The 72,089-nt window shown below is 37.8% G+C and overlaps 4 protein-coding genes and 1 long non-coding RNA gene across 5 annotated transcripts in view; all 5 read right to left on the reverse strand.

Moving 5' to 3' along the window:
- The window catches only part of LOC126950791 (olfactory receptor 2F1-like), a 936-nt gene extending 145 nt beyond the window's left edge, over positions 1-791 (reverse strand). Inside the window, exon 1 of the mRNA XM_050784803.1 lies at positions 1-791. This exon is cut by the window's left edge and continues 145 nt beyond it. Coding sequence (XP_050640760.1) covers positions 1-791 — 791 coding nt within the window.
- A 15,835-nt stretch (positions 792-16,626) lies between these two features.
- On the reverse strand, positions 16,627-17,828 carry LOC126951041 (olfactory receptor 2F1-like). Its single transcript, XM_050784926.1, has one exon. The coding sequence runs from the start codon at positions 17,806-17,808 to the stop codon at positions 16,855-16,857; it is 954 nt and encodes a 317-aa protein (XP_050640883.1). The 5' UTR covers positions 17,809-17,828; the 3' UTR covers positions 16,627-16,854.
- A 4,603-nt stretch (positions 17,829-22,431) lies between these two features.
- LOC126951046 (uncharacterized) lies at positions 22,432-39,477 on the reverse strand. Its single transcript, XR_007724343.1, has 3 exons — positions 39,124-39,477; positions 23,031-23,178; positions 22,432-22,654 (listed from the first exon to the last, which is right to left on the reverse strand). It is a non-coding gene; the product is annotated as an uncharacterized LOC126951046 (long non-coding RNA).
- Positions 37,101-38,461, reverse strand: LOC126951042 (olfactory receptor 2F1). The gene has a single exon (XM_050784927.1). The coding sequence runs from the start codon at positions 38,134-38,136 to the stop codon at positions 37,183-37,185; it is 954 nt and encodes a 317-aa protein (XP_050640884.1). The 5' UTR covers positions 38,137-38,461; the 3' UTR covers positions 37,101-37,182.
- Positions 39,478-67,113: 27,636 nt separating the features above from the next.
- On the reverse strand, positions 67,114-68,132 carry LOC126951043 (olfactory receptor 2F2-like). Its single transcript, XM_050784929.1, is given in 2 exon segments — positions 67,114-67,740; positions 67,743-68,132. Coding segments are annotated over 2 exon segments (951 nt in total). The 5' UTR covers positions 68,128-68,132; the 3' UTR covers positions 67,114-67,174.
- Between the last annotated feature and the right edge of the window lie 3,957 nt (positions 68,133-72,089).

The raw sequence follows: 72,089 nt of genomic DNA on the forward strand, positions 1-72,089 counted from the left end.
CCACCCACAGGTCTCATGTAGGTGAACATTGTAGCCCCAAAGCACATGCAAACCACAGTGAGGTGAGAGGCGCAGATCCCAAAGGCTTTGCGGCGCCCCTGAGCAGAAGGAATGCGAAGAATGGTAGCAACTATGCGAGCATAGGAGAATAGGACCAGTGAACAGGGAAGCAGGATCACCAGAAACCCTGAGATGGCCACCATGGCCTTGTTGAAGGAGACGTCCACACAGGCTAGCCGTAGCACTGCTAAGTTCTCACAGCCAAAGTAATTAATAACATTGTGACACAGGGGAAGCTGGAAGGTGATCATTGTTTCCGTCAGTGAATTTGAGAAGCCAGCCACCAGGCAGCCGGCCACCAGCCCCAGGCACAGCCCTCCATGCATGATGAGCGTGTAGTGCAGTGGGTGGCACACGGCCACATAGCGGTCATAGGCCATGGCCCCCAGCCGGAAGAACTCCATGCTGCCCATTGCCAAGGAGACACACAGCTGGAGCACACAGCTGTGGCATGGTATGGACTTCCGGGCTGAAAGAAAGTGAACAAGCATCTGTCGGACAGTGCCATTGGTATAACAGATGTCCACAAATGACAGGACACCAAGGAAGAAGTACATGGGTGTATTGAGCCTGCTGTCCAGCCTGATAAGGAGGAGGATGAGGAAGTTCCCCAGCACAGTCACCAGATACATGGCCAGGAACAGGACAAAGAGGAAGACCTGAGTCTCCCAGGCACTGGACAATCCGAGCAGAATGAATTCACACATCCATGTCTGGTTTTCTCTACCCATGAGCCTCTGAGGACCAAACCCAAGTCATAAATCAGTAAGTCCCAGAACTTCAGGGTGGCAGAGACTTTATGAGGTCATTTACACCAGGTAGCCCATCTAATATTAAGTGATGTTGTTTTCCAGATTATATACATCTCCTTGAATGTTCTGGCCACAATAGAACCTGTAGATGTTCGCATTCATTGAGGAAAAAAACCTCTTCTTCCTTAAGTGGGGAAGATTTTATTAAAATGAGTGGACACTTGACTTAAAAAGATCAACTGTGAAACTGGAATCTCTTCTTTTACATCCAATTTCTAATTATAAAGTTTGCTTACTTCTTTGTTGGATACCCGTTTTTCCCTCCTTACTGTCTCAGAATCCATATTAAAGTAACCTAACAGTTACGAACACATTTTAAATTTTTTGATCTCTGAATTCTCTAACTACAAAACTATGTTGCCCCATTTTTATCCATTTATAATTAGAAACTTGGGGCTTCATCTTAGAAAGCAAACATAAAATAGATTTTTAAGTGATAAAAACTGTCAAAAGTCTCTTATCTGGATGATAAGGTAAGAGGTAAGAATGCCCAATGTCATTTTCATCCTCCTGCAGAAAAGTAGCAGAGTATGTGTTAACAGCAGGCAATGACTGTCCAGAAACTATATGTCAGTGATGCACCTACTATCTTCCCTAATAAATGATAAGAACTTACATATTTGCTAGAAGTATTAGCCTATTAACTGAGAGATAATGGTCATCTAGTTGCATATTCCCTCCGGGTCTATTTGTATTGTCCTGAATAGTGACAATTTGGAGACTACAGTGTGATGGAAAATAATTAACTGGAATTAACTCATTGAAATGAGTATTGATTATCTCTCACTCTCTTTCTCTCAATTCCCTTTATTCTTGTTCTCATCTCAAATACTTTGCTGTTCCACTCCCTTGGAAAACTTTGTCTTCTCTTATCTCTGTACTGTTCTCCTTCTATTGTGGCTCACAGAACCAAAAGGTAACACTCTAGCCTGCTCAATACCATCTCCACACTTTCTAATACTGATGATAAACAGTATTTTGGAAAGTTCAAGGGCTCTAGTATTCAAAAATGCTCTTTGAAACTCTTAGTAATCTGTGTTTGCACCTTATTCAAATCACAAATGATTTGGAAACATTTTATGGTCTTACCAAAGCCTACTCTAAATTTCCCACATACTCTATTTTTTAATTACTCTGTCTTGTGGCAAAAGAAAATGAAACTTAGACCCAGATGCTCCAACCAAATATTACCTACTTTCCATCTGTGGTCTGGTCGTGCCATTAACTGCAGATAAATAGGGTGTCCAGAGCACTTGGATAAGCTAGCAGACAAAAAGTCAATGGGCATTTGGATATGATAATCCTTTATTCACCTTTGAATAAATTAAGCTTCATAAACCATTCCTATCCCAAGAGATAATTTATGTAAGTTACAATGAGAGGAGGCAATAAAAGTACTAAATGTTTTTTAATTCTTTAAAATGTACTCTAAAGCTTCAAAAGATTAATAAATCACTTCGTAATATTTCTATCAAAGAAAGAAGAAACCTACCCTTTTATAATCCCTAATGAATAAAATAGTCAAATTATGAAAGCGTAACTGGCAGGTACTGCAGGTAAAAAGAGAGAGATGCCTCATCTCAAAGGGGAAAATCAATGCCTGGGACCTGTCCATGTGACTTGGCCATAAACAGACAATATGTTATAAACTAGTTTTGAAAATTCAATGGAGTAGTAGTCAGTTCTACTATGACCTATGAAACAATTCATATAAAGGAATTTCATCAGCAAAGGGTTGAAACTAAAAGAGAAGGGTACATTTGATGATGCCTTCATGGATCTCAGGTACCAAATAAGGAAACCTGGTTGAAAAAACCAACTGACATTAATCTCTTAGAGTTTTAAACCTTTTACTTCTTAAAAAAAATAAAAATTAGTTAAAGGTTTGACAAACTTTAGTAATCCCTGATTTTTGGCCAGTAAGGCCCAAGAAGGTACTGATTAAAGATAAAATAAAAATACCTGTAGTTAGCATGTCATATTTCTGCATCATCTTCGTTATTTTTTTTTACGGCCTTTTCCTGGGAGTGTATGAACTGCTTTGCCAATGAATTTGCATTTACCAGTTCATCTCTCATTAACTCATTTCTTGATCTGTCTAAAGGGAGCGTAAGTGGAAATCTTTCCTAATTCATTGGAGGACGGCAATATATGTATCCTTAATGAAATAAGAATATAATGCTAATGGTAAAAATAATGATTTCTTAAGAAAAAAACAAAGAATAAAATAATAAAGCTTAAAACATTTTTGAAAATGTGGTATGTAAATAAAAGTTAAGCCGATTTTCTAAAGTAAGGTGGCAATGTTATAATTGACAAAAATAGTGAAGGCGAATGGCATTCCTGTATCACCTTTTCTTCCTGAGTTTATGATTCAAGCTTCCTATGGTGATGAATTACAAGTATTCTTTTCAAAAAACAAAGCCACATGGAAAGCTTGAGTTTTTCCCAAAATGTCGATTGGCTGAGTTGCTCTCCCAATCCCAACTTCCTTAGGTATAGCCACAGTGCTGGCAGCAACATACGCTTTGGTTATTCTGATGAAGTTACCTTATGACCATCATCATTTATGAGCCAGTCAACACAAACCTGTCCTCTAGTCCACATTTCCAGGAGTTAGTGCTGCTGTGTGCTGCAGTGGGATGCAGGAAACATTACCAGCTAAGCCTGGCGATTCCTATGAAAGCTGTCAAAGCCTTATGCTGGGTGCTTCTTTTCTCAGAGGTATCTGAAAATAACTTCCTCCTCAATTTGGCTATTCAAGCTATGGTTTCTTGGAACCAATTGCCAAAATGAGACTTTTATCATTCCACCAACCAAATTCATTCCTATTGTCACATAAGGCTTAAAAATCTAGGAAGCAGCTGTGTGTGTTAAGGAGGAAACCCTGGGTTCACGGCTCAAGGTTCCAATACAGCACTGGAGATGACAAGAGGTCAGCACTACCCCAGGAAGAGAGGGCTGCGCAAGAGGCAGGATTTAGAAGTTATTTTCTTTCCCCTCAGAGAGAAAATCTCTGCAGGCCAATTATGCTGTGTTTATTAGGCTTCTCTTACTTTTTCTTCTTTTTTTTTTTTCTTTCATTTTTCCCCTTCATTTCTTTTTCCTTCATTCAGGAATTTCAATATGGTGACTTCTTCACCTTAAACTCTTTACAAATAAGAATGTAGTGTTTCCTGAGCCCAAAACATGAGAAGAGAATTCAAAGTCCCAGTTCCCCAGGGGACATTCTTCTAAGCCTTTGTTGAAGTTTCACTTTGAGGAAGCTGTAACTTGCCCATGATGTTGTGTCCATACACTCATGATTTGGAATATTTGACCCAAGTGTCCAGTTATTCATGGATCATCTATATGACCTTTGAACATTATCTTCTTTAACATGACACTTAAGTTGTGCATTATTTATGATCAAATATCTTTTCACAACTGATGCAACTGTTTTGTGAAACCTTTCTCATTCTGACTGCTGAAAAAGTACTTCAATCTGTCAAATTATTTAACTATGTATATAGTGCTTAACCCTTATATTCTGCAAATACCACAGAAATTTACTGCATACTTTAAGCATCTCAAATTATATATCCATTGTGTTAGATATGTGCGTTGTTTCTAGTTTGTAGCTATTAAAAACAATACTGCTATGAACATTCATAGACACATACAACACACTCATCTTTCATCCCACATATGTACCCATTTCAGTTGCCTGGTAGTGTAATTGCTACATCACAAGTTAAATGCACGCCCAACATTAGCTAACATTGTCAGTTTGCCAAAACAGTTGTATAAATTAAATTTCCATCAACTACACATTAGGATTTTTATTTTTGCTTCATCCTTTCTCTACCCTTGTTATTGTCAGTTTTTTTCCTTTTTAACCATTCTCATAGGTACACAGTAGTATCTCACTGTGATTATATTTTACATTTCCCTAATGACTAACAGCGTTGTACGTATTTTCAAATATTTATTGGCCATTTGGATATTCCATTTTGTGAAATGTATATGCAATATTTTGCCCAGTTTTCTACTGGGCTATCTCTCTTTTTCTTATTGATTTTGGCTCGCTATATATTTTGAATGTAAGTCATCTGTCATAAAATATTTTCTTCCATGGTGTGGCTTGCCTTTTTACTTTCTTCATTGTGCTTCTGATGAATTGATTCTCTTAATTGTAATGTAGTTTTATATATCAATTGTTTTTCATATAGTTCTAACGTTCTGTGTCCTGAATGAGAAATCTTTGTCTACCACAATTCATCTTTGTCTATTCACAATTGCTTCTTCACTACTCCCATGTGTTGCCATAAACCAAATTTCAATTTATTGTGTAGGTTTTTATTTCTAGGCTCTAGGCTCTTTTTTTCTGTCCCATTGGTCTGTTTATTTATTGCTATACCAATACTACATTTTCTTCATTACTATAGTTTTATAATAAATCTTGTTTTATCATAGTGTAAATCCTCCAACTAGATTCTAAATTTTTAAGTCGTCTTGACACTTCAGGCCATATAAAATTTTAATATGATTCTAAAATGTTCTCAAAAATTTCCAGGACAATAACTTGCTAAGATTTTAATTTGATTTTCATTGAATCTGAAAATCATTTGGGGGGAAGTGACATTTTTATGGTATTGTGTCTTCCAATCCATGTAAAAGTTATATTCTTCCATGTATTTTGTATCTGTATTTTTAATCTATATATATGTGTTGTAGATCTCTCATTAGATTTGTTCCCAGATTTGAAGTTTTGAAATGTTGTTTTAAACAGTGTCTTTTAAATTACGTGAAAATATAATTAGCCTTTCTATATTGAATACATGAAATGGCTTTTGTGGATGACTGGTGTCATTTATAATCTTATATATTTGGTAGAATTCCTTGAAGAAACACTTTATTTAAAATAATTATTTGAAGGAAAATTCTTAAACACAGATTCGAATTTCTTAAATATAAGACACACGATTTCTTCATGTGTCCATTTTGGTAAGGTTTTTTTTTTTTTTTTTTTTTTTTTTTTTGAAATTTCTCTGTCCCACCAAACATTCAAATTTATGGGCCTAAATTTGTTAATATTTTCTTATATTTTCTAATTTATATAGAAACTGTGATAATGTGTCTTTTTCTTTTGCTGACATTGTTTTTTTCTTCCAGTTCTCTCTATCTCCTCTATTTTGATTAGTCTGGGCAATATATTATAAGTTTCACTAGAAAATAGTTTAAAATCATTTGATGCAAGGAGGACAACAAATAATCCAAATAGATTATGATACCAAAACACAGGCAACAAAAGGAAACATACGGAAGTGAGATTTCTTCAAACTAAATGTTTTCACACAAATGTTGATTGATGGAACAATCAACAGGATGAAAAAGCCACCTATGGAATGGGAGAAAAGAGTTGCAAACCATGTATCTGATAAGAAGTTTGTATCCAAAACATATAAAAAATGTAGACATCTTAATAGCAAAAAAAGCCCACAAATAACCCAATTCAAAAACTGGCAAATAACTTGAATAGCTCTTTTTCCAGCGAAGACATAAAAATGACAAACAAGTACCTGAAAAGGTGTTCAGTGACACCAATCATCAGAGAAATGCAAATCAAAAAACACAATAAGATATTACCTTACACCTGTTTGGATGACTATTATTAAAAAGATAACAGATAATAAGTGTTGGTGAAGGTGTGGAGAGAAGGAAGTCTTTGTATATTTGTGGGAATGTGTGTGGGAATTTGTGTGGAGAAAAGGAAATCTTTGTATATTTGTGGGAATGTGAACTGGTTATATCACTCCAGTATATATTGGATGATGATATTTTATATTGGAATATATATTATATATAGGAATATTATTCAGCCATAAAAAAGGAAATCCTGTCATTTGTTACAATGTAGATAAACCTGGAGGACATTATGGTAAGTGCAAAAATCTAGGCAAAATGTAAGATCTCACTTATATGTGGAATCTTAAAAAGTTAAACTCATAGAAGTAGAGAATAGAACCATAGTTTCTAGGGGATAGGATATGGGGAAATAGGGAGATGCTGGTAAAACGTTCCATTATCAGATGAACAAGTTCTGGGTATCTAAGGTACAGCATGGTGGTGATGGGTGTGTTAATTAATTTGATGTGGTAATCATTATGTAATGTATAAATATATCAAATCATGTCATACTTCTTGAATATATACAATTTTTATTTATCAATTAAATATGAGAAAAGAGAATACAAATAAGGGGTAGTCTCATCCTTGGAAAACACCATTTAATTTAGCAAGTAACAGAAAGAAGACAATTATTTCCTCCTTTAAGAAGAAAATTCTTAATACTATAAAAGAAAGCAAACATCATTTCAAAATTATCTTCAAATATATACGGAGAGAGCTTTTAAAATATGTCGCTCTTCTGAGCTTCTCTAGCCCAGTGTGGGACAAGTTGATAAATAGCTAGGACCTTGAAAAATCCATGGCTATTACATCAGATCCACTTCGGAAAAAAAATACATGTGCTAGAAAAATAAATAAAATTTACCCGATCTTCTCTTTGAGAAGGAATTGCTGATCTATTAAAAAGATTTGATTGCAACAATGTAGCAATGTATTTCACAGATCTATTTTGGAGTTCTATCAAATATTAAAAGAACACATGCTTTCAAATTTGCACAAGATTTTCAAAAGAAAAAAATGAGGGATTATGGCATACCTAATTGTGTAAGATTATCATAACCATGATCCCAAAACTAGATAGGGAATATGAAAGAAAGAAAAATTCAGTCTGAATGGGGAAAATGGATAGAAAACTTTAAAAAATATATAGCAACTCCCATACATTCATATATATAAAAATATTTAATGCATCATGCAAACTTGGTTTAACTCAAGACAAAAAAGTTTAATATTAGAAAATACTCGATTATTTGCCACATTATTAGTAAAAGAATAAAAGCCATATGATCATATTAATAGACACAGAAAGATATTTTAAAATTAATATATATTCGTGATTTTAAAAAATATAGACCTTACTACTGATGAAATGCACATAAAGTAGATAAGCTTAGAAACAAAATAAAAATGTCATACCCCTATATATTAGTTTGTTCTTACACTGCCATAAAGAACTATCTGACACTGGGTAATTTATAAATAAAAGAGGTTTAATTGGCTAACGGTTCCACAGGCTGTACAAGAGGCATTGCTAGGGAGGCCTTACAATCACGGTGGAAGGATGAAGGGGAAGCAAGCACACATTCCTATGGTAGCAGGATACAGAGAGTGAAGGGGGAAGTGCTACATACTTTTAGACAGTCAGATCTTATGAGAACTCACTCACTATCATGAGAACAGCATGGAGAAAATTTGCCCCCATGATCCAGTCACCTCCCACGAGATTCCCCCCACAACACTGGTGATTATGATTTAACATGAGATTTGGGTGGAGACACAGAGCCAACCTATATCAACCCATCTTTTTTAACATTATACTGATAGTCCTAACCAGTAGAAGAACACAGGGAAAAAAATATAATAATATCAGGATTGGGAAGAAAAAAGTAATATTGTTATTTTATTTTCAGATTATATAATTTTCTATATAAATAACCTAAAAAAATCTACAGATAAATTATTATAATTATTAAAACAATTAAGCACAATCTTTGCATTAAATAAAACAGTATCAGAAGCGATTGTGAATTAACCTTCTGGCCATGATAGAATAGCTGGGATGGTATTCATCTGACCTACAGAACTAGAAAACTGACCAGAATATATGAAGCAAAGGTTTTCAGACATTGGACAAAAGGCAGGGCAAAACAGTACTATCCCAGAGAAGGAAAATAAATGAGGTGAGTCATAAGTACCCTTGCTTATTTCCCGGAGAGAGTTACCAGGCCACAGCACAAAGAGAGGGAACTCAAATGGAGCCCATGGTCATCCTGAGTTGAGAAGACAAAATTTATAGTTTGGAGAAGAGTGACAAAGAAGAGAGCTAAAATGAGGGAAAACTTTCAATATCTGAAGATGGTTATCCTTCAATCTTTTGCTGACCTGATCTTTGCATAAATATGAGGAACCTTCCTAGGCCAAGGAAATAACCATCAGACCGAAGTAAAAAGACTAATCTTTAAAGCTAACACAAGGCTCAGAATAGTTCATGTGCTCTCCAGTGAGGATAGAAAGACCTCAAACACACAAGACATTGAGTAGAATCCTTAGAAAGGCATAGCCTCAGGAACAGTGCAAATTGACCCTACACTTAACACTTGGCTGGACCCAACCTAACACCCCTTAAAAGCAAGACTCGATACGTAAACTAATTCCAAGCAGTTTAAGTGCTTCCCAGAGAAAAGAGAAAAATATTTAAAGGAAAACAAAAGTACTCGGCACCAAAAAACATGAAACTCACAATACTTACAATCCAATTAAAATAAGTCCAGGCATGCAAAGTAGCAGAAAAAAAGTTCCCAGGACACAACATAAGGAGAGGGAACCAAAACAAGCCACAATAAAGAGAAAAATCAATCAATAAAAACATATACAGAAATAACAGATGATATAATTAGAAGACAAGTACATTAAAATATCCATTATAAATAAATTTCACATTTAAGTTGGTACAGGAAAGCCTACACATAATGAGGAGAAAAAAACCCAAGATATTAATGTCACAGGATCCTTGGGGTGTCACTTTGCCAGCCGTGGCCGGTGGCACCTTTGCCCAAGTTTTGCTCAGGCTCGCTGGTCTTGGTCCACCCGCTCAGACTGGCAGGCTGAGTTCAGTTTGCACTACTGGCCTGGATCCCATGCCTGCCAAGGGTGAGCCAGGCATAGAGCAGTGAGGGGTGTGTGAGCGAGCAAGCTTGGGCCTGGCCTCTATGCACACCCAGGCAAGTCAGCTACGGCAGGGTGGGCAGCTCCAGATGCTGACATTGGTGCCAGTTCCCTGTCAGGCTGCAGCTAGAGCAGGTGTACTGCAAGCAGCTTCCACAGCTGGCACTGGGCAACACGGTGGCACCTGGAAACTGGGAGACTCCAGGAACCATGGAGCCCCAAAGAAGGTGTTACAGCCCTGGCTCGGGGAGCTCCTAGGTCTGGGATCCGCGAAGGGCCACAGCTCTTTTCGCCTCTCTTCCCTCCTTCTCATTGCTCGCAACATGGTGAGAAAAGGATGTGTTTTAGCCCTGTTTGTGTTACAGCTCCTCCAGTCCTGCCATTCGGCAGGTCCCAAGTTCTCATCCTGTGTCGAGGAAGAATGAAGTATGCGGACAAGTGGAGGGTGAGCCAGGCAAAGAGGTGCTTGACTGAGCAACAGAACAGCTCAGAGGAGACTCTCAGTGGGTAGCTCCTCTCCACAGGCAAGTTGTCCCACAGTGGGTAGTTCTTCTCTGCAGGCAGGTAGTCCCCGACATCTGCTCAGTTTTCAGCTGAGAGAAGATCCACAATGGGTAGCTTTTCTCCACAGGCAGGTTATCCCTACATTTACTCAAGTTTGGCTGAGTCGGGGGGTTTTATGAGCTTCAGAGGTAAGGAAGTGCATGCTGATTGGTCCATGGGCAGCCATGGGGTGGCATGAAAAAAGCACCCTAAGTTCTCATTCCGGTCTGCAGAACTGGCAGCTTGGACCCCAGGTTTCAGGCTGTCCCTGGCCTGAAGATGAGGTTTCACTGGGGACCCATTCTTTTCCGCCCAGGAGCCAGTCCGCCTCCTGCTGCCATTAACCTGCTGTCCACGGTGCCCATGGCACCCAGGCTGTTTGTGCTGAGGGGTGCCTGCAGGCCCACACTGAGCCACCCTTAGCCCCCTTTTGGCCTTCCTCCCATGCATGTTAGGCCGAGGTGGCAGAGGACTGGTGTGTCAGCGCTGCCCTGAGGACACGCACACCTGGCCGGGTCGTGACAGAGCCGGGGCTCAGCTACAGCTTTGCTCCAAAATTGGAGAGGGCACCAGTCACTGAGAACGCGGAGAGTCCAGGCAGTGGGAGCAGGCACTCTCTATCCTGTGGGGGAATGGGGGCTTCCTGGGCCCCTGAGAGTGCGGAGATGCCCAGGTCCGCCGCTGGGTGGCTGCAGCTGCACTCCTGAGGGTGGGGTTGCTGCCCCTCCAACTTGGATGGGGGTGGGGCTTCTGCCTGTTCCTGGCTCCCGCCAACTCCACGGAGCTGCAGCCCCAGCCGCATGTTTGTCACTGCAGTCACTGCAGCCGGCGTCATGGTCGTGGCCGCTCCAGACAGGCTGCTGCTGCCATCATTAACACACCCAATTCAAACTACTAGGTGATGAAAAACACAATATCTAAGATTTAAAAAAAAAAAAAAAGGCAGTGGATAGAAGTAACAGCAGATTCGACACTGCAAAAGAAAAGATAGGAGAATTTGCTGATATAGCAATAGAAACTATCCAAAATGAAACAGACAGTTATAAAAGAGTGAAAAAGTTGAATGTGCTTCAATAAGTTGTGAGTCCTAGAGGGAAAAGGGAGGGATGAGGTGTGAGGGAAACATAATCAACAATTAAAAGCCCCACAATTTCAAATATGATAATAACAGTGAACCTGCACATTTAAGTAGCTCAACAAACCTGTGGCATAAAAAAATAAAAAAATAAAAACATAACAAAGTGCTATATTCCTAAAATGTTGAAAATAAGTAATGAAGCAAAAATTACGAAAGGAGCCACAAGGAAAAAAGGCACATTGCATACAGAGGAACACAGATAAGACTTACAGAAGAACTGAAAGATGAAAAAAGTGCCAACCTAGAATTCTATGCCCAGAGAATATATATTTCAAAAATGAAAGAGAAATAAAGACCTATTTAGTTATACAAGTGCTACAAAAATGCAGAGCCAGCAGACAAAAGCATTGTAAGCAAAATTAAGGTCATAAATCAATGAAAAAAATAGTAAAGATTAAAGCCAAATTAATAAAACAAAACAGTAAAACAAAGAAAATCAAAGTTCTTTGCCCATTTTTAAAATTGTGGTTTTTTTGCTATTAAATGGTTTGAGTTTTTAAATGTTATCAAATGTACAGTTTACAAGTTAAAGAAGTCCAATTTATCGTTGCCTAACCCCAGATTGCTAAGTTTTTTCCCATGCTTTCTTCTAGAAGTTTTATGATTTTACTTTTACATTAATCTTCTAATCCACTAAGAGTTAGTTTTCCTATGTAGTGTATATTAAAAAAAAATCCTTCCTTCCTTCCTTTCTTGGTTGTTTGCTTCCTTCCTTCCTCCTTTCCTTTCTTTCCTTTTCTCCCCTTTCCCCCTTCCTTTCTCTTTCCTTCCTTCCTTCCTCTTTCCTTCCTTCCTTCCTTCCTTCCTTCCTTCCTTCCTTCCTTCCTTCCTTCCTTCCCTTCCCTTTTTCTTTCTTTTTATGGGTGTCTAATTTTTCAAGCACCACGGTAGAAACGATTATCTTTTCTCCTTTGAATTACCTTGGCATCTTTATCAAAAATCAATGGACTGAATTGGTGAATTTCGTCTAGTTTTGGACTCTTGTCTATTCCATTAATCCATATGTTTACCTCTGAAGAAATATTTCACTGTATTGACTACTGCAGTATATTGACTGTATTGACTAAGTTTTAAAATCAGTGAGTGTGTCAAGTTTGTTCTATATTTCAAAACTATTTTGTCCATCCTCAGCTTTTTGTTTTTTGTATAAATGTTAAGATCACATTGTCAAATTTTTGAAAAACTCCTGATAAGATTTTGACCAGGATTGCAATGAATTTACAGATCAAATTGGAGAGATTACCATCTTAATAAAATATTGAATCTCCCAATCCTTGAATATGACATAAATATCTGTTTAGTTCTTCTTTAATGTCCCTCATTTTAAAAATGGTTTCCACTGTATAATCTTGCACATATTTAGCTTTCCCTTAAGTATTATTTCATGATTTTATGCTCTTTTACATGACACTTTGATCTAATTTTATTTTCTACTTGCTCATTGCTAAAAATAAAATACATTATTTATTACTGACATGTATCCTTTGCCATTGTTAAATCCCTTATTGGGTTTTTTTTAATTTAATTTTTTATTTTTTTGAAACAGAGTTTTGCTCTTGTTGCCCAGGCTGGAGTACCTGCTGGGTTCAAGCGATTCTCCTGCCTCAGCCTCCCAAGTAGCTGGGATTACAGGCGCCCACCACCGCACCCAGCTAATTTTTTGTATTTTTTTAGTAGAGACAAGGTTTTGTCATGTTAACCAGGCTGGTTAACCACCTGACCTCAGGTGATCTGCTTGCTTCAGCCTCTCAAAATGCTGGGATTACAGGCTTGAGCCACCGTGCCCAGCTCCTTACTAGTTTTGATAGGGCTTTTTTGTGGCTTCTTTGAGATTTTCTATGTAGATGATTATGTCATCTGTGAGTAAAGATAGGTTGACTTTTTTTCTTTTCTGATCTTTATTCTTTCATTTCTTTTGCTTTCCTTTTTTCAGTGACTAGAACCTAGAATATTGAAATGGCGTGCTGAGAGTGAGCGTCCTTGATTGTTCCCAATCTAGGAGAGAATCATCTAATCTTTCACCATTAAGAATGATGTTAATTAATAGAATTTTGTTGATGTCTTTTTTGTATTTAGGAAATTCCCTTCTATTTCTAGATTATTTAATTTTTATCATTAATAGACATTGAATTTTGTCAAATGTTTTTGTCACCTATTGAGATGAGCACTTTAAAAAATCTGTATGCTCTTAATGTAGTGAATTACATTGGCTTATTTTTTAAAAGATTTTATTTTGAAGTAATTTTAGCATTACAGAAAATTTTCAAAAATAGCACAGAAAATTTCCATTAATATTCTCATCTTATATAACTATAATACAAATAAAAGAACAGGAAACTAGCATTGTTGCAACTGATATTATTTTGTTATTAGCTAAATTACAATGCTTAATCTAATTTCATCAGTTTCCCATTCATTTCTTTGGTCTTTGTCTTTTTTTAAAATTTAAGATGCTATCCAGGATCCCACATCGTATTTACATGTTATTTCTCTTCAGTCTCCTTTCTTCTGTAACAATTCTAGTCTTTCCTGGACTTTCATACCTTAACACTTTTGAAGAGTACTTTGCATTTCTGTGACAAAAGTAATTGGAAATAAATAAGGACGGCATTACCACAAAGGGTCACAAAATGACTTTTGGAATATTACATATTTTGTTTGCGGTTGTCATAAACTTTCATCAAAAACTCATAGAACCATACACTTAAAATGGTGAATCTCACTGTGTGTACAATATGCACCATTAAACTTGATTTAAGAAAGGAAAGAGAAAAACGACAAATAATGTTATAAAAAGGATATAAGTACTATTTCAGTAGACATTCAAAAGATAATCACCAAAGTTATGAAGAGATTTATGTCAGTAAATTTAAAAACTTAAAAATAGACAAATTCCTAGTAAAATGTAATTCATTAAAAGCTGATGGAATATAAAATAGCCTGAAAAATTCTCAGAAACATTAGAGAAATGAAATACTTATTAAAAGTATTCCCGCAAAGCTAGTTATATGGGTAAGTTCTATCGAATTTTTACAAGGAATTGTTTCTGTCTTACATTCTTTGGAGTGGAAGTATGTGATTGTGTGTTACAAAATGTGGTGTTCTGAGGTAGTAAGTCAGGCAATATAGGTAAGCCTATGTTTTACTTGGCAATAGATATGCCCTGACATGGAACTTTTATTCTAAAGGAAGGGATGTTTCTTTCTAGTTGGAATGAAGCCTATGATATCATATGAGCCCCATCTTCAGTCTTCTACTGACAATGGAAAGTTAGGCCAGATGATGTCTACACTTATTTCATATCTACATTATATAAGTTTATGACAATTTATCTTAAAGCAAAATTGTCATCACTCCACAGACTGCCTCCTTTTTTTGATTTCCATATGCATGAACTATAGGATTATGTCCACTCATTTAAAAAATCAAGAAATGTAACTGTCTCCTTTTTTGATTTCCATATGCATGAAGTATAGGACATGTCCACTCATTTTAAAAATTAAGAAATGTCAAAAAAGTGTAAGAGACTGTTGAAAGCCACACTGTCTCCTTCCCCTTGTGTGTCTGCTTATGGCTCTTAAATTTATCACAGATTTGACTTTCACTTAATCTCTAGCCAGAGTACTTGGATAGCCCTTAGCACTTAGTGAATGGGCATAGAGAGTTATGCACTTACATAGTACTTAAATAATAGTTGGCATTTAGTATTTGTGATGGCCCTTAGCAAATTGTTTCTCTGTAAATTGGAGTGTGATAAAAATTTATTTTAAAGACTATTTCTGGTTGTATAATAAGCATCAGTAATTTTAAAGTACATAAAATACCAAGCGCGTTAAATGTTTTGTAGCCTTTCATGTTATCTTCTGATAATGGTTTCCTTATATTTGGAATGGGAATGATAATGCCAGCTCTCCCTATCTTACTACATAAAGGATAAAGAAACAAGGCTATAATGTTTATTGAGTATAAATATACCTTCTGGATTATGTGTCCCCCTCCCCATACTTGTGTTGAAGTCCTAATCCCTAGTACCTCAGAATGTGACTGTATTTGCAGATAAGGTCTTTAAAGAGGTAATTAAGCTAAAATGAGATTATTGGAATAGACACTGATCCAGCACGAGAAGTGTCCTTACAAGAGGAGGAGGTTAAGACACAGACACACACAGAGGGATGACACCTACAAGGCAAGGAGCAAGCCCTCACAAGAAATCAACCTTGCCAACACTTGTATGGCAGACTTCTAACCTTTAGAGCAGTGAGAAAATACCTTTCTGTTATTTGAGCCACCTACGCTATGGTACTTTGCTATGGCAATTCTTACAGTAAATTAATAAAACAGAAGAAATGAGATGACAGACAAAAATGCACTTTAGCAATTAAAGCTATTCAAATGCAAAGTTATATTGTCCAAATTAACAATAATAAAAGTAATGTCGATTCCCATATCTCTATGTGCTGATTTTGCTCTTAATTTTTTTTTTAATTTTTGCAGTTATAGGTTTTTATTTTTAGGAATAGAATTCAAAATAAAAAGAATGTATTTTTCAAAAAATAAATAATGGTAAACTCTTTACAGTAAGCTCATCTGCTATATTTGTCTTCTTTGGAAAACAAGAGTCACTAACTGTAGAGCACCATAGCTGCATGGAGGTGTTTCTCACTTCGTCCTTTTCCCCTTTGCAAAGAAAGTAAAAGATCTCTGAAGGGTAGGTGGTTTAGGAAGCCCTGGACGTAAAAGAGTCTCCTATAAGATCTCTATTTGCCTACTGTTCGTAATAATAACATTTTTAGAAGCAGCGTGAGACAATGGTTCTGAGTGTAGACTCTAGATCCAGACAGCCTGAGTTTCAACTAAGAAAAGTGGTCAGGCACCGTGGCTCACGCAGCTACTGAGGCTCAGCTTTTCCTTGGCCAACACTGTCATTGTGTACAACCTTTGGTTATATTGTGATCAGAGTGAAACAAGATCTTTAATTGATGTTTCTCCATGAATCACAAATATAATGCATGTGGCTACTTACATCACATATTATTGTGAGCAAACTTTCAATTGTGAAAATGCATTTGACCAAAAATATAACCTGTCTGAAATATTGAAAAATAACCAGTTATTCAGTGTAAGATCTAGGAATAGGTCCATGATTACAAACAATGTAACAAACCCAACAGTACAATAATATGGTACAGTTTCTTCCAATTACTATCAAGACAAAGAAATGGAGACTAAATAAGTGTGGTAGGTCTAAGGGGGCCATGCCATACTCCACTTATCATGCTGCTATGACATAAAAATACCCCACATCTCACTCCCCAACTCAACAATTCAGCCTCCTACATAACATCCACAGTACACGCTACGTCATCTCCTTCCTGGTTGCCAGGGCAACGTAGTTTATGCCTGTCAGATCTAAGTTGGGTGGAGAACACTGAGGCAAAGCTGTTTTCTCTAAGTCATCTTGACGAGTCAAGTTGCCAGCTTTGATGTTAACCCAGAGAATTTCCATAATAGTTTCTTCCAGGCCCCCTTCACCTCTTTATTTCTTAGACTGTAAATCATAGGGTTCAGCATTGGTGTCAAAATGGCATAAAAGAGAGAGATCAACTTCTCCTGAAGGACAGAGGGACTGGAGTGGGGATGGATGTAAGTGAAAATGGCCATGCCATAGCACAGGGCAACCACGGTGAGGTGAGAGGCACACGTGTGAAAGGCTTTCCTCCTTCCTTCTCTGGACTGGATCTTTAAGATGGTGGAGATGATCCGGATGTAGGACAAAAGAACCAGACATAAGGGTGTCATCAGAAGAACAATGCTAGACACAATGATGGTGACCTCGTTGGAGGAGGTGTCCACACAAGCCAGCCTGATCAGAGCTAGAATTTCACAGAATATATGATCAATAAACTTGTTTGTGCACATGGGCAGCTGAAAGGTGATGGTGGTATGCATGAGAGAGTTAATGGATCCACTGACCCAGGATGTGATGGCCAACTTAGCACACAGCGCTCCATGCATGATCGCCGAGTATCGCAGGGGGTCACACACAGCCACATAGCGGTCATAGGCCATCACTGCCAGGAGAACAAACTCAATCCCACCTAAGGCCAGGGAAAAAAATAATTGGGCTGCACAGCTCTGCAACGAGATGGCTTTATGTTCTTCAAGAAAATGTGCCAGCAGCTGAGGGACTATGCTTGTGGCATAGGAGACATCAACAAGGGAGAGGTTGGTGAGAAAGAAATACATGGGAGTGTGGAGTCGGCTGTCCAGTCTGATCAGAAGAACAATGAGACAGTTCCCCAGCATGGTCACCATGTACATGACCAATAATAGGACAAAGAGGGAGACCTGAGCGTCCCAGTCACTGGAAAGGCCGAGGAGAATAAAGTCACTCACCCAAGTCTGGTTATCTGTTCCCATTAAAATATTCAAGGATTATTAATCTGTGGAGAGAGTCAGAAAAAAACAGAAGCTGTTGAGTAACCATAATAATAACTTTTTACTTTTTTTATTATACTTTAAATTCTGGGATACATGCGCAGAATTCAAGTTTGTTACATAGGTATACACGTGCCATAGTGGTTTGCTGCACCCATCAACCCATCATCTACATTAGCTATTTCTCCTAATGCTATCCCTCTCCTAGCCCCTCACCCCTCGACAGGCCCTGGTGTGTGATGTTCCCTTCCCTGTGTCCATGTGCTCTCATTGTTCAACTCTCACTTATTAGTGAGAACTTGTGGTGTTTGGTTTTCTGTTCCTGTGTCAGTTTGCTGAGAATGATGGTTTCCAGCTTTATCCATGTCCCTGCAAAGAACATGAACTCATTTTTTTTTAATAGCTGAATAGTATTCCATGGTGTATATGTGCCACATTTTCTTTATCCAGTAAATCATTGATGGGCATTTGGGTTGGTTCCAAGTCTTTGCTATTGTGAATAGTGCTGCAATAAACATATGTGTGCATGTGTCTTTATAGTAGAATGATTTCTAATCCTTTGGGTATATACCCAGTAATGGGATTGCTGGGTCAAATGGTACTTCCGGTTCTAGATCCTTGAGGAATTAACTCAAGATGGATTAAAGACTTAAATGTAAGACCTAAAACCATAAACACTCTAGAAGAAAACCTAGGCAATACCATTCAGGACATAGGCATGGGCAAAGATTTCATGACTAAAACACCAAAAGCAATGGCAACAAAAGCCAAAATTGACAAATGGGATCTAATTAAACTAAAGAACTTCTGCACAGCAAAAGAAACTAGCATCAGAGTGAACACGCAATCTACAGAATGGGAGAAAATGTTTGCAATCTATCCATCTGACAAAGGGCTAATATCCAGAATCCACAAAGAACTTAAACACATTTACGAGAAAAAAAAACAAGCCCATCATGAATAATTTTTTAAGAACACATATGTATATGACCCACCAGTGCTAGCCTCAGTCTTTAGATTATTCACGAAGCTAAGCTAATAACCTGGATTCCAACTGCATTATATCTACTCTGCTTCAGAGAGACAGGCCAGTCCCTAAATAAGGACATGATTTGTCTCAGGGACGTCGGTTAAAGCCTGGAGATAATGTAGTACAGTTTTAGGATTTCTACATTTTTACCATCTTCCCTTGATTCCAGTACAAGAAAAGCATGGTAATGGACAATTGTCTGAAAAATGATAAACAGCAAAGACAGACAATTGGAAAGTATCTCAAATACATGGACTAGACTCAGCTTGATGAAATATATGTATCATTTACCAAAGAAAACATTGGGAAGAGGCAAGGGTCTTGTGGAAAGAGCCTGGAATCAGAGAACCTAGGTTTTATCTAGCAGGTAGGTGATTTTTGTTTAGTGACAAGTTTCATACCTAAGATGGATTACTATTAAATGACTTATAGTTACATTTAAGGTCAAACTTAGATAGGTTATAGGAAAGTACTTGGTGTACACTAATTGGTAGTACTACTATAGTACTATGGGTGTTCGCAGTAAGATGACTTCTGCCTTGGGGTAAAGTAGCAAATGTGTTTACTGTCACATACCCTCCACAAAATCAAATATAAATTGATAGCAACCTCTGATAGATCTGAAGGCTTGGATGCTTTGAGGATTCACTGGCCTTTTTGATAGGCTTTGGTTTCTTCAATCATTAGTGGGATAAAGGAGGACATTGTGATGGCATCTTGTTCTTTGTATTTTTCTCTTTTCAACTTGCTACTGTTAAGAATCTATCCTTTAAATGCGGGTTTAAAAGAAAGCGAACAAAAAGATGAATGCTTAGACATTTTAGACACAAGGGATGTAGCCAAAGCAGGTGTTTAAAGACCCTTCTTCCCTGTCTTCAGGGAAGATGTGTTTTGGAATGGAGATTCCCTGATGTTTTCTTTTGCAAATGCTTTTTCAGTAAAACTAATGTGCTACATCATCAATTGTGAACCTTAAACAGAAACAGGTTACATTTGAAAAAGTTTTAGAACTGACTCCTTCTTATTTCATGTCCACCTATTCACTAACTTTTCTTTTATTGCAGTGTACACAGTAAGGGAAACTAGGAGAGAAAGGAGGCAGGGGGCATTGAGGGCAGAAGCAGGGCAAACTAGAATGTCTTAGCTACACGAGAAAGACTGTCAATGCTGCAAGTCGATAAAGTATTAAACAAAATATGTAGTTCCAGAAATGCTCGTCTCCTTCATGGTTCAGAGTCACATTTATTTTTTCTAAACTCTCCCATAATGTTCTCCTCAAAAGTTTCTTCCGCCTCCAACACTTGCGCCTTTACTGCTCTGTCCTGATGCTCCCACCAGCACCCCTCAGGGTGCTTTTCTTCAATCCTGACCGGCCTGAGAATACATCTGATTGCCTCAGAGAAGACATTCTAATTAAATTCTACAACCTCAAGTATATATTTTACTGAAAAATAACTGCCAACCCTTGTTGAATAAATAGAAGATGTGCACCAGAAGTAGACATTTTTTCCACTAATTAGGCAAATATCTTGCAGTGCCATCTTTGCAAGATGCTGATTTCAGGGTGAAGATCACCCTTCCCTGTTCTCGAAGCGTTTGCTCATCAGTGGGGAAAAAGACGACACAGTGATTGTCACCAGATCATTTTCTCCTCTGCCCAACAGGAGACCCTGCGAGCCCGTGACTGACTGTGCTCCTCTCAGCCACCCTACACGTCTCTCCACTATAGTCCTTGTCACATTACAAATGAGTGACAGTGTCTCATCTCAGAGAAAATGTGAACTTCAGAGTCTAACAGCTTCTGTTGTGGAACCACATCTGTTTGTTCTGCTTCCCGAGACTTGGAGCAAGATACTTAGCATCTCTGAGCCTCATATTCTTCATGTGTGAAATGTGCCTAATATTGGCCAGCTGAAAGGTCCTGGGTGAAATTAAAGGAGCTGGACGACTAAAGTTCCTACAGGAGTGCTGGAACAGGCAGGTGTCTGTTATTTACTGATGATCCTTAGTCTTGATTTCACTCTCTCTCTTTCAGAATCTTCTTTAACCACTTACTCCTCCTCTCTACCATCCTCACGTTCCTCTTGCTCCTAAGCAACTCCTTCTCCCTCATTATAAAAGAAAATATACAGAAAATATTTAGGAAGCTTTAGCGTATAGATGGCATTCTAAATCCCCCTTCATTTCACATCCCTAATGACTAGAATCCATTTTCTGGATTTATTTCCTGATATTCATTCCTTAGCCAGTGGAAATTTCTACCCTCACTAATCTATAGAATTTGAATTTTTTTTTTTTTTTTTTTTTTTTTTAGATGGAGTTTCGCTCTGTCGCCCAGGCTGGAGTGCAGTGGCGCAATCTCGGCTCACCACAACCTCTGCCTCCCAGATTCAAGCGATTCTCCTGTCTCAGCCTCCTGAGTAGCTGGGATTACAGGAGCCCACCACTACGCCTGGCTAATTTTTGGTATTTTTCGTAAAGACGGGGTTTTACCATGTTGGCCAGGCTGGTCTCCCCGACCTCAGGTGATCTGCCTGCCTCAGCCTCCCAAAGTGCTGGGATTACAGGCGTGAGCCACCGTGCCCGGCCGAATTTGAAAACTTAAAGGTTACTGATAACCTGTCATCAGCAATTCCAGAGAATTTTATTCTATTTGCATTCTTCACTCAGCTTTTAACAATGTTACCTATTTGTTCCTTCAAAGTCACAACTCTGTCATGCACTTCTGTCCTGATCTTCCTCCAATCCATTTGCCTTGTGAGCATTCTTAACCTTCTTAGTTCTCCTGCTCCGTTCTATGAGCATTTGCTAAGGTTCTGTGCTCAGAAGTCGGACTCTACTTCTAAAGTTTTTATTGGAAGGCTTGTTATTTCTAGCTATAATAATTAATATCAGCTCTATATGGCTCACTCTCGATTTCACATTTACCTTCTAGATTTCCCTCCAAAACTCCAAATGCATTCTGCAAAAGCTGAATGAATGTTTCCTAAATGTCTCACAAATGCCTGTACTCCCCTATCCACAAATGAAATTCCACCCTGTCCTCTTTATTTCTATCAACAGAATTAGATTTGTCCCACTCTTCCAATGAACCATCTTTTATTTTTCCCTCCTCCTCCCCATGAGTAAATCCTCTTCCTTTATATCTTCTATTGCTTATCATTCATCTTCCTCTTAATCTTCATCTACATTTCCCTTTGTCCTCATCATTCCCATTTTATAATCCTTTCCACTCTCTTTGTCAATTCAAACAGAGGATGAGTCGGATACAATCTTGGATAAGGCTTGAATCCAATCGCAAACATAGTCAGGCATAGTGAGTCTTCCCCATGTCATAGAGATGATGCTGTACATCACTATATATATGATGCCCCACTGCTAGGGAGTAAAAGACCAAAAGGTTTTCTCCTGGGAAAATTTGTTTGTACATCATCTTTTGTAAAACTTTTTTGAGTCTTCATCATATGTGGCCTCCTTTTGGAGCTCTCTACAACCTCAGCTGACGCAGAGTTCTGAACACAGAAACAGAGCACATGAAGATAAGATGCACAACTTAACAGCTATTTCTCTTTCATGCTGGTCTAAACAAACAAGAAGCTTACCTTTATACAGCGCAGCTCTCAGTGGAAATGGCATTTTTGTTTAGCGAAAGATTCATCTGACCTGTTGTTGAACACTTGGTTTTGATATACACGAAATACATCCATCTTGGAGAGGAGTATTTTCATCATCCTAGCGCTGGGGAATGGAGAACCCAGTGCCACTGGGCAGACAGTGTCCCCAAGATGGTTTTATATCCTGAGAAGAAAAATTGCTTTACTTCTTTGGGGTCTTGTTATCTACTTCCTGTCTTGATTTGGTTGTCTGACTTTTCACATAATCTGAATCCAATTACTGAGACCTAGTTTCTGAAACGTGCAATTCTGAAGTTCACCCTAGAGACATAATTTATCATGGTCTCATTCTGTTTATGCTACACCTTCTCTAGAGCTCTTGTCCCTCATATCTCAGAATATTCTTTTCCAGTGTAGTTTCCTCACTCTAGCAAGTTTCCATAGTGCAATCCCTAAGCTCATTTGAGAGATGCTGAATGACAGTCAGGAGACCTCAACTGCGGGCCCAGTTTGCATTCTAAGAGCCTTTTAACTTTGAACAATTAATTTAATTATCTTACATTTCATTTTTGTTTCTATTGAAAAGAAAATCAGGCTGGCCATGGTGGTTCATGCTTGTAATCCCAGCACTGTGAGAGACTGAGGCTGGAGGATTGCTTGAAGTCAAGTGTTCAAAATCAGTCTGGGCAACAGAGTAAGACCCCAACCCTACAAAAAAAAAAAAGTTTTTTAGTTAACTGGCCGTAGTGGCACATACCTGTAGTCCTAGCCACTCAGGAGGCTGAAGGTGGAAGATTGCTTGAGTCCAGGAGCTCAAAGTTAAGTTAGCTATGATTGTGCTACTGCTCTCCAGCCTGGGCAACACAGAAAAAGAAAGAAAGAAAAGAAAGTCAAAATATTTAGTATACACACTCTTAGGAGAATAATTGAGATGACAGACTTTAAAATAATTGACAATTTTTATTTTCTGGAAAGGTAATATACCCCTACTACATGTTCATGAAATGTTTTATTAATCTAGCCTTCTCGCCTAAGCATCTTCCCCAAAAATGATATAGAATTTATCCATGGTATCTCTATTTTTTAGTTAATAATCATTCTCCTCTCCAGCCTCAGTTTTTACCCCTTCTTTTTTTCTCTGCTAATACTAAAGTCTGGAATTGAATAAACATACAACAAAAATGTACTTAAGCCTCTGGCCTTCAGAAAGCAAAATTACTTTCCTACATTTGTTACAATACTTAAGATGAGCAGGTTTCAGGCTGAGCATGGTGGCTCACACCTGTAATCTCAGCACTTTGGGAGACCGAGTCTGGCAGATCACCTGAGGTCAGGTGATCTGAGCCTGGCCAACATGGTGAAACCCCGTCTCTACTAAAAAATACAAAAATTAGCCAGATGTTATGGTGGGTGCCTGTAATCCCAGCTACTCGGGAGGCTGAGGCAGGGAGAATTGCTTGAACCCGGGAGGTGGAGGTTGCAGTGAGCCGAGATTGCACCACTGCACTCCAGCCTAGGTGAAAGAGTGACACTCTGTCAAAAATAATAATAATAATAATAAAATAAATAAATAAATAAGAGGTTTCGCATTCATAGTTTGTATTTCTGATTGAAACTTCCTAATAAATCATATTGTACTATTTTTGCCCCTCTTTAAGCCTCTGTTTGTACCCACCCTCCGATGATAGCTCTGTGATGAGCTCTCAAATGTTAATCAGTGCCTGCAATGGTCATGTCTACCTCAGTCTAGGATTAAGTTGTTTTCTAAGCAAGGCCCCCCTCCAACAAAGTGGTGGACCATAAAGATTTAGTGCCCCAACCTCTTGGGAAATTACCCGGAACTAGCATACGTTTGAGGGAAACTACGGAAGAAGGTTACAGGTACTCCCAAATTGGCTCATACACACAGAAGTAATGGAGTGTGGGAGTGGCTGCATTGGCAACACAGAGCTGATAGATTCCCCTCAGGAGCTTCATGCATTAGAGTGTTAATTGCTGTCACCACTCCCAATTCTCAAGGGCAGGGCCTCCATGCCACTCTTATTTTTCTTGTGGAAGACTGTTCTTCTCTATCCCTGTTTCCTGCAGAACCCCACTGAAGCCTTAGGTCACTCTAAAAAAAATTCATAAAAGCTTGCTTGGTAGAGTTTTAGGCTATTCCCCTATAACCCAAATCTAGCTTTTATCCTTCAATGCACCGATTCCAGTGAGCAGTGAATAGGCCTATATTCACAACGGGTTAAAGGGAAAAAATAAACCCTCTCCCTTGGCTCTAGTATTCTCTTATTTCTCCTTCCGGAGACAAGAGAGTTGTGCTTTGTTCTGCTGAGATATATGCAAAGAATATAATGGGCCACTGTGAACCTTACAAGAGTCCATGGATATCCAGTGCATGTCTCATGGTACTATTTAAGTTGCAAAATAATAGCATTGAATAAAAAATTCAATGCTTTTTATTCAATAAAAATATAATTTTTATTTTTATGTTTATGTTACACCTTCTCTAGAGCTCTTGTCCCTCATATCTCAGAATATTCTTTTCCAGTGTAGTTTCCTCACTCTAGCAAGTTTCCATAGTGCAGTCCCTAAGCTCATTTGACTTATGTAGAAAAGTGAATCTTAGATGTAGAAAAAGTGAATCTTATGTTCTACTGGGAAAAAAAGAGAAAGGAAGAAAGTTATCCAAAATAATACAACAGATTAACTTTGCGTACCTCTTCAAATTTTTAATATATATGAAGAGATTTCACACAATTTTGAGATAATGCAAGCATAGTGTCATTGTCTGATGTGTTCTTTATCCAGTATGTGCCCTTAAATGAATCATTTCTCTATTTATTTATTCGTCTACCAAGTCAAATACCGGTAATTCCTCAGTATCACCATCTACCTATCTACTTCCATTTTTAAGACTGCTTCATAGTTGTCTATCTCGAAATTGAATGAGTTCCTTCAACAAGCATTCATAAAGGCACACTAATATTTACTATAAATTCATACCCTTGGTATTGCAGAAAAATAAACATGAATATAACAAACTACTTCCTGCTAGGAATTATGCATATAATTAGAGTTGGCTACTTCCAGAGAAGCAGTTTGTTGGGCTCGCAATTCCTTGGCCTAAAAAGCATCATTTGCCATCGTTACAGTTTACTTAGCTTAACCTTAGCACACATTTTCTCACACTGTTAAAACTGACATTAAAAAGTAATTGAGGTCGGGCGCGGTGGCTCACACCTGTAATCCCAGCGCTTTGGGAGGCTGAGGCGGGCAGATCATGAGGTCAGGAGATGGAGACCAATCTGGCTAACACGGTGAAACCCCATCTCTACTAAAAATACAAAAAATTAGTTGGGCGTGGTGGCACGCCACTATAGTCCCAGTTACTAGGGAGACTGAGGCAGGAGAATCACTTGAGCCCAGGAAGCGGAGGTTGTAGTGAGCCAAGATCGTGCCACTGCACTCCAGCCTGGATGACAGAGTGAGACTCTGTCTCAAAAAAAAAAAAGAAGTAATTGAAAATGTGTCATTCTGGAGATGGATGTTGGTAACAGAGAAGAGTGCATGGTAGTATGGCATGGTGGGGAGTGGAGATATGTGAACTCTCTGTTAAACGTGTCTATGAATGTAAAACTGCTCAAAAAATAAAGTCTATTTAAAAAGGAAAAATGGTAATTGAGCTTGTTCTAGCTTTCACTTAGGTTGTAAAAAGCTGGAAAGAGCATTGCTTCCATCCTAAAACCAGAAAAGGTTTGATAACCTACACAACTGTAACTATTCTTGAATTGATAAGAGAGCTGAGGTTGTAGGGAAACTAACTAGCATGAAATCTGAGGAAATACAGGTAACCCCAGAAAGACATGGGGCGTGAGCTCTGTGTTACCTGGGCCAGAGCATGAGAGGAAAATGAGGCCACCCTAGGTGCTAGTAAGAATTGCTTTGCCAAATTGCTGAAGGTTAAGTGTGAGGTACTGTGAGAATCAGGAACCGGAGATAAATGAGAAGTTTACATCTTTTCTCAATATTTTATTCTCAGACTTGGAGACTTGGAATGTCCTGATGAGAATGCTTGAGGGAGGGTGAAACGCCACAGAAAGCCTCCTTTACGATGCAGGTTGAGGTAAGGGCAGCAATAGTGGCTGCAGGAAGACAGGAAGCCCACTCACTCTTACCAAGTCTGTCTCCCGCATGGGACGAAACCCGGAATCACTCACTGGAGGAAGGGCAGGAACGTTTATTTCCCCACCGACAGAGGAAGACTACTGCCGAGGGAAGGAAAAAGCAAACAAACAAAAATAAACACTTTCTAGCCCTGAGTCCAGACCATGAGCCCTGTCCTAAGGCTGGGAAAGAGATTGGATCACTGTGACCCAGGGACAAGGACAAACGATGTGCCTAAGACTGAGATAGATCTGGAATAGCAAAGCATAATCCCCATTCTCTGTCACCAGGACAGCAAGAATTGAAGAGCAGGTATTGTGGCTTAAGTTTACCATGGACAAAAGGCAGCATGTGGAAAGACACAGTATGGTGTGGAATCTCACAGTAAGAGCTTAAAACTGAGGGTGGACCAGCAATGTTTGAGAAAACCCTCCAACAATTAACTCTTCACCCCAAGCACAAGCAATGCTCAATGCTAGAGAAATTTAGATTCATTGGTGCACGGAGGATAATCAACAACAAAACTCAAATCCAGGTCAACCCCGGATGCCACTGATTCCCACATCCCCTGGACCTACCTACACACACACACAACACACAAAACTGTAGGACAACAGTGTTTTGTGGTTTTTCTTGTAGAGATTGTTTACCCCCTTGTTAGCTGTATTCCTTGGTATCTTATTTTGAGCATGTGGCTACTGCAAATGGGCTTGTGCATTTGATTTGGCTCTGAGTTAGAATGCTATGGGTATATAGAAACTATACTGATTTTTGTATTCTGAAACTTTACTGAAGTTGTGTATAAGTTCCAGGAGTCTTTTGGCAAAGTCCTCTGGGTTTTCTAGGTTTGGAATCATATTGTCACTGAAGAGAGATAATTTAACTTCTTATTTTCCTATTCAGATGGCTTATGGTTCTTTCTCTTGCCTGATTGCTCTGGCTAGGACTTCCAGTACCATACCGAAGAGGAGTGGTGAGATTGGGCATCCTTGTCTAGTTTCAGTTCTCAGTGGGACTGGTTCCAATTTTTGCCTATTCAGTATGATGTTAGCTGTGGGTTTGTCATAAAAGGCTCTTATGATTTTGAGGTACGTCCCTTTTACCTACTTTGTCGAGAGTGTTTTTTTTTTTTCATGAAAAAAATGTTGGATTTTTATAAAAAGATTTTTCTGCATCTATTGAGATGACCATATGGTTTTTGTCTTTAAGTCTGTTTATGTGGCGAATCATATTTATTGATTTGTGTATGTTGAACCAACCTTGTATCCCAGGAATAAAGCTTACTTGATCATGATGAATTAACTCTTTGATAGGCTGCTGGATTTGGTTTGCTCATGTTTTTTGAGGATTTCTGCATCATCCACCAGTGATATTGGACCAAAATTATCTTTTTTTGTTGTGTTTCTAACAGACTTTGGTACCAAGATGATGATGCTGGTTTTGTAGAACAAGTTAGAGAGAAGCCCCTTCTTCAGCATCAGTTCTTTTTTACATAGGGTAGAATTTGGCTATTAATCCATCTGTTCCATAGTTTGTTTGTATTTATTTATTTATTGACAGGTTTTTTAAATTACTGATTCAATTTCAGAACTCATTATTGGTCTTTTCAGGCTTTTAGTTTCTTCCTGGTTAAATCTTGGGAAGTTGTGTGTTTCCAGGAATTTATCCAGGTTCTCCAGGTTTTCTAATTTGTGTGCATAGAAGTGTTCATAACAGTCTCTGTGGTTCTTTTGTATTTACGTGGGATCAGTTGTAACGTCATAGCCATCATTCCTAACTGTGCTTATTTAGATCTCTTCTATTTTTTGTGTGTGTAACGTCATAGCCGTCATTCCTAACTGTGCTTATTTAGATCTCTTCTATTTTTTTTTTGTTAATCTAGCTAGTGGTCTATTGATCTTATTTATTTTTTTAAAAATCAACTTTTGGAATCATTGATCTCTTGTATGGATTTTTGTGTCTCAACTTCATTCACTGCTCAAAGAAATTGGAGACAACACAAATAAATGGAAAAACGTTCCATGCTTATGGATTGGAAAAATCAATATCATTTAAATGGTCATACTGCTCAAAGCAATGTACAGATTCAATGCTATTCCTGTTCAAACTGCCAATATCATTTTTCAAATTAGAGAAAGCTATTCTAAAATTCACAGGGAAAACAAAAAGAGCCCAAATAGCCAAAGCAATCCTAAGAAAAAACAAACAAACAATAATAACAAAAAACCAAAGCTGGAGGCATCACATTACCTTATTTCATAATATGCTGCTACAGTAACCAGAAAATGTATAATACTGGCATAAAAACAGACACACAAAGCAAGGAACGGAATAGAGAACCAAAAATAAAGCTGCACATCTACAATCATCTGGTAATCAATAAACCTGACAAAAATTAGCAATTGGAAAAAGACTCCCAATTCAATAAATTGTGCTGAGATAACTGGCTATCCATATGCAAAACAATGAAACTGGATGATCACTTATCTCCATATACAAAAATTAACTGAAGGTGGATTAGATACTTAAAAGTAAGATCTCAAACTATAAGAATTCCAGAATAAAACCTGGAAAATACCCTTCTTGAAATTGGCCTTAGCAAAGAATGTATGGCTAAGTTTTCAAAAGCAATTGCAGCAACAACAAAAATGGACATGTGGGACCTAATTAAATTAAAGAGCTTCTCCACAGCAAAAGAAACTATCAACAGAGTAAACAGAAAACACACAGAATGGGAGAAAATATTTGCAAAGCATGCATCCAACAAAAGTCTAATATCCAGAATCTATGAGAAACTTAAATCAATAAGTCAAAAGCAAATAACCTCTTTAAAAAGTGAACAAAGGACATGAAGAGATACTTCTAAAAAGAAGACATACAAGCGGCCAACAAACATATGAAAAAATGCTCATTATTACTAATAATCAGAGAAATGCAAATCAAAACAACAGTGGTACATCTAACACCAGCCAGGATGGCTAAAAAATTAAAAAAATAGAAAAAAACAGATGTTGGCAAGGCAATGGAGAAAAACGGACATGTATACACTGTCTGTGGAAGGGTAAACTAGTCCAGTCACCGTGGAGAGAAGTTTGGAGATTTCTCAAACAACTGAGAGTAGAACTACCATCCAACCTAACAATCCTATTACTGAGTATATACCCAAAGGAAAATAAATCATTCTATTAAAAGGACACATGCACCTATATGTTCATTGCAGTGCTATTCACAATAGCAAAGTCATGTAATCAACCTAGGTGTCCATCAATGATGAATTAGATAAAGAAAATGTGGTACATATATACTATGGAATACTATGCAGCCATAAAGAAAAATAAAATCACATCCTATGTGGCAACATGGATGGAGCTGAAGGCCATTACCTTAAGCAAACTAGCATAGAAACAGAATACCCATGTTCTCATTTATAAGTGGCAGCTAAACATTGTGTACACATGGACATAGAAAAGGGAACAACAGACAATGGGGACTAGTATAAAGGGGAGAAAGAGAGGAGGGAAAAAACTAAAAATACTAGCTGTTGGGTACTATGCTCACTACCTGAGTGATGGGTTCAGTCATACCGTAAACCTCAGCATCGTGCAATGTACCTTTGCAACAAACCTTCACATGTACCTCCTGATCCTAAAATAAAGTTGAAAAAGAAAAAATACTGCAGGACAAGCAAAAGAGGCATGCCCATTTCAAGTCATACTCTTATTTTTTCTCAGAGTCTACTATCCTACACACACAATGTTTGGATCTAACCAAAATTAAAGATCAGAGGAAAAAGCTGGAAAAAAATGTCACTGAGCAAAAGAATTAACACAACCAGAATCAAATATGGCCTGAATATAGGAACTATCACACAGGGACTTAAAATAACTCTCTTTGATAAGTGAACAGATCCTGTGGAAAAGATGGTCAGCCTCTGTAAATGTATAAGGAATTTGTACTGTAAATTGAAAACTGTATGAAAGAATCAAATGGAAATGCTGGACATGAAGAACATAATAACAGATGAAGAATGCTGATGAGTAGGTTCAAGAGAGCCAAGAAACAATCAGTGAAGATAAAGGTAAATCAATAGGGATTAGCAAGACTGAAGCACAAAGAGAAAATAATAATAATGATAAAATAGAAGAGAGCAGCCAAGGACTGTGGTACAATATCAAACAATCTAACATACATAAAATTTGAAAATTCCAGAAGAGAAATCAAAGCAAAGTAAACGGAGAAGTATTTGAAGAGATAATGACTGAGAAAAAAAATAAAAGAAATTGGAGCTCAAATCCAAGAAGCTCAGCCAAATAGCATAACTGAAAATAAGCAAAGGAAAGTCTACATTCATGGTATTCAAACTGTCAAAAAGCTAAAATAAAAGTGAAAACCTTGAAAACAGACCAAGGGAAAAAAAAGATACATCATACACAGAAAAACAAAAACACAAATCAATGCAGATATCTTGTCGGAAACTATGCTAGCCAGAAGAAAATGGAGTTACATCTTTAAAACTGTGAGATGGGGAAAACTATCAGCTAAGAATTTTACATGCAGAGAAAATATGTTTTTGAAAATTAAAGAAAAATAAATTCTTTTTCAGAAAAAAAGCAAATAAATATATTTCCAGCAGACTTAGACCAGAAGAAGTGTTTTTTGTTTGTTTGTTTGAGACAGAGTCTTGCTCTGTCGCCCAGGCTAGAGTGCAGTGGTGTGTTCTCGGCTCACTGCCAGCTCCACCTCCTGGGTTCACACCGTTCTCCTGCCTTAGCTTCCCAAGTAGCTGGGACTACAGGAACCCGCCACCACACCCAGCTAATTTTTTGTATTTTTAGTAGAGACGGTGTTTCACCATGTTAGCCAGGATGGTGTCGATCTCCTGACCTCGTGATCCGCCCGCCTCAGCCTCCCAAAGTGCTGGGATTACAGGTGTGAGCCACCGCGCCTGGCCCCAGAAGAAGTGTTAATAGAAATTCTTCAGGAATAGAATACCAGACAGAAAATTGGATCTATACAAGAAAAGAAAAAAGAAAGAAAAGAAAAGAATAGAATAGAATAGAAAAGAAAAAGAAAGGAAAAAAAAAAAAGAAAAGAAAGGAAAAGAAAAGAAAAGGAAGGTAGGTCATCCTGGAAATGGTAAGATTTAAGGTTAACATAAAATTCACTTTTAAATATTTAACAGACTACAGGATAATTGACCTAATTAAACTAAAGAGCTTCTGCACAGCCAAAGCTGAAACAGCACAGCAATTATTTGTATTCATAGTTTATGTTAATGTAAAATCTTTGAAAATAAAAGTGTAAAAATGAGGGGTAGCAAATAGTAGCACACTAAGGTTCCTGTATGAATATGGAATATCCTGTGAATACGCTATTGTACATGATAAAAGGGCCTTGCAGATGCATCTAAATGAAGGATTTTTAAATTGGGATATTGTCCTGGACAATCTGGGTGGCCCCAGTGTAATTACAAGTTTCTTGTAAAGAACAAGATACGAGGATCAGGGCCAGAAGAAAGATGTGTGATGACAGAGGATCATTTATCTGTCATCATAAGGAGGACAGAGTGGAGTGGAGGATCAGAGTCACAGAGAGGTTTGCTGTGCTGTTGGTCTTGTGGAAGGAGGAGCCACGAGCCAAGGAGTGGAGGTCAGCTCAAAAAGCAGGAAAGCAAGAAATGGAATCTTCCCCAGAGACCCCAGGGAGAAACGTAGCTCTGGCAACAGCTTGATTTTGCCCTAGTAGAACCCATATCAGACTCTGACCTTTGTAATGTTAAGGTAATAATTTTGTAATGTTTTGAGTCACAAAGTTTGTGGGACTTTGTAAAATAAAGTGGAACTAAAATAGGCTCACGTTCACCAAATATGGGGCAGTTTGAACATCAATAAAGACAATAATTGTCATGGATTAAGACACATCGAATAAATGTACATTAGTGAGTACACGACTATAATGAAAAAAACCTCACCTCGTTTGTTGTATTGAAAAGTGGCAAAGAGGAAAAATTTAAAAATTTATTTTGCCTTTCTCATACCAACTGTACCTCAGGAGGATGAAATAGTGATGAGGTGGAAGTTTCTCTCTGTAAACGTATTTTAGATTATAAAGAGAAAAGGATGATAGACTCTCATCATGTTGAACCCCTAATAAATTAATAGAGCTAGGTCAGTCCTTCTCTATCGGGGGCAATATTGGCATTGCCTAGTGGGGAGGGAGGACTAGGGCCATCTAGTAGGTAGATGTTAGGAATGTTGCTAAGTATCCTACCATGCACAAAATAGCCCCCATAACAAATAATTATTCAGCCCAAAATGTCAATAGATATTTGGCACTTTTGAAAAATCCTGACCTGTGTGATATAATAACTGTAACAATCCCCAGAAAAAAAAAAAAAGAAACATTGTGTTTCTTGCTGCAAACATTGTGTGCTTCTTGCTAGAAGGACATGTGACCATCTGTGAAATACTATTGTCAGAAAAATAAATAAATAAGTCTGATGAAACCTCTGGATTAAACGGGAGATACAGAAATAAAATAACATGTAAAATTATACTATAGGGATGTCAGCAAAAAATCTAGACTGTATGAGAGATCCAACAGAAACAAATGATGCAGTTTTATTTACAAAATAATTCCAACAGTAAGAAAGCAGAATTTATAGGTTACTAAATTACTATAAATTTATTAATTGATAGAGTAGAAGAATTCTCAGAGGCATATTAGACAATTGGAATATATGGGTCTCATTCAGATTCTTATTTAAACAAACTGTAATTTTTATATGTATTAGATATTTAAGGAAAACCTTCAGTGGTGTTTTTATGGTTATTAACTAATGAAAAACATTTTATTTTCAAATGCTTTTCAGTGCCTTTTTAAATTTTTTCTATTTAATGCCTAAATAAACAATAAAGTTTAGAATAGCATCTTATTTTGTATTCCTGTATCAAGATAAAGGTCATGCCTTCTATGGGGAATGTCTTTCACAAGCAGCTGTGAATTACAAGTGTGTGCAGTCATAAGGTGATCCAACTAATTTAATTTATGAAGATTTAAGTTACTGAGAAAGTGTAGCCTTGAAATTAAGAAGTCTACCAAATAAAAAAGATAAAAATTGAAATGTAATAGATGGAATATATGATGGTTAATATTGACCATCAACTTGATTGGATTGAAGGTTACAAAGTATTGTTCCTGGGTGTGTCTGTGGAGATGTTGCCAAAGGAGATTAACATTTGAGTCAGTGGACTGGGAGAGGCTGACCCACCCTCAGTCTGGGTGGGCACCATCTAATCAGCTGCCAGCATGGCTAGGATAAAAGCAGGAAGAGGAACATGGATGCACTAGATTGCCTGAGTCTTCTGGCCTCCATCTTTCTCCTGTGCTGGATGCATCCTGACCTTAAACATCAGACTCCACTCCAATTTCTTCAGCTTTTGGACTCTTGGACCTACAACAGTGGTTGGCAAGAGGCTCTAGGGCCTTTGGCCACAGACTGAAGGCTGCACTGCTGGCTTCCCTACTTTTGAGGTTTTGGAACTCCAACTGGCTTCCTTGCTCCTCAGCCTACAGAAGGCCTATTGTGGGACTTTACCTTTTGATCGTGTGAGTCAATACTCCTTAATAAACTTCTTTTCATATATTCGTCTATCCTATTAGTCTTGTCTCTCTAAAGAACCCTGACGAATACAGAATATGAGACTATAGTAGTCTATTTCCACATACCTAATGCCCACTCTCAGCATTTCTGCTTCCTGAGATATCAAGACTTGGATAACCCTTCCAGGAAGAATCCCAACATGCTTAGGAGGGGTCTGAAGGCAAAGGATTGTGTGATGGTTGATGGAGAAATGTCACAAACGCTGTGACCACATGACCGCTTACAGAAATGAAGATATAGCATCTTCATGTATTTTCCTCCTTGATGTATTATGTATATATTTGTATTTTTGATTACTTTCTTCTTATCTCTTTCCCATACCATTTTATATAGGGCATGTTCATGATGGTGGATTTTCCAGTTTACTACACAATGTACAGAATGTTCAGACAGTATCCTCACATTTTAGAAGAGGAATGAGATTCAGATGGCATTTCCAATCTGGGAGATGAAGTGTTTTAGCTGACATCACTTTTAAATGACACTACTTTTACTTGTCTCCTTCCCATTGCATCTAACTTCATTCAGACATCTCTAACGTCTCAAGAGTATTACTGAAGCAGACCCAGCAGGCAGGCTGGTCGTCTTGCCTCTAATCTTTTTTTCCACTATCTCATTTGCCAGAGTGATAGTTTTTAAATGTGATTTTTTTTTCAATCTGTACTCCTTCTAAAAATTCTCCATGGGCTATTGTTTTCTATCAGAATAAAATTAAAAGATACTTAGACATTTGACACCTTCCAGGATCTGACCATGTCTAACCCGCCTGCTTTATCCTTACTACTCCCTCACTCTTCTCTGCCCTGAAATTGAACTTCCAGCATTTTTTGGACTTTCATTCTTGCTCACATCTCTACAACTTTATACAGGTTGTTTCTTGTTTGGGTTTCTTATCTTCTAGATAACTTGTTCTTACATTTCTGGTCTCAACCCAAAGGTCCTTTTATAGGAAGCCTTCTGCAATCATTTCCAGCAGATTTCCCTTCACTGTAACACTTACCACAATGCGTTATCATTGTTTCATCATCTGTCTTCCCTACTGTGCGAAATTGTCCTTGTCAGGATGGTATCATATTGACTATTGTGTCCAACAACCATTTATTGACACTGACACAGAATAGATACTCCACTGATAATACTTGAAATAAAATTTTAATTTGCCAGCATTGTCATCTTTTAGGATGCCTGCCTATCTTGCAAAATTTAAGATTGCATTACTATTAATATAAAATTCAGATATCAAATGGGCTTTGAGTTCTATGTCTTCAACACTGTAAGAAAGCTTAGATTCTATGATGATGTGTTGACAAATGTAAGAAATGCAAATCAACTGACTTAAAGAAAATGCAAAAGGAAGAAAGGACTTTGACACCTTCAATGGAGTAGAGAGACCAGCTATGATCGTATTCTTTCTTTTCTTTCCCCTTTCTCAGTTATGTCTTCTCCTTCTTTTATATCAGTTATGCTTATTTTCAAAGGGAATTCCACTGTCAGACAAGCCCAGGTTACAAGATTTACGAAAGTTCACCTGTGGCTCTGTTGTGTGTGTGAGGGCAGGAAAGACAGAGGGGGCAAGAGAAGTTCTCAGTGTGGAGACTTGAGGGTAACATTTGCCCAGCTAACTGACCTTCTTTGATGTTCAAAAATTCATATTAAATTATCTTACCCTTCACTGACTTTGGCTGAAGAGTTTGTCCTTAGATTAACTGTCTTTGACCTTTTATACAGTATCTCATAATTTGTGTGCTTTTTTGTGTGTTTCTGAAGATTCAGAGAGGGCCAGGTGTGGTGGCTCACACTTGTAATCCCGGCACTTTGGGAAGCCGAGGCAGGTGGATCACCCGAGGTCAGGAGTTCAAGACCAGCCTGACCAACATGGAGAAACCCCATCTCTACTAAAAAATATATTAAAAATTAGCCAGGCATGGTGGCACATGCCGGTAATCTCAGCTACTTGGGAGGCTGAGGCAGGAGAATCACTTGAACCCAGGAGGCAGAGGTTGCAGTAAGCCAAGATCACGCCATTGCACTCCAGCCTGGGCAACAAGAGTGAAACTCCATCTCAAAAAATAAAAATAAAAAATAAATAAATAAAGCTTCAGAGGAAGAGCTTATGAATTTTTCAGAGATTAATCATTTTTAATATTTTAAATGACATACCTATATATGCAGTAAAATTCTTCTCAAACTGTTTGGATACTGTCAAGGAGTGCCTGAAGCTTAACTTTTCTTGGTCAATAATAGTCTTTAGTACAAACAACCATTGATTATAACCCTATAAAGGTAAAACAAGACCTTGCGTTGGTATTTTTTCACTGAATTACCTCCGGCACTCAGGAAAAGACATTATGTTCACCTTTTGTAGGTCCTGCACAAAAACATTTTAGTCTTGACAATAACACTTTTCTCAGAATGTTGACTCACACAATTACTGCGTATGATGACTTACGCTACAAATTATTTAAAGTGAGTCTTCAAATGTAAAAATGCATTTTGTTTTAATGGAAGCACCATAACCTTTTATAAAATGTGGATGTGTAAGTACCAGTGGTCTAAGGTAACATCCATGAATAGGTTTATGATTACAAACGATGTGACAAATCAAAACAGTAAGTAGTAATTTTTTTTCAATGATCGTCAGGCTGTAAGAGTGGAGGTGGAAGAAGTGTGGGAAGTTTTATAACAGCAATATCTAACTCCACTGTTCATAAACATAACCCCACATCCCACACCCCATCCAACTCAACCACTCAGCCTCCTACATAACACCCACAGTTCATGTTATGTCATCTCCTTCCTGGTTGCCAGGACAACATAGTTTACACCTGTGAGATCTGAGTTGGGTGAACACTGAGGTAAAGCTGTTTTCTCTAAGTCATGCTCGTGAGTCAAGTTGCCAACTTTGATGCTAACCCAGAGAATTTCCATAATAGTTTCTGCCAGGCCCCCTTCACCTCTTTATTCCTTAGGCTGTAAATCATGGGGTTCAGCATTGGTGTCAAAATGGCATAAAAGAGAGAGAACAACTTCTCCTGAAGGACAGAGAGACTGGAGTGGGGCTGGATGTAAGTGAAAATGGCCAGGCCATAGCACAGGGCAACCACCGTGAGGTGAGAGGCACACGTGTGGAAGGCTTTCTTTCTTCCCTCTGTAGACTGGATCTTTACAATGGTGGAGATGATCCAGATGTAGGACAAAAGAACCAGGCAGAAGGGTGTCATCAGAAAAACAATGCTAGACACCATGATGGCGGCCTCATTGGAAGAAGTGTCCACACAAGCCAGCCTGATCACAGCTAGGAGTTCACAGGATATATGATCAATAAACTTGTTAGTGCACATGGGCAGATGAAAGGTGATAGCAGTCTGCACAAGAGAGTTGATGGAGCCACTGACCCAGGATGTGATGGCCAACCTAGCACACAGTGCTCCATGCATGATGGCCGAGTATCGCAGGGGGTCACACACAGCCACATAGCGGTCATAGGCCATCACTGCCAGGAGAACAAACTCAATCCCACCTAAGGCCAAGGAGAAAAATAACTGGGCTGCACAGCTCTGGAATGGGATGGATTTATGTTCTGCAAGAAAATGTGCCAACAGCTGAGGGACGATGCTTGTGGCATAGGAGACATCGACAAGGGAGAGGTTGGTAAGAAAGAAATACATGGGAGTGTGGAGTCGGTTGTCCAGTCTGATCAGAAGGACAATCAGACAGTTCCCCAGCATGGTCACCATGTACATGACCAAGAACAGGACAAAGAGGGACACCTGAGTGTCCCAGTCACTGGACAGGCCGAGGAGAATAAAGTCACTCACCCAAGTCTGGTTATCTGTTCCCATTAAAATATTCAAGGATTATTAATCTGTGAAGGGAGTCAGAAAAAAAACAGAAGCTGTTGAATAACCGTAAGAATAACTTGTTTGAATGCATTCTGTACATGCCAGCCAGCCCTAGGCAGGTACTTCAGGTCATTTATTGGCCAAAATGACAGTCTTGACCCAACATGCATTACATTTACTTTATATCAGAGAGACAAACTGTGGCCTTTACAAGACACAATTTGATGTCAGAGAAGTCAGTTAAATCCTAGAAATGATGCATTGCAACATTAGGAGTTCTACATCTTTACGAACTTACTTCAGATTCCAGGGCAACGAGAGGATTGCAAATGACAACCAGCAGGTAAAATGATAAGCAATGAAGAACATGGTTGGAAAGTTAACAAATTACCTTAAATATGTCAAATAGACTCATCTTGATGGAATGTGTAAATGTACTACAAAAGTAAATAATGCATTGCAACATTAGGAATTCTGAGTCTTTACCAACTTACTTCAGATTCCAGGGAAAGGACAGAATTTCAAATGACAACCAGCAGGTAAAATGATAAGCAATAAAGAAGAATATGGTTGGAAAGTTAAAGAATTACCTTAAACATGTCAACTAGACTTATTTTGATGAAACGTGTAAATCTACTACAAAAGGAAAGATTTGGAAGAAGCAAGGCCTGGAGGAAAAATCTGGAACTGGAAACCCATGTTTAAACCTGATTTTATTGGGCAGATTCATGATGTTGGTTTATTGATAAACATTATATATGCAAGAGGACATTATTACATAACTCACAAGTACATTTAGCATCAAATGTAGATAACATATGAGGAAAGTACTTTTTGAACTGTTACTGGTAGTACAACTGTAGAATCGTGTGTTTTAGTAGTAACCTGATGTCTGTGTCGGGATAGGTAAGCCAACAAACATGATTTTCCCTGCATCCTCTCCACAAATTCAGATACAAATAAAATTGGAGACCATCTGTAACATACCTGAGAGAATACGAATAGCTTAGATGATTTGAGGATCCTGCGGCCGACTGGTCTTTTGGGTAGCCTTTGACCTCTTTGTGGGATAGGATTGTAATTGCACCTTGGTCTCTTTTTTTTTTTTTTTTTTTTTTTTGCTTTTTTCAACTTGCTGCTGTTGCTATGGCCGTGAAAGAAAATAAATATGGATATGAATGCTTAGACTTTTTAGATATGAGGCAGGAAGAGAAAGCAGATGTCTAAGGACCCTTCTTCATTGTCCAAGACAGAGAGGAAGATATGAATTCACTTGAATGTACATTGGAATGGAGATTCCCTTCTCCTTACTTTTGCTCAGCAAGTGCTTTGTCAGTAAAACTAATGTTATAGCATCAATTTTGAACATTAAACAAAAACAAGCTACATTGTAAAAAAAAAAAAAATTAGAACCAATTCCTTCTTATTCCATGTCTGCCTCTTCATGAGCTTTCCTTTTATTGCAGTGTCCACAATAAGGGAAAATAGGAAAGAAAGGAGGCAGGAGGCATTGAGGGCAGAAACAGGTCCGGACGGACTAGGGTCTCTTACCTACAAGGGAAAGACTGTCAGTGCTTCAACTCTCTTACGTGATAAAGGATTAAGCAAAACATGTAGTTCCAGAAATGCTCATCCCTTTCATAGTTGACATTCACATCCATTTTTTCTAGACTCTCCCTAATGTCCTCCTCAAGACCTTCCTTCTGCTCCAACATTTCCTCCTTTACTGCTCTGTCCTGATGCTCCCAGCAGCACCCCTCAGCAGCACCCCTCAGCAGCACCCCTCAGCGCTTTTCTAAAATAATAGTGAGCCTGAGAATACATTTGATTGCCTCAAAGAGACATTCAAATTTAAATTCTAAAAGCTCAAAAAGATTTCACTAAAAGAAAACCTGTCAACTATTATTGACTAGATTCCAGATTTGCATCTGAATTAGGCATTTTTCCATTAACTTGGCAAACACCTATAAAGTGCCATCGTTGTTACATGATGGATTTTTAGGGTGAATATTACCCTTAATTTTCACATAGAGCTGACATATCAGTGAGGGAAAAGACATAGTGGTCTTCACTGTATTTGCTCCTCTGCCGCACTGGAGACCTTGCAAGCCCGTGACTCACTGTGCTCCTCTTAGCCACCCAGCATGTCTCTCCACTAAGTCCTTGTCACATTACAAATGACTGACAGTGTCTCATCTCAGAGAAAGTGTGAACTTCAGAGTCTAACAGCTCCTGTGTTGGATCCACATGTGTTCTGTTTCCTGAGACTTGGAGCAAGATACTTAGCATTTCAGAGCCTCATATTCTTCATGTGTGAAAAGTGCCTAATATTGACCAGCTGAAGGGTCGTGGGTGAAATTAAAGGAGTTAAAGGACTAAGGTTCCTACAGGAGTGCTGGAACAGGCAGGTGTCCATTATTTACTGATGATCCTTAGTCTTGATTTCATGCTCTCTCATTGAGAATCTTCTTTATCCATTTACTCTCCCTCTCTACCATCCTCAGGTTTCTCTTGTTCCTGAGTAACTCCTTTGCCCTCATTATAGAAGAAAATATACAGGCATCTCAACTTAGGAAGCTTTACTGTGTATATAGCATTCTAAATCCCCCTTCGTTTCACATCTCTAATGATTGGAATCCATTGTCTGGATTTATTTCCTAATATTTATTCCTGAGCCTATAAATATTTCTGCCCTCACTAATCTATAGGATTTGAAAACTTAAAGGTTACTGATAACCTGCCATCATCAATTCCAGAGATTTCTTTTATCGTATTTTAATTTTTTCTTAGCTTTTAATAATGTTACCTGTTTCTTCCTTCAAACTCTCAACTCTGTCATGGACTTCTGTCCTGATTTTCCTCCAATCGAATTTGCTTTCTTAACCTTCCTTGTTCCCCTGCTCTGCTCTGTGAGCATTTGCTAAAGTTCGGTGCTCAGAACTTGTACTCAACTTCTACAGTTTTTCTTGGAAGTCTTTTTATTTCTAGTTATAATAATTACTATCAACTCTATATGGCTCACCCTCAATTTTACATTTAGCTTCTGGATTTCCCTTCAAAGCTCCAAATGCATTCCAGAAAAGCTGAATGAATGTTTCTTAAATATCTCACCGATGCCTGTACTCCTCTATCCACAAATGAAATTCCATCCTGAGTTCTTTTTTACTATCAGCAGAATTAGATTTCTCCTAGTCTCTCAGTGAATCATCTTTTATTTTTCCCTCTTTGCCACAGAATACATTCTCTTCCTTTATTTTATTATATATCTCCCCCATCTTCTCCTTACTCTCAGCCACACTTACCCTTTCCCTCTTTATTCCCATCTTCTAGAATGCCGGAGCTTCCTTGTAAATTTCTCTAATGTAACTTCCATTCACTCCAAAAATCCTACACACTACCTCCAAGTTAATTATATAAAATACAAATTTTTACGTCATTTTAAGCACAAAAAGATCTATAATGTCTAAGTGCTTAAAGATTTAAGTTTATCCTGGGCAGAATACTTTTTATCTAATCCATAATCTACTCTTCTTCTATGACTAACTTTTATTAACTATAGCATTTAGTATCATGCCCTGTGTTTTCCAACAAAGTCTTTTATTAAAATAAGCTGCTAATACTTAAATATCTTTCGCTGATATGTTAGCTAATTTTTATTAACCCATCAAGTTTGCTGTGTTTTTCCATGGCCATTGTGGGTTTCAAAATAATTAATACTCAAAAATATATCTTGTTTCTAACGTTTTTGGATTGATGTTAGATAAAGAAAATGTAAGTATCATCTGCACTTGGAAAACCAATTGAAAGAGGAACCATGTACGAGCCAGATGATTTTAACGCACCTTCAGTTAAAACCATATGCATATTATTCTGGGCTCACCTTTCAGCTAAATATAACTGGCTTTCTATTCTTATATCATGATGAACGGACCAGGTGCCAGGTAACATGCTTCATATCCAACCACTCCTATAGGAAGCCAAAGCTTGATCCTTACTGCTCTAATTTGTGGAATCTGTACTTCCCCTACACAAGTGACATTCATTGAAGTCAATTAACTAAGGAAAAAACGTGAGAATATTTCTTCAATTTGTCTGCGCGAACATAACTACCAAAACCTCTTAATACAAGCATGCAGCCAAGTTACAAAACCAGTGTTGGACAATGAACACAGCTAATAGTCCTATTTAGCTCTTCGTGGTGTACAAGTGTGACTTATGTGCTCTTCACAGTACTTGCCCAACACCAACAACATTACCTTTTTGCCAGGCATCTAATGTTTCTTTAGTAAGCAATAAAATTATATTTTACATTCATAGAGTTATATCATCTTTATACTCAATAAGCATCAAATCAATTTTTTTCTACATATGTTTTGAGCTTTCTTTTGACTGTTGAAAATAACCAATTCATGCTGCCTGCTCAGAACACAGTACTGAAGAGTGGCATTCCCTGTGGTTCACCTCCATAAACAGGATCACAATGAAAAAAGGAATTCCTATTGCCTGTGTTTTATGAAATGGGGTGAATGTAGGATAATCACTGTGACCATAAGAAATAGAAAACAATGTGTGATATAGTAAGAGAGGTGCTATCAAAATATTCTGTGAATGATTATCTTTCTTAAAGCCCTGTCTCTAATGCCTGAAATGTATTACATTTATGTTGAACATTGTCCTTTTTTGCGAAATGTTCAAAAATGCAATAATGCTAAATGAAACTTTTATAATATAAAGTACCTAAACATTATCAACTGGTATAACAGCTTACACTGATCCTTTACAATACATCACATAACAGTAAAAACTGGAGTTTTAGATGTAAATAACCTGAAGATTACAGAAAAAAATCAGGGAAGAGGTATGAATAGCAAAGATAAAAATTTTCTAGTTAAAATATTACCTTTATTGGAATGGCTAAGTTGAGCTAATTAATATGTGCATCACATCACATACACATTATTTTTGTAACAAGAATTCTTAAAATATATACAATAAATATACACAATTTTTATTTGTCAAACAAACATATAAAAGAAAACAAAATTACTTTTGTTGGACCCAGGTAAAAGATCCTCCATGTGCCTTCTTTGTTTATCCAGTAGTTATTAGTTACAGCAAATATCAGGACTGAAATGTTCTTCTATCTATGACAAAGGAAGACCAAAAAAATAAGTGTTTAGATTCCTCACACAGTTCATTTTACATAATAAAAAAACCCTGATTTAACAGGCCATCTTACTAAAGATCTTTCTTTAGTAAAGCAAATCTATTCATGGGCTATAGATGTTCCTGCCTTCCTTTCTCTGAATTTATATTCTAACTCCTCATCTATGAAACAAAAAGCTCCATGCCAGTCTCTGTAGCTCTCTACATGCAGGCCTGCCTTCCAGAAGATGTGATCCCTGTTCTAAAGTTGCCTTTTCCTCTCCCCTTCTTCAAAGGAACACAGGGAAAGGCAAGATGTTAAGTGAAGTTAAACATGTTACTCATAGTAAATTCTTAGGCAGTGATGTATGTTAATATTTGTTGTAAACATCTGGTATTTTCAAATTATGGAATCATTCTGCCAACTAGTCTGCTAGAATTTTCTTTAACCCTGAATAGTTGATCTCTGAGATGGGGGTGCCATCCATGCCCAGCTCTGTACAACTCTGCAGAATGCTGAGACGAAAGGGTACAGCCGCAAGCAACAATGACTTCCCACCTAAAGTTCCCTTTCAGCCTTTTACCACATCCTCCCCCTATTGCTGCTCTAATGAAATGAGAAGATGTTGGAGGAACCATGAGCCACTGTTCATCAAGTAAAAGATGAGAAGCCAGACCCCTAGTTAAAATCAATCGGGCACTGACAGAACTTATCACTGTGTTGGTGCCACACAGACAGGATCATAAGTTGTGGGGCTCTGGAAATGTCTTCACGTGCTGCTGTTCACATTTTTGTTGTATTATTTTTAATTGCATTTAAATTCCATTGCTACTCTGCGGACCAAAACTGAAATATATTCAATTTATTCTTCCAAGGAATCAAATGTCCAGGGCTTGACACTTAGGCATAATTTCCTTTTGCAACATTGAGTTCCATGTTTTGCTATCCCACTCCAGTCAGTGTATTATACATTTTAAAGTATCTAACATAATTTGCCACTTCTATTGACTGGCTGCCTTAAAACATTAACTTCTCCCTTTTCCCCCGTATTAGGAAGAGGGAAGTGTTGACTTGGAAAGACTCAGGAGGTATGCACACTAGAAAAGTATTCCTCAATGTCTCACATTCCAAAAACATATTTTTGAATAATAATCCTTTCCACTATTTACATCAATTCAAAGAGTGCATGGTTAAACAAAACCTTCTAAGAGCTTTGTGAATTTAATCTGAAACATACTGAGGCTTAGGGGCATATTACCAATATTATCTCTTATTCATTATAGTGATAATTCCCTAAAGCTAAGGTCTAAAAAGCCAAAAACTTTCTCTCCAGAAAATGTGTGCACCATGATTCTAATACTCCACCGAAGTTTAATCCCATTTGCCCTTCTTGTTGGAGTCCTCTACAATCTTAGCTGAGGCAAATAGAGCTCTGAATACTCTGTAGCGTATTCAATAGTGCACATGAAGGTTAAGTCCCATAATCTACATATATTTTTCTTCCATGCTGCTCTAAATAAACCAGACACATTTCTTTACAGACTTGGGCTGTGATTAGACATGTTCATTTCATTCAGAGGAAGGTGCATCTGACCTTTGGTTGAATGCTTGGTTGTATACACTGGATGCATCCATCATGGGCAGAAGTATTTCCATCATACTAACATTTGGATACCCAGAACCCAAGTGCCACTGGGTGGGTGAGATCTCAAAGATGGTTTTAGATATCCTGAGAAGACAATTAGTCGTTCTTCTTTGAGACCTTGTTATCTATTTCCTGTCTTGATTTGGTTGACTTTTCCCATAATCTGAGTCCAATTATTGAGGCCCAGTGTCTCAAACATGGTGCAATCCTAAAATTCGCCTTTGCCAATATGTTTTATCATGGTTTCATTCTGTAAATGCTTATCTTCTTTATATCTCCTCTCTCCTATATCTAAGTCTAGGGTATTCTTTTGGAGCATAATTTCCTTAGTCTAGAGAGTCTCAACAGTGCATTCCCTACAACACACTCTAGATTAATGAAACCTGAGTCAGGAGACCTCAACGGTAGTCCCAGTTCATGTTCTGAGAGCTGTAGACTTCAATTAATTTATTTCATCATCTTACATTTAAAATTTCCCTCAGAGAAAGGAAAATTAAAATCAAAATACTCTAAGGGAAATAATTGAGAGAAAAGACATTAAAACAATTGACAATTTATCTGGAAATGTAATATACATATTTGGAAAAGTAATATATTCCTGCAACATGTTCGTTAATATCAATCAATGTATAAGTAAAAGTTTTATAGCTATGAATTTCTCCTCTAAGTTTCTTTCCCAAAAATAATGTAGAATTCATCCATGGTATCTCTATTTTAAAAGTAATAATTATCTTCTTCCCCAACCTCTGTTTTCACTCTCTCTTCTTCTCTACTAGTAATAAAGATTGAAATTGAGAAACCCATGAAATGAAAATGTAGTTAGTTCTCCAGCTTCTGGAAAACAAAATTATTTTATTACATTTGTTTTAATACTTAGAGTGAGACGATTTCATCATTCATGGTTCTTATTTCTGATCCAAACTTCCTAAAAATTCACGTAAGAACGACTTCTACCTCTCTATAAACTTCTGTTGACACTCTCTGCTGAAATTTCTATTAAGAGCTCTAAAATATTCATCAGAGCCTGAGAAAGTGGACTTACCTATTTCAGTAAACGTTTAAGTTGTTTGGTAAAGAATGCTCCCCTCCAACAAAATGATGGATGATGGAGTTTAAGGGTTCCAGACTCCTTGGACTCAGGGGCTCAGAAATCACCTGAGACTGGTTTAGATTGTGAGAAAAACTACTGGGAGGAAATTCATAGATGGCCTCAAATTGGCTGATCCACAGAACTACAGAAGTGTGGCAGTGGCTGACTTTGCACAGAAGGGCTTAGAGAGTCCCCTCAGGAGCTTCATGCAGTAGAGTGACTAATTGTCACCACTCCCAATTCTCCAGAGCAGAGCCTCCATGCGGCCCTTCCTGTCCCTATGGAAAGCTGTGCTCTACCATCCCTCTCCCCTCAAAAACTCCACTGAAGCCCTAGATCACTCTAAAAAGTCACAGAAGCCAGCTTTGTGAGGTTTAAGATGTTCTCCTGTAACTTGAACCTGAGTTTTAGCCCTCAAAGCCCCTATTCCAGTTAGCAGTTACGGGTCTCCATCTATACCTGGTGAACCAAGTCAACTTTTATATCTGACACTAGGATGCCCTTACCTCTGTCTGTAGACAAGAGAATTGTGCTTCAACCCCCAGAGTTTTGTGCAAAGAGTTTCTCTGACCAATGCAAGTGTGGATAGAAAACTAAGTATATTTTCATGGTGTTAAGTTCCAATACTAATAACATCGCATTATTTTAAGATTTTAATTAAGAGCTAAGACTATAACTAAGACCTACACAAAGAAAGTCTTATGATCCACAGGGAGAAAAAAAAGAAAGCAAAAAGTTTATCCAAAATCCTTGATATAGTTTGAATGTATGTCCTTGCCAATTCTCATGTTGAATTGTCATCCCTAGTTTTGGAGGTGAGGCCTTGTGTGAGGTGTTTGGATCATGCGGGTGGATCCCTCATCAATGGATTGAGCCATTCCCCTTGGTGTTAAGTGAGGTCTCTCTCTGAGTTCACACAAGATCTGGTCATTTAAAAGTGTGGGGGCGGGCTGGGCATGGTGACTCACGCCTGTAATCCCAGCACTTTGGGAGGCCGAGGCGGGCCGATCACGAGGTCAGGAGATCGAGACAATCCTGGCTAACACGATGAAACCTGGTCTCTACTTAAAAAATACAAAAAAATTAGCCGGGCGTGGTGGTGGGCACCTGTAGTCTCAGCTACTAGGAGGCTGAGGCAGGAGAATGGTGTGAACTCAGGAGGTGGAGCTTTCAGTGAGCCGAGATTGCACCACTGCACTCCAATCTGGGCAACAGAGCAAGACTCCATCTCAAAAATAAATAAATAAATAAATAAATAAATAAATAAATAAATATAAAATAAAATAAAAATGTGGGGGCCGGGCGTGGTGGCTCACGCCTGTAATCCTATCACTTTGGGAGGCCAGGCTGAGGTGGGCAGATTGCCTGAGCTCAGGAGTTCGAGATCAGACTGGGCAACACGGTGAAACCCTGTCTCTGCTAAAATACAAAAGGAATTAGCTGGGTGTGGCAGCGTGCGCCTATAATCACAGCTGCTCGGGAGGCTGAGTCAGGAGAGTTGCTTGAACCCGGGAAGCGGAGGTTGCAGTGAACCAAGATCGTGCCACTGCACTCCAGCGTGGGCTACAGAGCGAGACTCCATCCCTCCAAAAAAAAAAAAAGGGGGGGGCACCTCCCCACCCCCAATCTATCTCTCTTGCTCCTCCTTTTTCCATGGGATGTGCCTTCTCCCACTTTGCCTTCTGCCATGAGTAAAAGCTCCCTGAGGCTTCCCCAGAAGCTGGATAAATGCTGGTGCCAGGCTTGTACAGTCTGCAGAACCATGAGCCAATTAAACCTATTTTCTCTATAAATTACTCTGTCTCAGGTATTTCTTTGTAGCAATGCAAGAACAGCCTAATACAATCCTTAACACGGAATGGTTAACTTTCTACACCTTTTAAACATTTTAATACCTAGGAAGAGGTTTGATGCAATTTTGAAAGAACAGAGTCATGTTACCATTCTGACATATTATTTATGCCTCAAGCACTCCCCGCCCTTTTTTCTTTTTACTGGGTTTGTTTATGAGTTCTATTTGCTTATTTATTTATTTTGAGACAGTCTCACTCTGTCGCCCAGGCTGGAGTACAGTGGTGTGATCACAGCTCACCATAGCCTCAATTCTCCCACCTCAGGCTCCCAAGTAGCTGGAACTACAGGCATCCACCACCAAATCCAGCCAATTTTTGTATTTTTCATAGAGACGGTGTTTTGCTGTGTTTCCCAGGCTTGTTTTGAACTCCTAAGCTCAGCAATCCACCTGCCTAGGCCTCCCAAAGTGCTGGGATTACAGGTGTGAACCACTGTGCCTGGTCTTCAAGCACCTTTTAAGTGAATCATTAATCCATTAATCATTCAGCTACCCAGTCAAATGCCTGGGAATTCCTCAGCACCACCATCTACCTGTCCACTCATTGTACAACTATCATCATCTCAAAACTCACTTATGCATTTGCTTAACTACTTCCCCATGCATTGACAAATTCTATCATCCACATGTCAACTCATCTATTTCCCTGATATCCCTTACTTAGTTGCTAAATCTTCCATACTTACCCAGTGTAACATCACTACTTCATTCCATCAGGTTATCATAGCTTCTGATATTATAGCACTGGATGACTTTGACAGAGGTTCTGTGATATTCCAGGCAATAAGGAGAAAAAGTAGATACTCTTCTCATCCTTCTCCCCAGTTTCTAAACACCCACGTAGAATTGAAATAGTTGGTTGTATATTTTCTTTGAGTCATACTGGAAAAATTCTATGGCTGTAAGGATTTAGCTGAAAATTAGCACACATTCACCCACTTATACTTTATCTGTTAAAACAGACCTTAAAAATAATTGAGTTTCTTCTAGTCTAGATTCTATATAGAGTATAGAAAAGTAGAAAGAACATCGTTTCCATTCTAAATAGGAAAAGGCCAGATAATCTACAAAATCATAACTGTTTCCGAACTCATTAGAAAGCTTAAGTTGCAGGGAAACCTATAAGCATGAAAACATAAGAAAGATAGATACCTCCAAAAAGGCATAGGAAATGAGCTCTGCCTTATCTAGGCCAAAGCATGGGAGAAAAGTGAGGCCAACATACAAACCAGGAAGAACTGCTTTGCTAAAATGCTAAAGGCTAAGTGAAGAGTACTATGAGTTTAGAGTGGGAGGAACCACAAATAGAAAAGGAGTTCATACTTACACTCAAGATTTTCTCCTCAGACTTTAAACAGTCTTTTTTTTTTTTTTTAATTTCAGGCCAGGAGGGAGCAATATAACTAAGGACAGAAAATGTTTTGTTTTTCTTGTATATTTACAGTCACCTAATTTCACATTTTGTGAAATGGACAGTAACCTGTTTCCTAAAAGAGTCCTGTGGGTGCTTTTTGAGCTGTGATAATAGCAAAATTGTCTTTCAGTAATAATGTCAAATTAATTCTTCTTTTTTTAAATTACACTTTAAGTTCTAGGGTACACGTGCACAACGTGCAGGTTTGTTACATATGTATACATGTGCCATGTTGGTGTGCTGCACCCATCAACTCGTCAGCACCCATCAACTCGTCATTTACATCAGGTATAACTCCCAATGCCATCCCTCCTCTCTCCCCCCTCCCCACAATAGGCCCCGGTGTGTGTTGTTCTGCTTCCCATGTCCAAGTGATCTCATTGTTCAGTTCCCACCTATGAGTGAGAACATGTGGTGTTTGGTTTTCTGTTCTTGTGATAGTTTGCTGAGAATGATGGTTTCCAGCTGCATCCATGTCCTGACAAAGGACACAAACTCATCATTTTTTATGGCTGTATAGTATTCCATGGTGTATATGTCCCACATTTTCTTAATCCAGTCTGTCACTGATGGACATTTGGGTTGATTCCAAGTCTTTGCTATTGTGAATAGTGCTGCAATAAACATACGTGTGCATGTGTCTTTATAGCAGCATGATTTATAATCCTTTGGGTATATACCCAGTAATGGGATGGCTGGGTCATATGGTACTTCTAGTTCTGGATCCTTGAGGAATCGCCATACTGTTTTCCACAATGGTTGAACTAGTTTAGAGTCCCACCAACAGTGTAAAAGTGTTCCTATTTCTCCACATCCTCTCCAGCACCTGTTGTTTCCTGACTTTTTAATGATTGCCGTTCTAACTGGTGTGAGATGGTAACTCATTGTGGTTTTGATTTGCATTTCTCTGATGGCCAGTGATGATGAGCATTTTTTCATGTGTCTGTTGGCTGTATGAATGGTAAACAGTCTTAACAAGAATGTTTGGAGGAGGGTGGAAAATCAGAAAAACCTTCCTTCATCGTGCAGGTCTAGGGAAAGACAGTAACATCTACTATAGGAGGCAGAAAATACCCTCCCTCTTACCAAGTCTGCCTCCCTTGGTGAACAAAACACGGAGCCACTGAGAAAGAGCATAAAATTCTGTTCTTTCCTAGAGAAAGATGAAGACTCACTGCTGAGGGAAGAAAACTGAAAAAAAATTGCTAGCCTTGGAGTTTCTGTGGGGCAGAAAACCATTCCAGGTTCAGAGCATGAGGTGTCTCCTAAGGCTGAAGATGAGACAAGATCACTGAGAAAGCCTTAACTCTATCGCACAAGGACAAAAGTCGTTTCTAAGATTCAGATAAAATGAGAAAAATGGAGAATAAACCCTCCCCTTCTGTCACCAGGCTAGTAAGAATCAAAGAACAAATAACAGAAGTTTATTATAGGAAGAGAGGCAGCGTGTGGAAGGACATACTCTCTGATATGTAGTCTCACAGGCAGAGCTTAAAACTGAGGTGGAACAGCAATATTGGAAAAATCCTCAATAATTGAATATCCCACCCTAGGCAAAATTTGTTACAAAAATTTAGATTTGTTGGTACACTCACTGAGGATAACCATGCAACAAAACTCAAACCCTGCTTAACCCATGACTGCATTGATGTCCACACCCCACATACACAGCAGTACAGAATAAACAGAAAAGACATGCCCATTGCAAAACATTATACTATTTATCTCAGAGTCTACTATCCTACACACACAATGCTGCAGTTTCAACGAAAATGAAGATCTGAGAAATGGGGGGAAAAAAACCACTTACTGGAAAGAGCAATGGACAGAAACAGAATCAGAGATATGACTTTTATAAAGTAACTATACACAGAGGTTTAAAATAACTCTCATTAATAAATTGAAGGATCTAGTGGAAAAGACAAGCACTCTGCATAAAGGCAGGAAGAATTTCAGCAAATAATTAAACACTATTCAAAAAAATCAAATGAAAATGCTATACGTGAAGAACACAGTAACAGAAATGAAGAATGCTTATAAGAGACTCAACAGAGCTTAGAAACAACCAACGAGTCTAAAGATGCATTAATAAAAATTGGCAAAACAGAAGCACAAAGAGAAAAAAACAACAAAAATAGAAAGAGAAGAGAGCAGGTGAGGACTTCGTGACAACATCAGACAATCTAACATGCATGCAACTGAAAAGTCCCAGAAAAAATTTTTGAAAATATTTAAAGAGATAATGGCTAAGAAAAATAAGTACAGAAATTGAAGCGCAAAATTCAAGAAGCTCAAAAATTAAAACTAAAAACAAATAAACCAACACCTAGACATGTAACAGTCAAACTGCCAAAGAGCAAAAAATAAAGCAGATACCCTGAAGGCAGGCTGAGAAAAAAAGACAGATCACATCTAGAAGAACAAACATTCGAATCAAAGCTAACTTCTTGTTAGAAACTAGGCTGGACAGAGCACAACAGAGTTATATTTTTCAAGCCCTGAGGCAGGAAGGAGAAATCTATCACCTAATAGTTCTGTATGCAGAAAAAAACATTTTTGAGAACAAAGGGGAAATAAATTCGTCTACAGACAAACAAAAACTGAATAAATACATTTCCAGCAGACCTAAATGAGAAGAAGTTTTAACGGCAGGTCTCTATGCAAAAGAAATATTATAGCAGACAAAAAATTGGATATGTAAACACACACGCACACATATACATACATACACACACAGATAGAGAACCCTGGAAATGATAAAATTGAAAGTTAGCATAACATGTATTTTAAAAATTTTATCACACTACGAGATAATTGTCTGATGCAAAAATAATAGCAATGTACTTTGTGTTCATTACTTAATGTAAATGTAAAATATATGACAATAATAGCGTACAAATATAAGGGTGCAAGTAGTAGTATACTATTTGAAGGTTATATGCTACCCATGAAAGGATATCATATCATTTAAGTTATATTCAAATGAATTAAAACGTATATTATAATCTATAGAGTAACCACTAAAAAGTGTAAGTGGTATAAAGATAAGCTAACAGCAATGACAAAATAGAATAATAAACAATACACACTTGATATGAAGTGAGACAAGAAGAAAAAGTGAAATGGGGAAAATGAAACAACATGATCCTAAATCATATATGGATCAAAGAAGAAATTTTGAAAGAAATTAAAAATACATTTAACTAAATGAAAATGGAAACACAACTTGTTAAAATTTGTGAAATGCGGTGAAAGTAGTGCTCAAGAGGAATTTACAGCATGCAATGCATACATTAGAAAAGAAGAAAGGTTCAAAATCAATGATCTAGGCTTCCACCCTAGAAAATTAGAAAAGGAGCAAATTAAATTCAAACTCAGCAGAGGAAAACAAATAATTAAAATTTGAGAAGAAATCAATGAAATTGAAAATAAGAAATCAAAATAAAACTGGAATAAAACCAGAACAAAAGCCAGTTCTTTAAAAATATCAATAATTTTGCTAAGCGTTTGGCCAGACTAATTAAGAAAAAAGAAGAGAAGACACAAACTGCTAATATCAGAGATGAAAAAGAAGACATGACTACGGAGCCCAGGGACATTAAAAGGATAGTCAAGGAATACTATCATAAGCAACTCTATGCCCACGTATTTGATAACCTAGATCAATGAATTTCTCAAAAGACAGAATCTGCTAAAACTCACAAAAGAAGAAATAAAACGTGAATAGGCCTTTATCTATTAAAAAGTTGAATCAATAATCAATGATCTTTTAAAACAGAAAGCACCATGCCTCGTTGGGTTTGCTGGTGAATACTACCAAATATTTAAGGAAGAAAATATACCAATTCTCTACAATTTGCTTTCAGAAGATACAAGCACAGGGACTCCTAACTCATTCTATAAGGCTAGCATTACCCAAATACAAGGACAAAAAGAGACAAAGGCATTATAAGAAAACTAGAGACCAATATCTCTTATGAGCATAGATGCAAAAATCTTCAACAAAATATTAACGAATTGAATCAAGCTACATATAAAAAGAATTATACAATATGACCAAGTAGGATTTATCCCAGTATGCAAGGTTGGCTCAATATTCAAATATCAGCTAATCCAATCTGTCACATCTGTAGGCTTAAAAAAAAATTACATGATCAAATAAATAGATGCAGAATAAAAACTGACAAAATTCAAAATTCAACACCTATTCATGATATAAAAAAAAAAACTCTCAGTAAACTAAGAATAGAAGGGATTTTATGCAGAGGTAAAAGATCCGCAAGAGCCAATACAACATTGAAGAAGAAGAGGAGGAAAGTTGGAAGACTGACATTGCCTGATATGGATTTACTACAAAGATTTCCTAGATTTGAAAAGAATATCTATCAAAACCTACAAGTAACATCATATTCAATGGTGAGAAACTTGAATCTTTCTCATGAAGATTAGGTATGAGACAAGGAAGTCCCCTCTCACCACTGCTTTTTAACATCATACCGAAAATCCTGTCCAACGCATGCAATAAAATAATACAAAGAAATAAAATGTATACAGATTGAGAAGGAAGAAATAAAATTGTCTTTACTCACAAAGGATATAATTATCTATGCAAAAAATCTGAAAGAATAAGAAAAAACTCCTAGACCTAAGTGACTAAACGCTAATATACAAAGTCAATTACTTTTCTATATACCAGCAATGTTCAAGTGGAATGGCAATTAAAAACACAATTTTATTTACATTAACACCTAAAAACGAAACATGTACAAATCTAACAAAATACGTACAAATCTAACAAAATATGTACATGACATATTTGAAGAAAATAAAACTCTGATGAAAGAAACCAAAGAAGAATTAAATAAACGGAGAGAAATTCCATGCTTATGAATAGGAAGACTCAATATTGTCAAGATATTATTTCTTCTTGGCTTGATCTATAGATTTAATGCAATCGCAAACAAATTCCCAGAAAGCTAATTTGTGAATATTGACAAACCAATTCCAAAGTTTTTATGCAGAGGTAAAAGACCCAGAAGAGCCAACACAATATTGAAGAATAATAATAAAGTTGGAAGGCTGACACTTCCTAGTATGGATTCACTATATACCTACAGTAATCAGAAAAGAATGGTATTGATGAAAGAATAGACAAATAGATCAATAGACCAGAAGTGAGAATCCAAAAATTGACCCACATGCATATAGTCAATTGATCTTTGACAAAGGAGTAAAGGGAATACAATGGAGAAAAGGCAGTGTTTTCAACAAGTGGTGCTGGAAGAACTAGACACCCACATGCCAAAAAAACAAAAAAGGAATCCATGCAAAGAGCTGACATTCTTTACAATAATTAACTCAAAATGAATCATAGTCCTAAATGTGGAAACAAAACAAAAATACAAAACTTCTGGAAGATACCATAGGAGAAATTTTAGATGACCTTGAGTTTGGCAATAACTTTTTAGGTACAACATAAAAGCCAAAGGAATGATCCCTGAAATACATAATTAATATGTTGAATATAATAAAATTAAAATGTTCTGTTCTGTGAAATAAGCTGTCAAGAGAATGACAAGACAAGACACAGACTGGGAGAAAATATTTGCAAAAGACATATCTGATATAGGACTGCAGTCCAAAATCTACAAAGAACTCTTGAAACTCAAAAATAAGAAAATAAACAACTCGATTACATAATGGGCCAAAGACCTTAACAAATGACTTACTAAAGGAGAGATACAGTGGCAAATAAGCATAAGAAAAGAAGCTCCACATTATATATCATAAGGGAAATGCAAATTAAAACAACCACAAGATATCACTACACACCTATTAGAATGGTTAAAATCCAGAACACTGACAATACCAAATGCTGATAAAGATGTCATTAAACGGAAGACTCATTCAGTGCTGGTGCGAATGCAAAATGTTACTGCCATTTTGAAGGACACTTTGGCAGTTTCTTACAAAACTAACCATGCTTGTTATGAACTGAATATTTGTGTTCACCCAAAATTCATATATTGATGCCATAGTGTGATGGTAGTGGGAAGTGAGACCACTGGGAGTTAATTAGGTCAGAGGGTGGAGCCCTCATGATGGGATTACTGTTTCGTTTTTCTTTTTTTCCTTGAGGTCGCTCAGGCTGGAGTGCAATGGCAAGATCTCGGCTCACTCACTGCAGCCTCCGCTTCCTGGATTCAAGGGATTCTCCTGCCTCGGCCTCCCAAGTAGCTGGGATTACAGGCTCCTGCCAGCACGCCCAGCTAATTTTTGTATTTTTAGTAGAGATGGGGTTTCACTATGTTGGCCAAGCTGGTCTCGAACTCCTGATTTCATGATCCGCCCGCCTCAGCCTCCCAAAGCGCTGGGATTACAGGCATGAGCCACGGCGCCTGGCCGGGATTACTGTTTTTTACGAAAAGATCAAGAGACCTAGCCCTCTCTCCTTTTGCTCTTCATCCATGCAAACATACAAGGTGATATCCACCTACAGACCTGAAAGTGAGCTCCTGCCAAATGCCTGGTCTTTACCACACTGATCTTGAACTTTCCAGTTTTCACCAGTGGGAGAAGTAAAAGCTTGTTATTTAAGCCACTCAGTCTAAGGTAATTTGTTATAGAAGTGTAAACTAAGACAGTACTCTTACAGTACAGTTGAGCAATCACACTCTGTATTTCCCCAATGGAAGTGAAGACTTATGTCCACACAAAAACCTACACATGAATATGCATGGCAACTTTATTCATAATTGCTAAAACTTAGAAGCAAACAAGATGTTTCCTAGTAGATGTAAACTGTGGTACATCCAAACAATGAAATATTAAGTGCTGAAAAGAAATGAGCTATCAAGTCATGAAAAAACATGGAGGAAACTTAACCACATATTACTAAGTGAAACAAGTAAGTCTTAAAAGGCTATATGTTGTACGATTCCAACTGCATGACATTCTAGAAAAGACAAAACTAAGAGTACAGCAGAAAAATCAGTGGTGGCCAGGGGTTGAGGTGGAAGGAGGGATCAACATGCAGAGTACAGAGGATTTTTAGGGCAGTGAAACTACTCTGCATGATACTATAGTAATGAATACATTCATTATAAATGTTCACAAACCCATGGAGTGTACAACTTCAAGAGTGAACTCTCATTTATACACTATCAAAACAATGACAAAGAAGTAAAGGCAATACAACGGGGAAAAGGCAATGTTTTCAACAAGCAGTGCTGGAAGAACTGGACACCCACATGTCAAAAAAAAAAAAGAAGAAAAAGGAACCTATACTGATTTCTTTATATAGTGTATTCCTTTATAAAGATCGGTCAGTGTGCATTGACCAATTGTACAGCTGACCTGTAGGGTATATAGGGGAAATCTTTGTACCTTCGGTTCAATTTTACTATGAACTAAAACTGCTCTAAGAAATATAGTCTATTATGGCCGGGCGCAGTGGCTCACACCTGTAATCCCAGCACTTTGGGAGACCGAGGTGGGCGGATAACGAGGTCAGGAGATCGAGACCATCCTGGTAACATGGTGAAACCCCATCTCTACTAAAAATACAAAAAATTAGCCAGGCGTGGTGGCGGGCACCTGTAGTCCCGACTACTTGGGAGACTGAGGCAGGAGAATGGCGTGAACCCGGGAGGCAGAGCTTGCAGTGAGCTGAGATTGCACCACTGCACTCCAGCCTGGGGACAGAGCGAGACTCTGTCTAAAAAAAAAAAAAAAAAAAAAAAAAAAAAAAATTATTATAGTTTATTTTTAAAAACCTGAAAAAAAGAACATGACAAAAAAAAAAAAAACCCTAGCAAGATGGTAGATTTTAGCCCTAATAAATCAATAATTACATTAAATACAAGTGATCTAAGAGGACTAAAAGACAGAGATTGTCATATAAAAACCAGCAGACCTAACAATATTTCATTTATAGACTAAACTATATCTACAATAAAACAGTAAACCTAACTACAATAAAATAGTAAACCAAACTATATTTTATCTGAAAGAGTGAAAGGACTGAAAAATATGTATCATGAGAATTCTAATCGAAAGAAAGCTGAAGTAGCTATATTCACATCAGACAAAATAAACTTAAGAACAAAAAAAAATTAACAGCAACAAATAAGAACATTGCATAACAAAAAGGGTCAATTTATCAAAAACTCATAACGATCCTACTTGTATATGTACCTAAAACCAGGGTTTCAAAATTGATGAAGCAAAAACTGATAGAACCAAAAATGGAAATAGATAAATTCACATTTTTGCTTAAAAGTTTCAACATCATTATCTCAATAATTTCTAGAACAAGTCTGGAGAACATCTGTAAGAATAGAGAAGACTTGAACACTGTGAAACAATCTGATTTATTAGGCTGGTGCAAAATCAATTGTAGTTTTGTCACAAAAGTAATGGCAAAAACCGCAAATACTTCTGCACCAACTAGTAATTGGCATTTTTGGAACATTCCACACAACAATAGTAGAACAAACATTCTTTTCAAGTACACTAAAAATTTTCACCAAAATAAGCTACATTCTAAGCCACAAAAAGTTGAAATAATACAAACTCTGTTCCCTAACAAAAATGAAATTATAGTAGAAATCAACAACAGAAAGATGTGTAAAATCTACAAATATTAGAAAAATAAGCAACCCATTTCTAAATAATACGTGAATCACAGAAGAATTTACAAGAGAAATTTGAATATATTTCAATTACATGATTTTTTAAAATCTAAGTTTGCAAGATGCAACTAAACAGTGTTAGAAATTGAGCATCAAGTTCTTAAATGAGAATACAAGGAAAGTCCCAAATCAGTAATTTAAACTTCCAGGTAAAGAAATAAAACAAACCTAAATATATATACCTACTATGTAGTCACAAAAATTAAAAATTTAAAGTTTAAAAAAAGAACAAATTGAACCCAAAGAAGCGAAAATAAAGGCAAAATAAAGATACAGGTAGAAAAATATTGATAAAAGGAAAACAATAAAGAAAAATCAGTGAAACCAAAATCTGGCTCTTTGAAGAGATGGAACTGATAAACCTTTAGCCAGACCGACCAAGCCAGAGAGAGAGAGAGAGACATAAAAAGAGAGTGTGATGGAGACTGAGAAAGGCACAGAGAGAGAAGATACAAATAACCAATATCAGGAAGGAAAAGAGGACAGCCTATAAAATGGACAAATTCCTTAAAACACACAAAACAAAGCTTTCTTTAGTAGAAAGAGATAACAGGAATAACTATATATATACTACATAATTAAATTCATTGTTAAAAGGTTTTCAACAAAGAAAACATCAGTCTCAGATTATTTCACTGGTAAATTCTATCAAATATTTAAGGAAGAAATAATACCAATTTTATACAAATGCTTCCATCAATGGAAGAGGGAACATCTTTCAACTCATTACATAAGGTCAGCATTACTCTGCTACAAAAATAAGAGAAAACATTACAAAAGAAAAAAGAAAAACAATAAAGCACTATCCCACATGAATGTAGATATAAAAATTCTTAACAAAACATTCAAATTAAAATAAAGAATATTAAAAATTATAGTACATACATACTAAGCAGGGCTTAGTCTTGGAATACAAAGCTGCCTTATTATTCAAAAATTTATATTCAAAACTTATAATGCATCTCACAACCTCATCAGTCTGAAAAAGTAAAATCACATAATCCTCTCAAATAATGCAGAAAAAAGTATTCATCACATTCAATATCCATTCATGGTTAAAAAGAAAAATCAGCAAAGCAGGAGAAAAGACCTTCTTCAAACTGGTAGATGTCATCGACAAAAACTTACAACTAAAATTTTAATCGTGAAAGATTAAATCATGTAATCATTTCATTCTGAGATAGGGTATAAGGAAATAATTTCTTTTCACATAACTCCTATTAACACTGTAATAAAGGCCCTTGCCAATTTTATAAGGCTACAGAAATAAATAAAGGATATTCAAATTGGAAAGGAAGAAATAATGTTTTGTCTCTTCATAAATGATATAATTATCTATGTAGAAATCCAATTATTCTATAAAACTAACTCATCAGTTTAGCAGGATCACTAGATATGGATCAATATTCAAAAATCACTTATACCTGTAATTACTAGCAATAAATAATTGAAAATTGGAATTTTCAAGCAGTGCTATTTACAATAGGACATAAAAACTTGATAGAATTAAGCATAAATCCAGCAAACTATGTGCTAGGTCTGTCTTCTGAAAACTATGAAACACTGGTGAAAAAAATCAGAGAAGGTCTTTAAAATGAAGACTTATTCACCACGCTCATGTTTAATATTTTTGTTGGTTTTGTTTTTTTTTTTTTTGAGAACGAGTCTCGCTCTGTCGCCCAGTCTGGAGTGCAGTGGCGCCATCTCAGCTCACTGCAAGCTCCGCCTCCCGGGTTCACGCCATTCTCCTGCCTCAACCTCCCGAATAGCTGGGACTACAGGCCCCCGCCACCACGCCTGGCTCATTTTTTTTTTTTTTTTTTTTTTTTTTTTTTTTTTTTTTGTATTTTCAGTAGAGATGGGGTTTCACTGTGTTAGCCAGGACTGTCTTGATCTCCTGACCTCGTGATCCGCCCGCCTCGGCCTCCCAAAGTGCTGGGATTACAGGCGTGAGCCACCGCGCCCGGCCATGTTTAATATTTTTAAAAATATCAATTCTCTTCCAAACTGATCTATAGATAAAATGCAAGACCAATCAACATTGCAGTAGGAAGTTCTGTATGAATTAACAAACTGATTCTAAAATTTTTATTCCAAAGCAAAGGATGTTGAATAACTTAAACAATTTTGAAAAAGAATAACAAAGTTGGGCAATTTACACAACCTGATTTCAAAATCTACTATAAATTAAATAATTAAGACAATGTTGTATAGATAAAAGAATTTACACATTAATCAAAGGAAAAGAAAGGTCCAGAAATAGATCCAAATATACATAATTAAATGATTTTTGGAGAAGGTGAAAAGAAAATTTAATAGGGAAAAGATTGACTTTTCAATAAATGGTAATGGACAATTAGACGTCTATATGCCAGAAAGGGACCTGAATTCAGAGTTGGAACTATACACAAAAATTAACTCAAATTGGATCATGGACTTAAATATAATGGACTAGAGACTTAAGTGATGATTAAAATCTTTGTGGTTTGGGTTAGGCAAAGACTTCTTAGGACACAAAGAGTACAATTTATAAATGAAACAAATAGATAAATTTGACTTCTTAAAATTAAAACTGCTTTTTAAAAGAAACTGTTAAGAGAATGAAAAGACAAGCTATAGACTAGAAGATATTTGCAAAACATGCATTCCATGTAAGATGTCTGTCTATACTATGTAACAAACCCTGAGAACTCAATAATAAGAAAATAAACATCTCAATCAAAACTCTTCAGGATCTGAAAAGACCGCCCACCAAAAAGTCATTCAGATGACTGCAATACATAGGAAAATATGTTCAATATCATTAGTCCTTTTAAAAAATTCAAATTAAAACCACAATGAGATGTTACTATCAATCTATTAGAATGTCTAATTTCAAAAAATTGTATTAAATTTCATTCCTAACAAGAGTGTGCAAGGGTCTTTTATCTCTACGCCCTCCCCAACATGTTGCCTGTAGTATAATTTGAAGTTGGGTAGCCTGATGCCCCCAGCTTTGTTCTTTTTGCTTAGGATTGCGTTGGCTATTCAGTCCCTTTTTTGGCTCCATGTGAATTTTTAAATAGTGTTTTCTAGGTTCATGAGGAATGTCATTGGTAGTTTGATAGGAATAGCATTGAATCTGTAAATTGCTTTAGGCAGCATAGCCATTTTAATGATATTGGTCCTTCCTGTCCATGAGCATGTGATGTTTTTCCATTTGTTTGTGTCTTCTCTGATTTCTTTGAGCATGGTTTTGTAATTCTAATTGTAGATACCTTTCACCTCCCTGATTAGCTATATTCCTAGGTATTTTATTCTTTTTGTGGCACTTTGATTTGGCTCTCAGTTTGGCTGTTGTTGGTGTATAGGAATGCTAGTGATTGTTGTACATTGATTTTGTATCCTGCAACTTTGCTAAAGTGGTTTGTCGGCTGGAGGAGCTTTGGGACCAAGACTGTGTGGTTTCCTGGATATAGAATCAGGTTGTTTGCAGAGATAGTTTGACATCTATGCAGCCATAAAAAAGAATGAAATCATCTATGTAGCCATAAAAAAGAATGTCTTTTTCAGGAACGTGGATGGAGCTGGAAGCTATTATCCTTAGCAAACTAATGCAGGAACAGAAAACCAAATACTGCACGTTCTCACTTATAAGTGGGAGCTAAATGATAAGAACCTATGAACACAAACAAGGAAATAACAGACACTGGGGTCTACTTGAGAGGAGAGGATGGGAGGAGGAAGAGGAGCAGAAAAGATAACTATTGGGAACTGGGGCTTAATACCTGGGTGATGAAATAATATGTACAACAAACCCCCGTGAAATGTGTTTACCTATGTAACAAACTTTCACATGTATCACCAAACCTAAAATAGACGTTTTTTTAAAAAAATATTTAAAAAGTTGAACTCATAGAAGTAGAGAGTATGATGATGGTTACTAGAGGTTGTGGTGGGGGTGGGATACAGAGGGAAACAAGGAGATATTGGTGAAAGGGTAAAAAGTTTTCGGACAGAAGGAATACATTTTGAGATCTATTGCACAGCATGATTACTATAATTAATAATGATGTATTGCATATTTTAAAATTGCTAAGAGCATAAATTTTAAGTGTTATCATCACAAAAAATAAGTGTATGAGGGGATGGATATGTTAATTACCTTGATTTAATTACTTCACAATATATGCATATATCAAAACATCATATTGTATCTCATAAATATATACAAGTATTATTTGTCAGTTAGAAATAAAATACTATAATAATAATTATCATTAGTAAATGTTGACAATGATGTGGAATAACTAATATATGATAGTATGGATGCAGATGCAAATGCCAAGTGTACAACCACATTTAAAAGTAGTGCAGCACTTTCTTGTGAACATAGACATGCTCTTGGCATATAGCCTAGCCATATGACTCCTACAGGAGATTTTATTTTACCCAATTGAAATAAACACTTATGTTTACCTAAAAATCTGTACTTGAATGTTTACAATAGTTTTGGTCCAATTATAAAATGTAGAAACAATGCAAATGTACTTCAAAATAGCAAATTGACATATTATGCATGCATATAATGGAATATTAGCAATTAAAAAGAATGATCTACTGTAACATGTAACATCATGAGTGCAACTCAATGCATTATGCAAAGATAAAAGTCAGAGTAAAAAAGCTACATGCTACATATATTATTTCATGTATATGATATTTTGCATAGGCAAGCATATAAAGACAGAAATCTAATTAGTGATCACCAGTGAGTGATGTCCAAGAAAATAAATTGAGCACAAAGGAACACAAAGGTATGTTTGGGGAAATGAAACTCATATATCCTGACTGTGGTAGTGTTTATGTAGTTACATGCATTTTTCAAAACATAGAACTGAGAATAAAAAGGGTGAATTTCATAGTCTATAAATCATACCTTAATAAAGAATACAATATAAAAAAGTATTCCTTATTATTTATTAATAGTAGCATAGCATTTAGGCTCAAAAAAATCAAATGCAAATTACGGACTTTGCAGTGTTGGTTCAACATCAGTTTATACCATAAAGACTTGAAGCTTTTTGATTGAACATTCTCGGTACTGGTTATTTACTTTAAAAGTTGAAAATCTAAAGCCATCTAAACACATTTATAATACTTACAAAGTCCAGGTTATAAGAAACAGATAACATTGTGAGTTACTTGAAGACAAAAAGCATTTGTAATTTATAAGTAGTATAGTTCTAAATGGATATCCTAAGGATATTTCTGAAATGATTATATTAATAAAAATCTTTATGTGTTCTTCAGTAAGCTAATTGCTGAAATAAGCAATTCTAAAATAACCATCAGTTAGCACAAAAAACCTTTCTTTCTCATTTACACAAAATTTTTACGTAGGTGATACTGGTGAAGTGGTTCTTTTGGGTAACTCTCGTCCTATCAGTGACTCCGGACCCACACCTTGTCCACCAGGGACTCTTCTACTGCCTGGGCCCACCCTGTTCTAGAGTCCCAAGATTGAGATGATTTCAGAGCAAGACAATAAGCACCAGAGGCTGGCGATCAGGCGGTTTCAACCAGCCAGGTCTGGAGGTGGCATATTTTCTGTGTATTCATGCTCTAGTGGTTAGAACTTGGTCCTGTGGCCATAGCTGCCCTCAGAAATAGGCTCATATTTAGTTTAATTCTGTATCAAGGAGAAGAAAAAAATAAGTCCAATTAGCAACTAGCCAGTCCCTGCCACAGAATTAGACACTGATCAGATCAGGTCACAACTGAAGTCACGGGTTTATTTCAGACCTCTACAACAAGCCCCTTAGAAGAAAGCCCTGGATAGTAAGAAGCCTAGGATACAGGCTAATGAATACGCATTTGGAAACATTTAGCCTGATAATTTAATTCTCTGCATAACCTTAGCTTTGGAAAAATTATACCCTTGCATACACCTATGATTTCTCACTATTAAGATTTGACTGATACTCATTCTGCCACTTATAAAATTCTTCCCTCCTAAATCTCCTTATATGAAATTATCTAACCAGTTCTTCTATACACATCTATGCTTTCTTGATCACCAGAGCAGAAGGGCATTCCCTTCTTAAAAGTTTTTGGCTGTATCTTTATTCATTTCACAACTCAGAAGACAAGGACCCAGAGGCAGACACTATGCATACAGCATGGCAGCCCAGCCATGCAGGCCCCAGACCAGTCCATCTCTCAGGAAAGTCTGTGGAAGCCAACCTACTTCCCTCCACAGGGAGGGATAAGGCCTGGGGAGTGTCTGTTCCATCTTGACACCACACACTTCACACTTCTTAACTCCCTGTCTGCAGGAGCCCAACCAGGGTCATCTTATGAGGACTCAGCAGAAGCACATGGTCTTAAGCCTCAACAGACCAGACCACAGAATCTGATCCAGATTGGAGATCCAGTTTCCTTCCAACTTGGTTTGCTCTTGATCCAAGAAACAAGTAGTGCAAAGAATAGGTTGAAATATAGGCAGGGGACAGGTTGTATTTCATAGAAGCTCATCATAAGTCAATAATCCTTGAAGCTCATCATAAGTCAATAATCCTTGAAGATAATTATGAATAATCTTCAATAAGCCTTGAAGAGTGAGTCATTCATGTCAGTATCTTCAACATTACACCATACTTAGCATAACTTTTCTAAATAGTGAGCTAGGTCATCAAGGCCTAATGTCTGGGTAATCAGACTTGAAATTTTTGCTATAATGATAATGATGCAATTTCCCCTTTTATCTGCACCTGTGCTTCAAAACTCAGTGATCTCCATATTTTCCATTTGGGATTTACCATGAGCTGACCCGGCTATGCTCACCCAGCCTGCTGAGCTCAGCCCTGCAGGCCTAAGATCACCGTCACACCCTTAGTTCAGATTCCTCTAGTGTCTAAATGGTATTAATGGAGCAGCCCACGAGATTGACTCCTTGCTTCCAATCTTTTATTCCTCTATCTCATTTGCTAGTGATATTTCAGAAATGTAAAATTTATCAAGCCATTCTTCTGCTTTAAAATCATTACTGACATCTGGTGGGTGCGGTGGCTCACACCTGTAATCCCAGCACTTTGGGAGGCCGATGTGGGTAGATCATGAGGTCAGGAGATCAAGACCATCCTGGGTAACATGGTGAAACCCCATCTCTACTAAAAATACAAAAAATTAGCCAGGTGTGGTGGCGGGCGCCTGTAGTCCCAGCTACTTGGAAGGCTGAGGCAGGAGAATGGTGTGAACCCAGGAGGTGGAGCTTGCAGTGAGCGGAGATCACACCACTGTAATCTAGCCTGGGTGACAGAGTGAAACTCTGTCAAAAACAAAAAAACAAAAAAATCATTACTGACTTCCCATTGCTATTAAGATATAGTTGAAAGATAATGTGGCATTCAGTGCCCACCATGAATCAATGCATACCCACTTCATCCTCACTACTTCCTCACTCTTCTCTGCCCTACAAGCACAGCTTCCAGGTATTTCTGGATACTCAACTCTCACCCTCTGCACTTTGGCTCAGGTTTTTCCTTTGCTCTAATTCCTTGTCATCTGGATAACTTGCTCTCACTTTCCTGGTCTCAATCTAGATCTTTTCTGTTGTTTTGTTTTAACAGGAAGATTTCTGTGACACCCCTGATGGGCTTACCCTATCTGTAATATTTACAACATTACTTTATAATTGCTTCATTGTCCATCACCCCTGCTATGCAACCCAGAATTGTATCATGTTCACCACAGAATCTCCAGAACTATTCATTGTCACTGACACGTACTAGACACTCTATTGATAATGCTTAAGTTAACAGCAATAGAAGTTTTAGTTTGCTGCCATTGACATCTTTGGGGATGCTTGCCTACCTTGCAAAATTTAAGACAGAATAGTAATTAAGGTAAAACTGATATTTCAAAAGGGCTTTGGATTATATGAACCTTCTTAAATACCTGCGGTTCTGTGACAACATGGTTACCAGTGGAAGAACAGAAAATTAACTTACTGAAAGAAGAAACAGGACTTAGATTACTTCAAGGAAGTGAGATGATCAGCTACTATCATATTTTTTCTCCTCTTTCCCCTTCTTTACCTTATATATTTGTTTCTTCTTCTTTTGTATTATTTAGAAATTTTAGCAGCAGTGAGGCCCGCTCTCGAGCTCAGATAACTAGGTTTAGAAAGTTGACCAGTGCTCTGTTGTATGTGTGAGAAGGAATAAGAAATATCCTTACTATGGAAACTTGAAAGTAACATTTGCACAGGTGAGGCATCTATCCTGACTCCCCAAAATTCATGCTAAAATTGTCTTCTTTTCACTGGTATTGGCTAAAGAGTGTCATTTCTTAGATTAACTATGTCTTTGATGTTTTATAAATTATCTCATAATTTATTGCTTATTTTGTTTCTAAACATTCAAAAATAGGGTTTGTGAATTTTCCTGAGATTGGACAATTTTAATATGTTAAACAATACCTCTTATGTGTAAAATTCCTCTCAAACTGAGTACTGTGAAGTAGTGCCTGAAACTTTTATTTTCCTTGGCTAATAATAGTCTTCATTACAAACAACCATTTTTTAACCCTATCAGGGCAAAACAAGAACTTTAGTTGATATTTCTTCACTGAATTACCTCCAGCACTCAGAGAAAAACATTTTGTTCACATTTAGAAAGTCCTGCACAAAATCATTTTAATAAGCCTTGACAACAACATCCTTCTTGGAATGTTGACTCATAATTACTGTATGTGGCTACATAAACAACCAATTATTTTAAGTGAGTCTTCAAATGTGAAAATGCATTTTGTTTTAAATGCAAACACTACAACCTTTCACAAAATGTCAATAAATAAGAACCACTGTTCCAAGGTAAGATGTATGAATAGGTCTATGATTATAAATAATGTGACAAACCAAAACAGTAAGTAGTATTTTTTTCAGTTTTTATCAGAACATAAGAGTGGAGATTGAGAAATTGTGGAAGGTTCTGTTACAGCAGTAGCTAACTCCACTAATCATACTGCTGGGATATAAAATTATCCCCACATCCCACACCGCATCCAACTCAACCACTCAGCCTCCTACATAACATCCCCAGTACATGTTACATCATCTCCTTCCTGGTTGCCAGAGCAACATAGTTTATCCTTGCCATATCTGAGTTGGGTGGAGAACAATGAGGCAACGCTTTTCCTCAAAGTGATGTTCACGAGTCAAGTTGCCAGCTTTGATGTTATCCCAGAGAATTTCTCTAATAGCTTATGCCAGGCCCCCTTCACCTCTTTATTCCTTAGACTATAAATCATAGGGTTCAGCAGAGGCATAACAATGGCATAGAAGACAGAGATCAGCTTTTCTTGAAGGACTGAGGGACCAGAGCGGGGCTGGATGTAAGTGAAAATGGTTGTGCCATAGCACAGGGAAACCACTGTAAGATGAGAGGCACACGTGTGAAAGGCTTTCTTTCTTCCTTCTCTGGACTGGATCTTTAGGATGGTGGAGATGATCTGGATGTAGGACAAAAGAACCAGGGAGAAGGGTATCATCAGAAGAACAATGCTAGACACCATGATGGTGGCCTCATTGGAGGAGGTGTCCACACAAGCCGGTCTGACCACAGCTAGGAGTTCACAGGATATATGATCAATAAACTTGTTAGTGCACATGGGCAGCTGAAAGGTGATAGCAGTCTGCACAAGAGAGTTGATGGAGCCACTGACCCAGGATGTGATGGCCAACCTAGCACACAGTGCTCCATGCATGATGGCCGAGTATCGAGGGGGTCACACACAGCCACATAGCGGTCATAGGCCATCACAGCCAGGAGAACAAACTCAATCCCACCCAAAGCCAGGGAGAAAAATAACTGGGCTGCACAGCTCGGGAATGGGATGGATTTATGTTCTGCAAGAAAATGTGCCAGCAGCTGAGGGACTATACTTGTGGCATAGGAGACATCGACAAGCGAGAGGTTGGTGAGAAAGAAATACATGGGAGTGTGGAGTCGGCTGTCCAGTCTGATCAGAAGGACAATGAGACAGTTCCCCAGCACTGTCATGAGGTATGTGACCAAGAACAGGGAAAACAGGGAGACCTGAGTGCACCAGTCACTGGATAAGCCAAGAAGAATAAATTCTCTCACCCACGTCTGGTTATCTATTTCCATTTAAAAATGTGAGGAATATTAATCTGCAGAAAGAGTCAGAAAAAAACAGAAGCTGTTGAATCAAAGAATCACAAGAATAACTTCTTAGGAATGCATACTGTATACGACATTCCAGCCTTGGCCAAATATTTTAGATAATTCACGAGACCAAGATAACAGGCTTGTTTCCAACACACAATGTATTTACTTTGCATTAGAGAGACAGTAGGGCTTTCATAAGGACATGGTGTGGACTCACATAAGCCAGTTAAAGCCTGTACATAATGCAGTGCAATTTTTGCAAGCTTTACCTCTTTACTCACTTACCTCAGTATCCAGGGCAGGGAGTTTGTTTTCTGGTGATGTCAGCAAAAATGAAGAATAGAAAGTCCCAGACTCTACCCTTCTCTACAGAACATTCAGCTAGCAACTATCCCCAGACCAGAGTATCTTTTTTAAAACTCCATTACTTGGACACTAACGTGAGACAACCACAAGGTACATGGAATGAAAATGGAATTAGAAGGCTAAGAAGCATAGTTTCACTTCAACCCTGCCACCTTGCCCCCTGCCAAAGTTAACACAACACCAGACAAAGAGGGTTTTCCTGGGCCCATGGTTTTTAGTAGAGGAAAAGAAAACTAGAGGCAATCATTCAGCATCTCTAGTATTCCCAGATGCTTCTCAGAAATCCCACTCTGGGCTTACCTCATGGAGAACACTGGAGGTAACAGCATAGCTAGACTACCTGGTGTCAAGTAGAAACAAAGAAAGGAGGCAGAGGTCGTAGTGACTAGCACACAGATCATGGCGTTACCTTTGTATTCTTGCTAGCTGTGGTGCCCAATCAGAGACACTAGTCAACTTCATCGTTCATTTACAAAGCTAAGCTGGTCATCTTCAGAAGCATGGTAGGAAGTGCAACCTAGCTTGAGGCCTTAGATAGCTAGTCCCCATGTCCTGTCTCAGAGCCCACACCAGTGACCTCTGCCAAGACAAGGAGATACACACCTCCACTCATTTCAGAAAGACACATGAGGTAGACCTGCTTGACCCAGGAAGTCAATCCACGGCTCTACTCAGCTAAAAAGCCCCATCAAGGACATCTATATGCCTTTCAGAGAAGCATGAGGGCTAGACCTGCTTGACCGGGGAAGTCAAACTCAATTCAGCCAAAAGTCCATCTTACAGGGAAGAAACCCCACAGGGAAGCTCCACCTTAACAAGCAAGCAACCCTCCACTGTGCTTTTCTAAGGAGTGTAGCCTCTGACCCCCATCATTCTAAGCAGCAACTTCTCCTAACTTTGGAGTTCAGCCTATAGCCCTGCCCAACTGCAAATCCCTGAGGGGGTGGCCTGTCCTTCCACACCTGTGGGCATTTCTCGTTAGGTGGAACGAGAGACTTGAGAAAAGAAATGAGGTACAGAGACAAAGTATAGAGAAAGAAAAAGTGGTCCCAGGGGACGGCGCTCAGCATACAGAGGACCCACGCCGGCACCAGTCTCTGAGTTCCCTTAGTATTTATTGATAATTATCTTTACCATCTTAAAGAAAAGGAAGTGGCAGGATAATAGGATCATTGTAGGGAGAAAGTCAGCAGTGAGACATGTGAATGAAGATCTCTGTGACATGAATAAGTTTAAGGAAAAGTGCTGTGCCTTGATATGCATATGTAAACATCTCCATAAACCTTTTTAGTGCATAAAGAGCAGCATTGCGCTAGCAAGTCCCGCCTTTCGCCCTAAGGCAGTTTTCTCCTTTCTCAGTAAGCAGGACATAAAATCGGGTTTTATACTGAGATGTTCCATTGCCCAGGGGCGGGCGGGAGACAGATGCTTTTCTTTATCTCAACTGCCAACAACCGCCAAGAGGCCTTCTTTCCTCTTGTACTAGTCCTCCTCAGCACAGACCATTCACGGGTGTCAGGCTGGGGGACGATCAGGTCTTTCCCTTCCCACGAGGCCACATTTCAGACCATCACATGGGGAGAAACCTTGGACAATACCTAGCTTTCCTAGGCAGAGGGTCCCTGTGACCTTTGGCAGTGTGCGTATCCTGGGTACTTTAGATTAAGAGAACAGTGATGACTTTTAACCAGCAAGCTGCCTTCAGGCACTTGTTTAACAAAGCACACCCTGCACAGCGCAAAATCCTTTAAACCTTGATCTCTTGCAAGGACAAGGTTGTGGGCAGGGTCACAGATTAACAGCATCTCAAATACGGAACAAAATGGAGTCTCTTATGTCTGCTTCTTTCTATATAGACACAGTAACAGGCTGATCTTTCTTTCTTTTCCCCACAATCCCAGAAAGCACAATTTTCCAGCCAGGGAATAAATTCTGTGACTAGTCTGACCAGAAGATATTTAAGCACCCAGTCAGTAGCTCTGTGTGATAACAGAGCCCAGTCAGTGGTCTTGCCAGACAGCAGGACCAGTCAATAGCCCCAGCCAATATCAGAGCAAAGGCAGCATCCCAGGCAGGTAGAAAATGCACAGTTAGCTTTGCCTGCCCAGGGTCATTACCAGCTGGTCCTTGAAGAATTACAGGCTACACTAAATAGTATAGGTCTAGCCCTGCCAAAGAACACCTGTAAAGGCCAGAAGGAGGGGGTACCTCTTCAAATGAAAAGATAACAATGCAAGACACAAGGATTACAAAGCACTGGGGAGTTATGACACCTCCAACAGAAACTAATAAAGTGCTAATAATGGACCCTAAAGAAATGGAGATCTATGGAGTGACAAAGAATTCAGAATAATCATTTTAAGTTAAAAAAAGTACAAATAGAAATTAAATAAAATTTGGAAAAACTACACAAACAAGATGAGAAGTTTTACAAATAAGTAGAAACAACAAAAGAGAACCAAATAGAAATCCTAGAGATGAAGAATAAAAAGACTGGACTGAAAAATTCAATTAAAAGTTTCAATGGCAGACTCAAGCAGAAGAAATATCAGTGAGCTGAAAGAGAACATTTGAAATTATCCAGTCAGAGGTGCAAACAGACAAAAGAATGAAAAAGAATGAAGAAAGCCTATAGGAATTACGGGAGACCAATCCTTTATATAATAGGAGTTGCAGAAGAGAAGTAGGAGAAAAAGGGGCAAAAACCATATTTAAAGAAATAATGGCTGAAAAATTCCCTAATCTGGAGACAGAAACCAACATCCAGGTACAAGAAGTTCAGAGATCTCCAACCAAATTCAACCCAAAAAGGAGTTCTGGAAAACACGTAATAATCAAACTATCAAAATTCAAAGACAAAAACAAAAAAAAAAAAGATTCTAAGAGGAGCAAGAGATAAGAAACACATCACATATAAATGAGTTTCAATACAACTCTTAGCAGATTTCTCAGCAGAAATCCTGCCGGCCAGGAAAGGTTGGGATGATATAGTCAAAGTGCTGAAAGCAAAAAACTTGCCAATCAAAAATACTTTACCCAGAAAAATCTGCATTTCAGAAATGAAAAAGAAATAAAAACTTTCACAGACAAACAAAGGCTAAGGGAGCTCATCACCACTAGGCCTGCCTTATAGGAGTTATTAAAGAAAGTTATTTAATCTGAAACAAAATGTGGCTAATTAATAACATATAACTTACAAAAATAGAAAATTCAGTAATATAAGTAAAACAGAGCCATACTCAGAATACTCTAGGACTGTAATGATGGTATATAAAGCAATTATATCCCTAGTACAAGTATTAAAAGGCAAAATTACTAATAACAACTACAGCTAAAATAAATTATCAAAATATACACATTAAAAGTAATGGTAAATTCTGGGCCAGGCGCAGTGCCTCACACCTGTAATCCCAACACTTTGGGAGGCCGAGGCAGGCGGATCATTTGAGGTCAGGAGTTTGAGACCAGCCTGGCCAACATGGGGAAACCCTGTCTCGACTAAAAATACAAAAATTAGCTGGGCGTGGTGGCAGGCGCCTGTAAATCCAGCTACTTGGAAGGCTGGCACAGGGGGA

Source organism: Macaca thibetana, chromosome 3, assembly GCF_024542745.1.
Source record: "Macaca thibetana thibetana isolate TM-01 chromosome 3, ASM2454274v1, whole genome shotgun sequence".
NCBI classification, from domain to species: domain Eukaryota; kingdom Metazoa; phylum Chordata; class Mammalia; order Primates; family Cercopithecidae; genus Macaca; species Macaca thibetana.

Coding starts and splice junctions, on each gene's coding strand:
- LOC126951041 (XM_050784926.1), bottom strand. CDS start 17,808: ATGGGAACAGATAACCAGACTTGGGTGAGTGACTTTATTCTCCTCGGC.
- LOC126951042 (XM_050784927.1), bottom strand. CDS start 38,136: ATGGGAACAGATAACCAGACTTGGGTGAGTGACTTTATTCTCCTCGGC.